The sequence below is a fragment of the Apium graveolens genome, chromosome 9, assembly GCF_009905375.1.
Source record: "Apium graveolens cultivar Ventura chromosome 9, ASM990537v1, whole genome shotgun sequence".
Lineage (NCBI taxonomy): Eukaryota > Viridiplantae > Streptophyta > Magnoliopsida > Apiales > Apiaceae > Apium > Apium graveolens.
The window spans coordinates 73770486-73842574 of record NC_133655.1 but is presented as its reverse complement, the minus strand read 5'-3'; the positions used below and the strand labels follow the sequence as shown (position 1 = coordinate 73842574).

The 72089-nt window shown below is 36.1% G+C and overlaps 1 protein-coding gene and 1 non-coding gene across 3 annotated transcripts; one reads left to right on the top strand and one right to left on the bottom strand.

Annotated features, from left to right (window-relative positions):
- The first annotated feature begins 38122 nt into the window (after positions 1 to 38122).
- On the top strand, positions 38123 to 38229 carry LOC141688685 (small nucleolar RNA R71). Its single transcript, XR_012562118.1, has one exon. It is a non-coding gene; the product is annotated as a small nucleolar RNA R71 (small nucleolar RNA).
- An 8769-nt stretch (positions 38230 to 46998) lies between these two features.
- LOC141683489 (protein transport protein SEC31 homolog B-like) lies at positions 46999 to 65825 on the bottom strand. 2 transcript variants are annotated; one of them, XM_074488227.1, is made up of 22 exons: positions 65339 to 65825; positions 63942 to 63996; positions 63706 to 63828; positions 56955 to 57051; positions 56836 to 56872; positions 56620 to 56725; positions 56456 to 56513; positions 55538 to 55635; positions 55289 to 55408; positions 54901 to 54943; positions 53862 to 53971; positions 53677 to 53804; positions 53049 to 53586; positions 52447 to 52539; positions 51522 to 51707; positions 51234 to 51444; positions 50283 to 50392; positions 50020 to 50172; positions 48915 to 49040; positions 48525 to 48822; positions 47570 to 47808; positions 46999 to 47484 (listed from the first exon to the last, which is right to left on the bottom strand). In XM_074488227.1, exons 1-22 carry the CDS (start codon positions 65653 to 65655, stop codon positions 47395 to 47397), a joined length of 3336 nt encoding a protein of 1111 aa, XP_074344328.1. In that variant the 5' UTR covers positions 65656 to 65825; the 3' UTR covers positions 46999 to 47394. The 2 variants fall into 2 exon arrangements, with proteins under 2 accessions (XP_074344328.1, XP_074344329.1); XM_074488228.1 differs by lacking the exon at positions 48915 to 49040.
- Between the last annotated feature and the right edge of the window lie 6264 nt (positions 65826 to 72089).

Genomic DNA, 72089 nt, shown 5'->3' with positions numbered 1-72089 from the left:
TGTTTATAGCGTAACTTTTAATCCGTTAATCGGATTTGGGTAAAACGAAGGGTAGATAGAAATGTATGTCGAATAGAATCGTATGAGTTAAATATTAATAGATACTTATGATGCCTAGCAGAGTAATCAAGGCGTAAGAAAGAGAAGCAGGTGATCAGAAAATAGAATTTACATGTAAAAAAAATACAGCAAGTGATCAGAGGATAGAAGCGAGGTATAGAAGAAGCCGACGAGTGATTGTTGAATGGGGTCATTAGACAAGTACAACTGAAGTTGAAATTGATTATGATAAGGCAAGTACTTCTAAACCTTTCTCAAGATATATTGCAAATATTTCTAAATTCTCTTGTGACATATTGTTAATATTCAAAATAGCTCTGTTTTATATTGGAAATACTTAGAATCCTTCAGCCTTGAACCTGAGCCACATCTTTTGATCTTTGAGCCATAAGTCTTATTCTTTGTGAACCATTTCTTGTTGATTTACTAGATATTAAACCACACAAATACGATACTACTCCACAAATATATACCCATCATGTACTAAACACTGGAACATAATTGTTTAAACATACAGAAACTTTTATACTCAACCCTACCTTGTGACATCAAAATATTAAAACCCTGTAAAAACATTATCCATTTAATACCCGATTATCCTACAGGTTGAAGGCCATTTCTTTTATATACTTTGACATACCCTTTCTGGTACTGTTATTTCTAGAGAACTAACAATGAGATTTACAGAAGGGGGGTTGAATGTAAATCTCAAAACTTTTTCAAGTTTTGAGCAGTTTATAAAGACTGTGTGTTCAAGATGAACAAGTGTGTGAATTGCTTTAAGCTGATACAGACAGATATATATTCAAACACAAATGTAAAGAACACAATAAACCTTTAAAAACTTTTCTGGTGGATTTGTTGTTCCACCAGAGATGGTATTTCAGAAATTCTGTGATCTAAGAATTTGATCACAGCTGCATCCTAGTACAAACTAGATAATTTTTCTCTCAAGATTTTTCTAAACAGCTCTGGAAAAATTCTCTTCTAATTACTAGCTACTACTTGGTTTATATATTACCAAGTTAACAAGTGAAGACAAGGATATATAAAATAATAAAGTAAGATCTCCACTTGTTTCTTCTCCAGTTCACTCCAGTACTTTGTTGACTTAATGTCTCTTTATACTAGAGTAGAACGGCTGCTTTTTCTGATGTTCCTGAAATTAGGCTGCCACATTTCAGTTATCTCTGTTCACCCACGTGCCTTTGTTTGTAGGTACAACTACCACTTATCAACGGTTAATCAACAGAACATCCGTTGAAGCTTTCATCCGTTGATGCACTCATCCGTTGAAGGATGTTATCCGTTGAAGCTTTAGAGACATCCGTTGAAGCTTAGCTTCTCATCCGTTGAAGGTCTTTAAGTCATCCGTTGATACCACTTCATTTATACAAAATTACAAGGCATAAAATATTTACAATTGGCCTTCCTATCTGCATATCTTCTAGTAGTCAACATGACTCATAGTTTCTCTCAACTTCTAAGAATTACATCTTAAATACAGAGACTGAAATATGCTACAACACTAGACTTATTTCTAAGTAAAGCTACACCATCAACGGATAGCCAAAGTGGTCTTATCCGTTGAGGCTACAGACACTGAATTTCTACTTAAGTGTTTTGTTAAACATATCATCAAACTAATGCACATATATTCCTAACAATCTCCCCCTATTTATGTCTATAAGAATTGTAGGCATAAATTCAGGGTTAACTTGATGATAACAAAACACTTAACAGATATATGAATTGAAACTAAGTAGAAATTTGAAAATGCTGCAAAAATGTATGTACTAGGAGGAAATTGAAGATTTACAGTATTTCCAAGGATACTCCTTTAGCCTGAGCAAATCATCTTTTTCTTCTTTATTCCCTGGTTTTCTTTCCTAGCCCTTTGTCATTTTCCTCAATTTGGAGTTGGAGTTGTCTGAAGAATTCAGCTTCATCTTCAACACTGATATCCAACTTAGATTGCATTTCCTTGAGAGTTTCATTGCTGGCAATCTTGAGTTGGTCTTCAAGTCTGAAAAATCTTCTGACTCCTTTATCATCTCTAAATTCCATCAACCAATGAGGTGATTTGTGAATTGTAATTCCCCTTTCTTGAATGAGTAAAGTCCTGGGTAAAGCATTGGGCTCCCTTCAAGTTTTCCTTATATTGGCAATCTTGTTGAGAATTTCAGTCTTGGCAGTTCTGGTAAAGCCAGAATCCTTTTGTATAGCTGAAAAGACTCTAATCAAGGTAGAGTAGCCTTAATTCAGAATCCTGTGGAGAGGCCATGTTCTTTCCCCAGCTCCTTTGTATCTGAACACTAATCTCTCTGGTAGCTGTCTGTAAGCAGCTATTCCTCTTACATCCTCCAGCTCATCCAGATAGAGTTCAATGTCTGAAATTTCTTTTATGTCACAGATGTGAACATAATCATCTTTAGAAATGGATGGCTTAGGCTTAGGCTTTTGTTTTTGAGTGAATTTCTTAGAGGTTATGGGAGGTGTAGATTTGGGTTTTCTTTTCTGTTTCTTTGGTAGTGGAAGAGTGGTTAGAAAGGTAGGCAATTTGATGGTGTCCCAATCAATAGGTTCCTCTTTTGGAATGATTGGTTCACCATGGATGTTTATAGTGGGATTAGCAACAAGAGGTTCAGGTATGGAAGGTAGTGGTTTAGATATAGATTTGGTTACTTCAATATTATCTTCACTCCTTCTATGTGCCTTGGCCTTTCTTCTGTTTCCCTTCTGCCATTCCTCTCTTTCTTCCATACTCTCACCAAATATACTCCCAAAAACCTCATCTAGGTTTGCAATCTTGTCTTCACCCCTGACTTCAATTCCTTTCTCTTCTTTAACTTGACTTGACTTTAGCTGTTGTTCAAGCTTTGCTTGTGCTCTTTTGTCAGCCTTTAGTTGCTTGACTTCTTCCTTCTTGGCTATTGAGAATTTGGGATGTCCTTGCATCACACATATGCTCTTTCCCTCTCTAGAGATAATAGCCCTATTTCTCCTTACAGCCTCATCCATGGTCTCTTTGAGATAAGCAATACTCCTACCTAAAAGCTTGTTCTCATCAGCTTTTGGAGGAGGAAAGTCCACTTCTTTTAAAGGATTCTTTGTAGAGTCCTTATTGGATCTTTTATTGGGCTTGAGAATTATAGCTTGTAGTTCTTTGGAAGAAGCTTCTCCATCCTTATGTCTCCCTACTGGCTTGAGCTCCATGTTGATTGGTTCAATCTTTGTGCTATATTTCACAGATGTTGATTTATCTTGTGTAGAGCCAAACAACAGTTGCAACCTTTCATCAATTCTCCTCCTTTGCTCTTTCACTTGAATTTCAGCTGCTGCTAGCTGAATCAAATCAATTCCATCAGGCTTTCCTCTGATTTGAATGATTGGAGAAGTAGTGATGGCAGGAACTAGCACTTTAGATATTTTGATTTTTGTAGATGGCTCTCCTTCCCCTTCCCTTTTACTCTCCCCCTTTTTGTTATCATCAAGGAGAGGGGTCAAGCCTTGTGCTTTTTCCAGCTGCATTAGGAGACTGGTTTGAGACTGTTGGTTGTGAAGAATGGTGGCCACAGAATCTTCAATAACTTGAACTCTGTCTTCCAACTTGGCCAGCCTTTTCTCAGTAACTGATTCCTTTTTCAATCTCAAAACCAAGTCCTGCAATGTACCATAGGGCATGACTGAATCCAATTTTTCAGAACTGTAGGATTTCAAGTCAGCAATATCCTTCCTGAGATCATCCATACTCAGATTCTGCTTTACTTGCTGCAACTTCATGAGATGCAGTGAGTCCAGGTGAGCTTGAAGGATAGCCTTGATACTTGCATGTGAAGTGTTTTGAATGGCCTGTTGAATAGTGTTGATTTGTTTGACTAAGGAGACATTGAATTCCCCTGATCTATACTCCTTTGTCAAAGCCCATTCAGGTAGATTTGGAATTGAACTAGGGCCTTCATCTCCCCCTAAGTTCATGCTTCCATCAAAAGAAACAGAGTCATCATCATCAGAATTTACTCCAAATTCCTCAGATGGCTCACCAGCTGTAGAAGGCATCTTGTTAATAGCAGCTTTATCCCTTTGAAGAGATTCTGTTGTGTGTACTAGATGTAGTGTCTTTTCTGCCTCCTCATTGCCCTGAGCAGCCAACATTTGATAGGCTGACACAGGATGAGTAAAAGTGTCAGCATCCAAGGAAATGTTATCAATTACAGCTTTGTAATGTTGCTGAAATTGTCTTTCCTTTTCAGCATCATCCACAATCATTGACTCACTAGCAATGGCTGGTTCCACCCTTATATCTACTGTACCTGCCTTTCTCTCTTTTTCTCTATTTTCTTGCATCAGGGGCTCCCCCTGGCTCACACAACTCACTCCCTCACCTTCACCTACTAAGGTGGTACTCCTCTCACTTACTTTTGCCATGCTGGAAGAAATAGCATGCATTTTTGAGCTCTCAATCTCTCCTTTTGCCTGGGAGCAACCCAGCCTCTCACTCAAATTTTCACTCCCTTCCCTCAATCCTAAGAGTGATTGCACAGTATTCATGTCTTCTACACTTGGAATTGATTCAGTTATGTGTGGAGAGACTATCAACGGATGTGGAATATCCGTTGAAGGTGAAACTGATGTTATCAACGGATAACTGCTGTTAAGCTTATCCGTTGAAGAGCAACCACTTGTCAACGGATGAGTGATATCCGTTGAAGAAGGAAAAGAAGTTGAAATTGAAAGTGATATAACTATTGAATCTGTGTAGATTGATTTGAGATGTGGTGACACATATCCTTCAATTATATCTGAAAGAATTTGCGGGTGATCCAACAAATCATCTAAGAGATGATGATCACCTGTATTTGAGTGGGGCTCCTCCCTGAGTTGTAAAGAGGGAGAATCAGGAATTGATGGGAATAACATATCCACATCCAGAGATGGTGATGAAGTGTTTGGTGATTGATGTGTGATTATTGTGAGAGAATGGGGCTGTGACTCCACATTTATTGGAGCCACATCAAACTGAGTTTGAGAAGGCATAGATACAGATGGATGTATCTGTGCAGTGTGTGCACCCTGTGTAGAAGATTGGGTTCTAGCCTTCTTTCTTCTAATAAAAGCTTTTGTTGGTGAGTGTTTGGCTTCAGTGTCCCTCCCTCGTTTGTTCTGTGTTCCTGGTTGGGAACTATTTTCAATAGTAACATCCTTTTGGGAGGATGCAACTAGGGATGTGCTAGATACCTTTTCAACCACCACAGCTTTTTGAGAAACTGTGGCTTGGCTAGCTTGGGAAGCACTTAACTCTCTTTCCTTATCCTGGGGGTTTCTTTGATGTTCACCCCTCCCCTCACCACTCACACCCTGTTCACTCTCCTCAGGGTTAATGGTTGGTGTTACAACTGTTGTCTTTTGAGAAACAACAGAGGTGGTTTTCTTTGTCTTTGATTTTGAAAGTTTAGTTTTGGTGACCTTGGTAGAAATCTGTTGGGACATTGTCACAGATTTCATGGCCACACTAGAAGATAAAGAAATAGAGGGGTTGGAAGAAGTAGGAGTTGTAGAAGCAATTACCTCACCTACCTGAGGTGCATTCATGATTGGTAAATATACCAATGGCACACTGCTGTTGAGATCCATTCTCAATAAATCTGCAAGAACTCTTTTCTCTTGTGCCCAGCACTTGAGTTTATTATTCTCATTGATTATGACCAAACCTTCAGCAACATGGTTAGCCAATAACATAAAGAATCTAGCATAATAGATGTTATTAGGTCTATTAGCTTTGTTACCTAATCTAGTACCCAATTCTAGCATCACATAGTTGCTAAGGTTAAAATACCTATCAGAAACAAGCATATAGAGCATATTAACAAGAGATGAAGTTATGGCATCAAAATTACTAATTTTCCCAGAGAAAACCTTTATAAAGGCATCCCCAAGAAAACTCCATTCTTTCCTAAGGCCTTTTCTTCTAATACTCCCTAAACTAGCAGAGTTAAGAGAATAACCTATGGAATCTAACATGCTGGATACATCATTATCAGTGTGTGCTGTCATGGCATTGTTCTCAGGTAATTTAAAACATGCTTGTAAATCATCACAGTTAATACAGTGATTTTTACCTTTGAGAGTGAAGGAGATAGTCATATCTATGAAGTTGAACTCAGCAGTTGTCCAAATCTCCTCAACTACTTCACAGTAAATCGTTGGGGCTTCCAGCATTGCATAGCTAAGTTTACAGTTTTTGATGAAGTCCATCATTTTGTGATAGTCTGAATGGGCTTCATTCTTTTCTACCAAAGCTATGAAATTGTTCTTCTCAATGATGAACCCAGATTGAGACATAATTTTCACGACTGGTGCCATTGTTGTGAGTAGAAATTGCAGAGAATAACTTGAAGGTTTTGCAGAGAGAAAATGGTAAATGCTTGAAATTTTAAGAAAGCGTAAAGTAAAAATGAAAAATCAGAAGGGCTTATATGCTTTCAAAAAAAAATTAGTAAAAGATTAATCAATAAGTATATGTTAGTGAATTTCAGCCGTTTAAGAATAAACTGTAAGTATTCTAACAACTACCTTTAAAACCAATACATACAGATATATGTATGAGTATCAACGGTTAAGAAAATAGAATCAACGGCTGTGAAACACCTGAATCGACTGATGTGACATTTCAACGGATAAGGCAAATTGTCATCCGTTGAAAGGTACTTCAGTTTTATCCGTTGACGGATAAAAATTCCAGAAATGTATTTGTCTTTCAACCGATAATGAATATCCGTTGATAGAGCAATTTTGACTTTCAACGGATAGGAAACATCCGTTGATGGTATAAACTTTGTTAAAAGTCAAATTTGTTCTAGCAACTAATATATTTCAGGCTTCAATTCAAATTGCAATAAGGACATGAATTTTAAGAGTAATTAAGCATACCTAGCTCACTTACTAATCTTGTGAATGTTGATTCATCAAGTGGCTTGGTAAATATGTCTGCAATTTGTTGTTCACTTGGAACAAAATGTAGTTCCACTGTACCATTCATGACATGCTCCCTAATGAAGTGGTACTTGATATCAATGTGCTTGGTTCTTGAGTGCTGTACAGGATTCTCTGTTATGGCTATGGCACTTGTGTTGTCACAAAAGATAGGAATTCTATCAACATGAAGTCCATAGTCAAGGAGTTGATTTCTCATCCATAACACTTGAGAGCAGCAACTTCCAGCAGCAATGTATTCAGCCTCAGCTGTAGAAGTAGAGACTGAATTTTGCTTTTTGCTAAACCATGATACAAGCTTGTTTCCCAGGAATTGGCAGGAGCCTGTTGTACTTTTCCTGTCTATTTTGCAACCTGCATAGTCTGCATCTGAATAACCAATTAGATCAAAGCCAGATTCTCTAGGATACCAAATACCTAAATTTGGTGTACCCTTGAGATATCTGAAAATCCTTTTGATAGCTATTAAGTGAGACTCCCTAGGATCAGCTTGAAATCTAGCACACAGACATGTAGCAAACATTATATCTAGTCTGCTAGCAGTTAAATATAAAAGTGAACCAACCATGCCTCTATAATTTGTAATGTCCACAGACCTTTCAGTCTTATTTAATTCAAGTTTGGTGGCAGTGGCCATGGGAGTTTTTGCAGATGAACATTCCATTAAGTCAAACTTCTTTAAAAGATCATGAATATATTTAGTTTGACTAATGAAAATTCCATTACTAACTTGTTTAATTTGTAAACCAAGAAAATAGGTTAGTTCTCCCATAAGGCTCATTTCATAATTACTTTGCATTAGCTTAGCAAACTTTTTACAAAGTTTATCATCTTTAGAACCAAATATTATGTCGTCTACATAAATTTGAACAAGTATACTAGAGCCATTAGCATTCCTAAAGAAGAGATTTTTATCAACAGTACCTCTAGTGAAGTGATTCTCCAAAAGAAATTTTGATAAGGTTTCATACCAGGCTCTAGGTGCTTGCTTCAGTCCATAGAGTGCTTTCAATAGATAATATACATAGTCTGGAAAATTTGGATCTTCAAATCCTGGAGGTTGACTTACATAGACTTCTTCCTCTAATTTCCCATTTAGAAATGCACTCTTGACATCCATTTGATAGACTTTGAAATTGGCATAAGCTGCATAGGCTAGAAAAATTCTGATGGCTTCAAGTCTTGCAACAGGAGCATATGTCTCATCAAAATCTATTCCCTCTTGCTGAGAATAGCCTTTAGCAACCAATCTGGCTTTATTCCTTATGATAATTCCATTTTCATCCATCTTGTTTCTGAATACCCATTTTGTGTCAATAGGACTCTTGTTCTTTGATTTGGGTACCAGCTTCCAAACTTGGTTTCTCTCAAATTGGTTTAGCTCTTCCTGCATAGCTAATATCCAATCTGGATCCAATAAGGCTTCTTCCACTTTCTTAGGTTCCTCCTGAGATAGAAAACTACTATACAGACATTCATCTTGAGTAGCTCTTCTTGTTTGCACTTTAGATGATGCATCACCAATGATCAGTTCAAAGGGATGATTCTTGGTCCATTTCCTTTGAAGTGGAAGATGTGCTCTAGATGAGGTGGCCTCAGTATTGTCATGATGTGAGACAGAGTGTTGACTAGTTGAAACTCCCCCTGAGTTGTTGGTCCTTTGCAGGGAACTTGGAGTTCTATCAACTGATGATGTAAATCGATTATCCGTTGATAAACTATGATCAACGGATGCTTCATTTAGTACTTCAACGGATGATACACCATGTCTTTCAACGGATACTGCATTGCCTCTATCAACGGATGCAGAATTCTGACTTTCAACGGATGCAGTATTTTGTGCATTATCCAAGGGCATGTTTTGAATCCCTTTTGAAGTGTTATCTCCATCAGTCTCCTCTTCACTATCATCACAATATATCTCAATGTTGTCAAATTTGAGTCTCTCATATTGTCCCTCATCTGTTAGTCCATCAATCTTTTTATCATCAAACACAACATGCACAGATTCCATAACAATGTTGGTTCTTAGATTGTAGACCCTATAAGATTTTCCAGCTGAATAACCAACAAATATCCCTTCATCAGCCTTTGCATCAAACTTCCCTTTATGGTCAGATTGATTCCTTAGTATAAAGCATTTACATCCAAAGACATGAAGAAAGTTTAGAGTTGGTTTTCTTCTCTTGAACAACTGATAAGGAGTCATGCCTTTAGCTTGATTGATCAAAGAGATATTTTGAGTGAAACAGGCACAATTAACAGCTTCAGCCCAGAAATATTTTGGTAACTTTGATTCTTCAAGCATTGTTCTGGCAGCCTCAATTAAAGATCTGTTCTTTCTTTCAACTACCCCATTTTGCTGAGGTGTTCTTGGAGCTGAGAACTCATGCATGATTCCATTTTCTTCACAGAACAGCCTCATTGATAAATTCTTGAACTCAGTTCCATTGTCACTCCTGATTTTCCTAACCTTCAGGTCAGGATGATTATTGACTTGCCTGATGTGATTGATAATGATTTCACTTGCTTCATTCTTTGATCCAAGAAAATAGACCCATGAAAACTTTGAGAAATCATCTATAATCACTAAGCAATATCTTTTTCTTGCAATTGACAATACATTGACTGGTCCAAACAAATCCATATGTAGCAGCTGTAATGGTTCATCAATTGTTGTTTCAAGCTTCTTTTTGAATGATGCTTTCCTTTGTTTGCCTTTCTGACAAGCATCACACAAACCATCCCTTGAGAATTCAACAAGAGGAATTCCTCTTACTAGGTCCTTTTTAACTAGATCATTCATTGTCTTGAAATTCAAATGGGATAGCTTCTTGTGCCATAGCCAACTCTCAACTGAACTTGCTTTGCTGAAGAGACAAGTAATAGATTCTGCATTTGCAGAGTTGAAGTCAGCTAAGTACACATTTCCTTTTCTAACTCCAGTTAGAACCACTTTGTTGTCTTTCTTACTAGTGACAACACAGGCTTCAGAATTGAAGGAAACTGTATTCCCTTTATCACATAGTTGACTGATGCTCAGTAAGTTATGTTTGAGACCATCAACTAATGCAACTTCATCAATGATGACATTCCTTGTTGAAATCAAGCCATATCCCATAGTAAACCCTTTGCTGTCATCTCCAAAGGTTATGCTAGGGCCAGCTCTTTCCTTAAACTCTGTGAGCAGGGAGAAATCTCCTGTCATGTGTCTTGAACAACCACTGTCCAAGTACCATAGATTTCTTCTATTTCCCTGCACACCATAAAATCAATCAATTTGATTTTGGTACCCAAGTTTCCTTGGGTCCATTCTTGTTAGCCTTTCTCCTAGACTTCATTCCTCCTGCATCTCTAGACTTAGGTAACTTTGAGTCAACCTTGGTCTTGGATGTAGTTGGTTGAGGTGTAGGGTTAGTCACAGAATCATTTAGCACATTTGGAATATGATAAGGCATGGATTGTGCATACATGTTATTCCACATAGGCATATTGTATGGCATTTGAGGCATACTAAATGCAGCAAGATAAGGATTGTTAAAATATGGCATGTTTGCAAAATGTGCATAAGGATTCTGTTGAGACATAGTAGGCATAGCATGTAGAGATGATGCAGACATGTTAGGCATGGAAGAGGGTACAGTTATGGGGGTTTTCTTAATAGATTTGCAATTAGCAGATAGATGATTAACACTACTACAATGCACACAGCTTTTTCTAGGAGCATACCTATCAGGTGTGTAATTGTTATGTTTGTTAACACCTACCTTCCCATTTCTGTTAGATTTTCTTTTAGTTTCCTTTTTATCCTCAACCATCTTGAGCCTATTATTTAACTATTCTAAGGTCATGTGCCCTATATTCACCTTACTGACATCTTTGGATGTGCTTGCTTCTTCTTTAACAAAGTTCTTGGAAGTTGAACCAAACTTTTTGTTGAGTTTCTTTAGATTTTCACTATTAGAAACATCTGCCTGTTTTAATTGAGGAACCTTCAACGGATGCTCATTTTCTTCCTTCAACGGATAACCTTCATCATCCGTTGATTCCACATCCGTTGACAGCCCATCAATTAATTCCAGTTTCTTTTTGTTTTTATCCCAGGCAGTTTCACAGAATGATTCAATTCCTTGGACCTTGGCAATTTGAGCACTAACATCCCTAGATGTTTTCCAGGCTTTAATCACCTCTTGCTCTCTCTTTAATTGATTAGAAAGTATTTCTACTTTCTTAATAGATTCAGCTAGTTCATTCTCAACAGATATACAATGCAGCTTGGTTTTCTCTAGGTCAATCAACTTATCTTCTAACATAGCATTTCTATTACTTAAAAATAGATTGTTCTCTTTAATCCTACTATTTTCTTTAGCAAGAGATTTAAGAGACACACGCAAATGATACAATTCAGTAGACATGTCATTAAAAGCATCATTGCACTCTTCTTTAGTAAGTTGTGTTACATCAGTAGTGATTACCTGAGTTATTACCTGATTGCTTGATGAACTAACTTCATTTTCCTCAGAATCAGCCATGAGAGCTAAGTTGACATACTCCACATCTTCATTCTCTTCCTCTCCATCAGCTGCCCAATCTTTTTCTTGAGTAATGAAAGCCCTTTCCTTTTGCTTGAGCAGATCAAAATATTTCTTCTTGTAATCTACTTGGTCAAATTTCTTCTTTTCAGAAGTTGGCTTTCTGCACTCACTTGCAAAGTGTCCACTTATACCACAATTGAAACACTTGAACTTTGATTTGTCCACCATGTTCTTATGAGGTTTAGTGGCTCTAGTGTTTTTCTTAAACTTCATCTTTGCAAATCTCCTGGACAGAAATGCAAGATGCTCATCAACACTATCAGAGTCATCTTGACTGGAGTTGTCTTCATTCTCAGCAACTTGCTCTTTTCCTTTGCTTGATTCCTGATATCTTGTACCATCTTTGGAGTTTGATGTAGATCTCACAGTTTCTTGTCTGCATTCCCTCTCATTTTCAGCTACCAATGCAACTGAACTTCCTTTCTTTCTCCCCTTCTCCAATACCTCATCCTGTTCCAACTCTAGTTCATAAGTCTTCAAGATTCCATATAATCTTTCAAGAGTGAAGTCCTTATAATCCTGAGAGTTTCTTAAGGAGACAGTCATGGGTTTCCATTCCTTTGGCAAGGATCTTAAGAATTTAAGATTTGAATCCTTCACCTGGTACACTCTACCATACAGCTTCAATCCATTCAACAGCTTTTGGAATCTGTTAAATGTGACATTTAAAGATTCATTTTCTTCAAAATGAAAATACTCATACTGTTGAATGAGAAGCTGCATCTTCTTCTCTTTTACTTGTTCTGTACCTTCACACAGCAGCTGAACTGTGTCCCAAACCTCTTTGGCAGTTGAGCAATTTATCACATTATCAAACATATCCTTGTCAAGACCATTAAACAAAATGTTCATAGCCTTCTTATCCTTGTGGACTTCTTCTGTGTCTTCCATTGTCCATTCTGCTCTAGGTTTTGGAATGGATTGACCAACAGCAATTGTGGCCGTAGCAACTGTGGCTACTTTGTGGGGAATGTGAGGACCATTCTCAATACAGTTTACATAACCTTCATCTTGGGAGAGTAGATGAAGGTGCATTTTCACCTTCCAGTGGTGATAACTGTCTCTGTCAAGAACTGGGATTTTTACTCCAATATCCTTCTTACTCATCTTTGTTAGATTCCAAGATCTTTAAACTCTTTGTTTGTCAAGAGTCTGCTCTGATACCAATTTTTATTTCTAGAGAACTAACAATGAGATTTACAGAAGGGGGGTTGAATGTAAATCTCAAAACTTTTTCAAGTTTTGAGCAGTTTATAAAGACTGTGTGTTCAAGATGAACAAGTGTGTGAATTGCTTTAAGCTGATACAGACAGATATATATTCAAACACAAATGTAAAGAACACAATAAACCTTTAAAAACTTTTCTGGTGGATTTGTTGTTCCACCAGAGATGGTATTTCAGAAATTCTGTGATCTAAGAATTTGATCACAGCTGCATCCTAGTACAAACTAGATAATTTTTCTCTCAAGATTTTTTCTAAACAGCTCTGGAAAAATTCTCTTCTAATTACTAGCTACTACTTGGTTTATATATTACCAAGTTAACAAGTGAAGACAAGGATATATAAAATAATAAAGTAAGATCTCCACTTGTTTCTTCTCCAGTTCACTCCAGTACTTTGTTGACTTAATGTCTCTTTATACTAGAGTAGAACGGCTGCTTTTTCTGATGTTCCTGAAATTAGGCTGCCACATTTCAGTTATCTCTGTTCGCCCACGTGCCTCTGTTTGTAGGTACAACTACCACTTATCAACGGTTAATCAACAGAACATCCGTTGAAGCTTTCATCCGTTGATGCACTCATCCGTTGAAGAATGTTATCCGTTGAAGCTTTAGAGACATCCGTTGAAGCTTAGCTTCTCATCCGTTGAAGGTCTTTAAGTCATCCGTTGATACCACTTCATTTATACAAAATTACAAGGCATGAAATATTTACAATTGGCCTTCCTATCTGCATATCTTCTAGTAGTCAACATGACTCATAGTTTCTCTCAACTTCTAAGAATTACATCTTAAATACAGAGACTGAAATATGCTACAACACTAGACTTATTTCTAAGTAAAGCTACACCATCAACGGATAGCCAAAGTGGTCTTATCCGTTGAGGCTACAGACACTGAATTTCTACTTACGTGTTTTGTTAAACATATCATCAAACTAATGCACATATATTCCTAACAGGTACCCATGAATTTTCACCATGCTCTTATACAAATATTTTATTGCTATTGATTATGATCTGGTTTTATTGAATTATACTGTTTATCATATTGAACTGCTTTAGAATTGGATAGTTTTCTTTGTATGGACCAGATTCGTGGTCAGACCATATCGATGGTCAAGTTAGGCCAATGTGTGCCTTGGATCTAGTAGTTAGAGCAGTGTTGTGTGCTTTGCTCGGGGTTAGTGCGTGACTGATCAGCAGCCTAACCTTGGTTTTAAAAATTTAAAATGAATATCCAATTATATTGGTTGTTTAACAAGAAACTTGATTCCTTTGAATCATCTCGTTTGATCATTGTTTAAACTCAGTTATTGCTATTATGACTTGCTGAGCTAGTTAGCTCACTCTTGCGAATCTTTTTATATATTTTACAGTTAAGAAGGCTACGGTTGATAGCGAGGTTTCCCAGTTCAATGTACGAGTTAGGATTCCAGATTATATTGGATCAAGCTAGCAGGAGCCTAATGCAGTAATGAGATCATAAGGTTGTAAGAATAATTTCATATCAGTTGTAAACTAAATTAGTTGGGATTTGGTACGTCGTAATAAAAGTTAAGGTTGTGGCTTGTTTTCATACTTTAACCTGTTGCGATCCGTGGTTATGTAAAGCAGGGTCATTGCAAATAATATTTTATATACAGGTTTATATATTGAGTATGTGTTGTGGACCCCAAACTTCTGACCCGGGTTTGGAGGGTGCCACAAAAGATGGCTATGTTTCTGGAAGCAATAGATCCAGAATACCTTGATAGAATTAATGAAGGACCATATAAGCCTACCAAGCTCTTTGTTGCAGTTGCTGATCAACCAGCAAAGACCATACCAAAGGAGAAAGGTGAATACACACCTGAAGATATCTCATCTATTTCCAAGGATGCAAGGGTAAGGCATTTGCTGCATAGTGCAATTAATAATGTCATGTCAAACAGGTTAATTGGATGCAATACTGCAAAGGAGATATGGGATGCTTTGGAGACAAGATGCCAGGGAACTGATGCAATCAAAAAGAACAGGAAGACTATACTCACTCAAGAGTATGAGCACTTTGACTCAAAAGCTGATGAGTCATTAACTGATTTATATGACAGGTTTGCCAAACTCTTGGATGATCTATCACTGGTGGACAAGGAATATGATCTTGAAGATTCAGATCTAAAATTCCTTTTAGCTCTTCCTGAAAATTAGTATTTGAAGTCTACTACCATAAGAGATAACGATGACCTTACTGAAACTACTCTTGATGAAATTTATTGTATGCTCAAGACTCATGAACTTGAGATGGATCAAATGAGCAAAAGGCATGGAAGAAAGTCAAAGACAGTTGCCCTTAAAGCTGAGGAGGAATCTCCTTAAGTAATTGTCTCAAAGAGGGGCAAAGGAAAGGCTCTCATCATACAGTCTGATTCAGAGTCATCATATTTTGATGATGATGATTCAGAATTTGAAAATTTATCTGAAGTTAATGTTGATGCAGAGATGATGCAACTGTGTGCTTTTATGGTGAAGGGTATTATAAAGATAGCCTACAAGAAATTCAGAAAGGGCAAGAAGTTTTCCAGGAAAGGTGGAAGTTCTGAAAAGAAAGGGTTCAGAAAGTCTGATGTCAAAGGAGGAAAGTCTGATAGAGGAGATAACTCAAATGTCAAATGCTACAATTGCGGTGAAAGAGACCACATATCTCCTGACTGCAAGAAAGGAAAAAGTGATAAAGGCAAGGCACTTGTCACAAAGAAGAAAAGCTGGACAGACACTTCAGATTCTGAAAATGAGGTGAACTATTCCTTGATGGCAAATGTTGATAGCAGTACTGACACTGCTGAATTGAAGGTACCTCAAACAACTTTTGCTTTTCATACTAATGATATTACTTAGTTGAGATTATATCTTAAAACCATGTTCATTAGTTTTAGAGATCATACTTTAACAAATAAAAGATTAACATCTGAAAGTCTTGCTCTTAGAAACAGAAATGACTACTTAGAAAAAGAGTTAGTTATGTTCCATCAAACTCAGAAAGAAAGAGATGATACTTTGTATATTAGAGATGAAGTGCTACAACTGAATAAATCTCTTAAATCTGAATTAGAAAAGGAAAGAGAAATCATCAAAACTTGGACTAACTCTGGCAGAACAACTCAGAATATACTAAGTAGTGGAAACTGGAAAGAGTGCTTAGGTTAGGAAGATGATAAAGAAGAAAAGGAAACTGTGTCATCTAAACCAAACTTTACCAAGAAAGCTGAAAAGCCTAAAGTTAATCATGTTAAGTTTGTAGGAAAAACTATAATGTTTGATTCTGAAAAGATGATAGATTCTAGGACAGAAGTCAAAGAAAAGTCAACTTCTGAAAAATTAAAACAGGACAAACCAGCTTCAGTAAACATAAGTTTAATGACTAAGAAGCAGCTTAAGCATAAGCTGAAAGAGATTAGAAATGTGAACAAGCTCAAGAAAGCTAGGAAAAATAGGAATGGAAAGGAAGGTGTGAATAAAAGTAATAATTATATGCCTGTTCCTAATGCTCCTAGAAAGAAATGTTATAATTGTGGAAACTCTAACCATCTTACTTCTTTTTGCAGGAAAAATAAATATATAAACTCTTTACCTCCTAAATCAGGAGTTAAGAGTCAGTCTGTTAGGTTTAAACCACAAAATCCTTATTTTCATTGTGGTAGTTTATCGCATTCCATTTATACTTGTAAGGAATATCATAGTTTATACTATGATTATTATCAAATAAAACCTTCTTTGAAGAAAGTTAGTGTAATTCCTTCTAGTGTAAATTCTGATGCAAAGTCTGATATAAAGTCTGATAAGAAGCATGTTAGCATAAACTCTGAAATTAAATCCGCTGCAAATGCTAACAAACTTAAAAAGGCCAAAGGATCCAAGCAAGTCTGGGTCCTTAAAACTAACCAATAGTGGTCTTTGTGATTGCAGGGCAACAGGAAAAACATCCTAGTTCTGGACAGTGGATGTTCAGGACATATGTCTGGAAATACAGCCCTGCTATCAGACTTTGTGGAGAAAGCTGGCCTAGGAGTTTCTTATGGAGATGTCAATATGGGAAAGACTGTGGAATATGGCAATATCAATCTTTGGAATGTCATCATTAAATCAGTAGCTCTTGTCTCAGGACTTAAACACAATCTGCTAAGTATGAGTCAAATTTGTGACAGAGGTTATTATGTGAATTTCTTTCTGAAGTATCCGCACTTAAGTCCTGATATAAATCCTGACGGCCTTAAGTTCTGATATAAGTTCTGACTTCAGTAAGTTTTGATTTCCGGTAAGTCCTGATATTAAGTTCTGAAAACTAAACACAACAGATTAGACATGACATAACAAATATATCTAACAAATATTCCATCATTAATTTGCTTAATTTGTAAACCAAGAAAGTAAGTTAGTTCTCCCATCATGCTCATTTCATATTTACTTTGCATCAATTTGGAAAACTTTTTGCAAAGTTTCTCATCTTTAGAGCCAAATATAATATCATCTACATAAATTTGAACAAGTTTACTAGAGCCATTAAAATTTCTAAAGAATAAAGTTTTAGCAACAGTACCTCTTGTTAAATAATTTTCTAAGAGAAACTTTGACAAAGTGTCATACCAGGCTCTAGTGTTAATCGCTAAACATGCGCTAATAATTCACGCAAGTATACGCGTTTGCAAGTAATATAGAATTATTTCTAGTTCGTTCCCACGGAGACTAATTTAGGTTAACTTTGTGATTTATGCACTTATGCAACAATGATATGGCTATTATTCAATGCTAAGATGAATAACAAATTGGGTTTTGATTATAACTACAATTAACTATTGAGAATTATACTAGAGAACATTAACTGAAGGATTAAAGAGAGTTGAATAATATATGACTCAAACATGGGATTCTAACTTTATTAAATACTTCATTCAATAGCTTTATTATTCTTAACCTTAGCATGCAATGGTGATGACACTAATCAGATAACACGAAACTGCTAAATGCCAACTTTTGTTGCATGAATAACATTCTACTAGACATCCACAAAAGAGATAGAAGCTGAATAGACGCCAATTATATCGAGACCCTATATGTCTATAGAATTTGACAACATAACGGTTTAATGCACAAGTTATCTATCTTGATTATATAGGACAAGTAAGATGGTTAAGATTACCTACGAATCATGCATATCAAATACATGAACCTATGCTAGCATGGCAAGTTCTAAACCCTTAAATTCACTTTCACTTCATTAAAGATTAACACACTATCTTATAAGTTCGCGACGCTCATAAGACGAATAAGCACAACCAATAATAGGTTATCATACAATCACCACACATTAAGGCATCGAAACAAATTAACTAAAGAAATCCATAAATAAATTTGTGAGAACCCAACGATAACGATTAGCCCATAATCAGACTCATCATCAACGTGGGTTCCGATGAAAGTATGGTATTATAAACATAGTCTTTATACTTAATAAATAATAAACCAAGTACGAAACAAGAGTAAAGGTTCACGAATAAGAAAACTAGCATACAAGGTTACAACTTAAACAAAAAATTGTAAGTATAAAACTAAATCTTCTTCGCCTTCGTCGGATTCAAGTTTGGGTGTATGTTGCAGTCATGTATTCTTCGCCTTCTTGTTCACAAAAAATTGCTTGTTGACTCATAAATGATGTCTTGTAATTCTGCATAAGTGAAATAGAGTCAAGTGCCAAAATAGCTACCGACGGATGATTAACAAAGCCATCGACGGATGATTAAATGACTATCAACGGATGTTTAATATAGCAGTCGACGGATGAACAATTAAACCATCAACAGATGTTCTGAAAGTCGACGGATGACCATATGAAGAATTCAAACAACAGTTGAACAGTGAAAGCTGACACACAGCCGTCGAGATGTATACAAACACACTGTGGAAGCCAATTAACTGGGTAATAGAGGAAGAAAAGCAGCCAAGCTTAAGACTGATAGTTTTTATATTTGTTCAGTCTTTTTGACTTTGTAATCTTGGTATTATATAAACCAAGAGTGTAGCAAATAAAAAAAAAAGAAACTGAGATAGCTGAGAAACACAAAAACAGAGAAATCTTTGGAAGCAGAATCTTTAGCATTTCTTGTATTCTCAGTAGTTAAATTTGTAAGCAGCTGTGAGCATTCTTGCACACAGAGTCCTCTCGATATATAATATATATCTCTAGTGGAATTGTTTAAATCCACCAGAAAGTTTTTAAAGACTCTTGTTTTTAATTACTTATGTTTTGATTCAATTAAGTTTATATTCCGCATTGTGCTAATCAAAACAAATATATCTATAATCGAGTTGAACATTTTTATTTCGAGAAAAAGGTTCAAGAATTCCATTCAACCCCCCTTCTGTAATTCTTGCTATATTGTTAAGGGACTAACAATTGGTATCAGAGCGAGCTCTTAATCTACAAAGAGTTTAAAGATCAAAACAATTCAGCAAGATGAACAAGAAAGATGTTGGAGTCAAGATTCCTTTTCTTGATAAAGATAATTACCATCATTGGAAGGTAAAGATGCATCTTCATATACTTTCTCAATATGAGGCCTATGTGGACTGCATAGAAAGAGGCCCTCATGTTCCAATGAGAGCTGCAACAGGAAACGAGCCATCTGTTCCAAAGCCAAGGCATGAATGGTCTGATCCTGACATTGAACAAGTCAGGAAAGATAAAAAGGCCATGAACATTCTGTTCAATGGTGTTGATGCAGACATGTTTGATAACATCATCAACTGCAAAACTGCCAAGGAAGTTTGGGACACAATACAGATAATTTGTGATGGCACTGAGCAAGTAAGAGAAAATAAAATGCAGCTCCTGATTCAGCAATATGAGCATTTTCATAATGAAGAAAGTGAGTCACTCACTGACATTTTTAGTAGATTCCAAAAACTACTAAATGCTCTTAAGTTGCATGGAAGAGTCTATCAGACTAAAGACTCCAATCTGAAATTTCTCAGATCTCTTCCAAAGGAATGGAAACCAATGACAGTCTCATTAAGAAACTCACAAGATTATAAGGAGTTTACTTTGGAGAGACTGTATGGCATTCTGAAGACCTATGAGCTTGAGATAGAGCAGGATGAAAGAATGGAGAGAGGAAAGAAGAAAGGAGGATCCATTGCACTAGTTGCTGATCTGGAAAAGGAGAAGGAAGTGAAGATGGAAGCTGTAGAATCAACCTCAAAGGTCTGTGAGAATAAGGGTAAGGGGCTAGCTGCAGAAAGTGAAGAATCATTGAGCCAAGATGACATGGAGGACATTGATGAGCACCTAGCATTCCTTTCAAGGAGATTTTCCAAGCTCAAGTTCAAAAAGAACTTTGGAGCAGCCAAGCCAAATAGAAACATGGTCGATAAGTCAAAATTCAAATGTTTCAAATGTAGCTTGGCAGGGCATTTTGCAAATGAGTGTAGAAAGTCAGATTCCAGTAAGAAAAGGTTTGAGTCTGTGGATTATAAGCAAAAATACTTTGATCTACTCAAACAAAAGGAAAGGGCTTTTATTACACAAGAGAATGACTGGGCAGCAGATGGTTTGGATGAAGATGAAGATGAAGATGTCAGCTATGTCAATCTAGCCCTAATGGCCAAGTCTGATGAAACAGAGACAAGTTCCTTAAGCAATAAAGTAATCACTACAAACCTTGCACATTTATCTAAAGCTGAGTGTAATGATGCCATAAATGACATGTCTATAGAATTGTATCATTTGCGTGTTACATTTAAGTCTTTCACTAAAGAAAATGCTAAAATCAAAGAAAACAACTTGTTTTTAAGTGAGAGAAATAATGTGCTTGAGTCTCAGTTTGTTGAGTTTGAGAAACTAAAAATTGAGTGTAAGATTGCCAAGGAGGAATTAACTGAGTCCTTGAAAAAGGAAGTAATTTTGAAGAAGCAGCTCGAGCGTGAACAAGAGGTGATTAAAGCATGGAAAACAGCCAGGGATGTTCATGCTCAAATCACCAAAGTTCAAGGAATTGAGTCTTTTTGTGATGAAGCCTGGAAGAAGAATAAAGAGAAACTACAACCTATTTTGGTAGATGGATTGTTGGCAGATGTAGACTCGACCGATGATGAGGATTATCCGTCGGATAACAAAAAGTGTCATCCGTCGAATGATGAAAATCCTCATCCGTCGGCTGTAAGCAAACCCATTAGCAAAGCCAAATTAATCAAGCTAAATGAAAAGTATGGGTCTGTTTCCAAGAACTTTGTTTCAGGAGAGTCAAGTCAAGCTAAGAAAGGGAAAAAGGCTAATGTTGGTCACATGACTGTCAAACAGTTAAGTGACAGACTTGAGAAAATAGAGGTAAAAACAGAGACTAAAAAGAAAAAACAATAGGAATGGTAAAGTAGGGATTAACAAACACAATAACTACACACCTGATAAATATGCTCCTAGAAAAATATGTGTTAAGTGTGGTAGTGTAAATCATTTGTCTGTTAATTGCAAATCTGCCATGCCTACTCCCATGTCTGTTCAGCCTCAATTTCCTAACATGAATGTCATGCCTCCCATGCCTGTTAATGCTATGCCTACACAGAATATGAATGCACAGTTTGCTAATATGCCATTTGCACCTAATCCATATTATGCTGTATACAATATGCCTCAAATGCCATTTAGCATGACTTACTGGAATAACATGTTTTCACCAAGCATGCCATTTCCTGTTAGCCATAACATGCATGATAATTCTGTTACATTTAGTGGTTTCAAAGGTACAACCCAATTGACTAAGGAAGAATCTGAAATTCCTAAGTCAAATGAGATAAAACCTAAGAAACAGAAGAAGAAAGCTAACAAGGCAGGACCCAAGGAAACTTGGGTACCAAAATCAACTTGATTTGATTTTGATGTGTGCAGGGAAACAGAAAGAATCTTTCGTACTTGGATAGTGGCTGTTCAAGACACATGACTGGTGATTCTACCCTGCTCACAGAGTTTCAGGAGAGAGCTGGCCCAAGTATTACTTTAGGAGATGACAGCAAAGGTTATACTGTGGGATATGGCTTAATTTCAAAGGACAATGTCATCATTGAAGAGGTTGCCTTAGTGGATGGTCTCAAACACAATCTGTTGAGTATCATCCAGCTTTGTGACAAAGGCAACTCAGTAACCTTCAATAAAGAAGCATGTGTTGTGACTAATAATCAAAACAACAAAGTGGTTCTCACTGGTGTGAGAAGAGGAAATGTGTACCTTGCTGACTTCAACTCAACTAAAGCAGAATCTGTAACTTGTCTTCTCAGTAAAGCAAGTCAAGATGAAAGTTGGCTATGGCACAAGAAGCTATCCCATTTAAACTTCAAGACCATAAATGAGCTGGTGAAGAAAGAACTAGTAAGAGGCATTCCTCTAGTGGAGTTTACAAAGGATGGACTATGTGATGCCGGCCAAAAAGGGAAGCAGATCAAAGCATCATTCAGGAAGAAACTTGATTCCGCAATTGAAGAGCCTCTGCAACTACTTCACATGGACCTGTTTGGACCAGTCAATGTATTATCAATTTCAAAGAAAAGATTTTGCCTAGTAATTGTAGATGATTTTTCAAAGTTCTCTTGGACATATTTCCTAAAGTCTAAAGATGAGGCTAGTGAAATCATCATCAATCACATAAGGCAAGTTAACAATCATCCTGATTTCAAAGTTAGAAGAATCAGGAGTGACAATGGAACTGAGTTCAAGAACTATGTCATGAGAGCATTTTGTGAGGAAAATGGAATCTTACATGAGTTCTCAGCAGTAAGGACTCCACAACAGAATGGAGTAGTGGAAAGGAAGAATGGATCACTTATTGAAGCTGCAAGGACAATGCTTGAAGAATCAAAATTACCAACATATTTCTGGGCTGAACCAAGACAACATTGAGGTCTCTTCATCTAGAGCTAATCTACCTCAACCAAGGAAATGGACAAAAGATCACCCCTTCGAACTGATTATTGGTGATGTTTCTTCTAGAGTTCAAACCAGGAGAGCAACTCAAGAAGAATGTCTATACAGCAGCTTTCTGTCAAAGGAAGAACCAAAGAAGGTAGAAGAAGCCTTGTTAGGTCCTGATTGGATTTTAGCTATGCAGGAGGAGCTAAACCAATTTGAAAGGAATAAAGTATGGAAGCTGGTACCCAAGCCTAAAGGAAAGAATCCAATAGACACCAAATGGGTATTCAGAAACAAGATGGATGAAAATGGCATAGTAGTAAGGAACAAAGCCAGATTGGTTGCTAAAGGCTATTGCCAGCAAGAAGGAATAGATTTTGATGAAACATTTGCTCCTGTTGCAAGACTTGAAGCCATCAGAATCTTCTTAGCCTATGCAGCCCATGCCAATTTCAAGGTCTATCAAATGGATGTCAAAAGTGCCTTTCTGAATGGAGTTTTGGAGGAAGAAGTGTATGTTAGTCAACCTCCTGGCTTTGAAGATCCAAATTTTCCAGAGTATGTCTATTATCTACTAAAAGCACTTTATGGACTGATGCAAGCACCTAGAGCCTGGTATGACACTTTATCAAAGTTCCTTTTGGAAAATCACTTCACAAGAGGCACTGTAGATAAAACTTTATTTTTCAGTAATGTCAATGGCTCTAGCATACTTGTTCAAATTTATGTAGATGATATTATTTTTGGCTCTACAGATGAGAAACTTTGTAAAAAGTTTGCCAAACTGATGGAAAGTAAGTATGAAATGAGTATGATGGGAGAACTAACTTACTTTCTTGGTTTACAAGTTAAGCAAGTTAGTGAGGGAATATTCATTAGTCAAACTAAATATATTTTTGATCTTTTAAAGAAGTTTGATCTAATGGATTGCACATCTGTAAAAACTCCCATGGCCACTGCAACTAAGCTTGAATTAAACACTATTGAAAAGTCTGTGGATATTTCAAGCTATAGAGGCATGGTTGGCTCACTTCTGTACTTAACAGCTAGTAGGCCAGATATAATGTTTGCTACATGTTTATGTGCAAGATTTCAGGATGATCCTAGAGAATCTCACTTGATAGCTATGAAGAGAATTTTCAAATATCTCAAGGGAACACCAAAACTTGGCATTTAGTATCCTAGAGATTCTGGTTTTGATCTAACTGGTTATTCAGATGCAGATTATGCAGGTTGCAGAATTGACAGAAAGAGCACAATGGGAACTTGTCAATTTCTAGGAAACAAGCTTGTGTCCTGGTTCAGTAAAAAGCAAAATTCAGTTTCTACTTCTACAGCTGAAGCTGAATATATTGCTGCTGGCAGTTGCTGTGCACTGATTTTATGGATGAAAAATCAATTGCTAGACTATGGTTTGCAAGTTGAGAGGATTCCTATTTTCTGTGATAACACAAGTGCAATTGCCATCACTGAAAATCCAGTGCAACATTCAAGGACAAAGCACATAGACATCAAGTACCATTTCATAAGGGAACATGTAATGAATGGTACTGTAGAGTTATATTTTGTTCCAAGTGAGAAGCAACTTGCAGATATCTTTACCAAGCCACTGGATGAATCCGCCTTTTCAAGGTTGGTAAGTGAGTTAGGTATGATTAATTACTCTTGAATTTGTCTGAGTTAATTTGCAAGTTGAAAGGTAGCCAGAAATTTAGCTGATTTTTAGTCATGGATGAAATTTTGGCTAAGTCAAAATTTGCATCTCAACGGATGACCATTATCCATCGAGTTGAGTCATCCGTCGATATACTATTTGCAAATAAAAATCAATTACTTTTCTGGAATCTTTTAAAACTCGACGGATAACAGTTTATCCTCATCCGTCGAATTGTCTAAATCTTAACCGTTAATTCCGTGAACATTATCCATCGAGTATACTTACAGTTTGTAAGCATTACACAACGGATAATGGGTGGAATTTTTACAGTTTATTTTTTTTAAACGGCTATTTTAGGCAATTTCTATTGGGTAATTTACTTTTCTTTATTATTTTCATCCGTTGTTTTTGAGATAGTATAAAAGCTTATTTCATTCCAATTATTTTCTTTTATCATTCTCAAATTCAACTGCTTTTATTTCATTCTCTCTCAAGCAAATATTCTCTTTCTCTTCAAGCTTTCATTCTCTAACAATGGCACATGTAGTAAAGATTATGTCTCAGATTGGGTTCATTTATGAGAAGAACAACTTCACTGCTTTGGTCAATAAGGGTATTCAGTAATCAGAAGACTATCACAAGATGATAGACTTTGTGAAGAACTGCAAGTTAAGTTATGCCATGCTCGAATCACCCACAATTTTCTGTGAAGTTGTTGAAAAAATGTGGACCACTGCAATCTACAACTCTACTGACAAAACCATCACTCTAACTATCAAAGGTAATGAGTTATGTATCAATAGTGATGTAATAAAAGCATGTTTCAAAATTCCTGATGATAATGTAACTTCACCACACAATGACACTGATATTATCAATATGCTTAATTCCATGCATTATGCACTTCCTACTACTAAGCTAAGTGATATTAGAAGATTAGGTCTTAGGAAGGAATGGAGTTTCATGTGTGATGTTGTGACTAAAATTTTCTCTGAAAAAATCAGTAATTTTGATTCTGTGAATATTTCCATGCTTAACATGCTATACATGCTAGTTACAGATAAATTTTACAATTTCAGTGACCTTGTCGTGTATGAGTTAGGTTTTAAACTAGGTGAGTTATCCAAAAGGGGAAAGAATGTATATTATGCTAGATTTTTCATGATATTGGCTAACTATCTTTGTCAAGAAATTGTACTTGAGAACCCAAACAATAAATTAGCTTGTTGGGTTCAAGAGAGAAGAATCATTGCAGATTTGAACAGAGCCAACCATCATAGGGATGTGCCAATGTTCTACTTTCCTGTAATGCAGACACCTCAGGTAAGTGAGGTAAGTTCATCCATACCCTCGACTATTCCAATCTCCTCAATTTCTTTGAGTTCAGGAGTAGCTATGCAACTGTGACAATGACCAAACAGTTGCCTACCAAAGCTGCCAAAACAACTGTAATTTCTAAATCCAAGTCAAAGAAAACCCCCTCTAGTATCTCTCAAAAGGTACCAGTTGAAAAATCCACCAAAGCCAAAGAGGGGAGTGTGAAGGAGGGTCAGTTAGGTGAGGGAAGGGGTGAACATCAAAGAAACCCCAAGGATAAGGTTGGAGAGTTGAGTCAATCTCAGCCTAGCCACACTGCAGTTTTCCAACAAACTGCAGTGCTTAAAAAGGACAAAAGCTCACTTCTAGCTGCATCCTCCCAAAAGGATGTGGCTATTGAACAAAACTCTCAGCCAAGAGCACAGGCCAAAAGGGTTAGGGACACAAGCTCACCCCAAACTTACACAAGAAAGAAGAAATCCAAAACCATTGGGGATGTACATGGCACACACAGTGCAAACTGGTGCTAAAGACACAGTCCCTGCACTTTCTCAAATTCAGTTTGATGTGGCTCCGATAAATGTGGAGTCACGGCCAAAATCTCTTATAATAGAAGCCTCTGAAACACCATACTTACCAACAAACTCTCTGGAAGTGGATATGATAAACACTTCAATTCCTGATTCCCCTTCTTTAACTCTGTTGGGGAAGCCAAAATCTAGTGCTAGTGAGCATCATCTTTTAGATGATTTGTTGGCTCACTTGCCAATTCTTTCAGATACTATTGTGACATATATGCCTCAAATAACTTTAATCAACACAGAGTCAACAATAGTTTCTTGTCCCACCTCATTCATTTCTACTCTCTCGATGGATATTCCTCATCCGTCGAGTAGTGATTGTATCCCGACGGATAAGCTTAACAGCAGTTATCCGTCGGATAGCTTTACCACTCACCCGATGGATATCACTTATCCGTCGAGTGTCTCTGCACAACTTCAAACTTCAATTATTTCTAGTGCAGGAGATTTAGTGGTAATACAGTCACTCTTAGGACTGAGAGAGGAGAGTGTATTGAGTGAGAGGCTGGGTTGCTCCCAGGTAAAAGGAGAGGAAAAGAGTGAATCTCAGCAATCCATTTATTCAGGATTGGAAAAAGTGAGTGAGAGGAGTCCCACCTTAGTAGGTGAAGGTGAGGGTGTGAAAGTGGGGAGCCAGGGTGAGACCCTGATGCAACAAAAGAGAGATTATGATAGAAAGGCAGGTACAGGAGAAATAAGGGTGGATCCAGCAATTGCTAGTGAGTCAATGATTGTGGATGATGGTGAAAAGGAAAGACAATTTCAGCAACATTACAAAGCTGAAATTGATAACATTTCCTTGGATGCTGACACTTTTACTCATCCTATGTCAGCCTATCAATTGTTGGCTGCTCAGGGCAATGTGGAGGCAGAACAGACTTTGAATTTAGTGCACACCTCAGAATCTCTTCAAAGAGATAAAGCTGCTGTCAATAGGATCCCTTCTCAAGCTGGTGAGCCATCTGAAGAATTTGGAGTAAATTTTAATGATGATGACTCTGTTTCTTTGGATGGAAGCATGAACTTAGGGGGAGATGAAGGCCCAAGTTCTGTTTCAAATGTACCTGGATGGGCATGGACAAAGGAATCTACACTAGGTCAATTTGGTGTATCTTTGGTCAAGCAAGTGATGGCTATTCAAAAAACCCTTCAAGAAACTTCAGATGCTGGTACCAAGGCCATTCTTCAAGCTCACCTAGACTCTCTACATCTCATGAAGATCCAGCACTTAAGACAGAATCTGAGTGTGGATGAACTAAAAAGAGATATAGCTGACTTGAAGACATACAATTCTGAGAAGCTGGATTCAGTAATGTCATATGGTACCATGCAAGATCTATTACTAAGATTGAGGAGAGAATCAGATTCTGAAAAGAAGTTGGCCAAGCTGGAAGACAGAGTTCAAGTTATTGAGAATTCAGGGGCTATCCTTCTTCAAAATCAACAGACTCAAACAAATCTTCTCATGCAACTGGCTAAAGCACAAGGTCTAACTCCTCAACTTGATGCTAACAAAAAGGGGGAGAGAGAATCAAGTAAGGGGGAGAAAGGACCAACTGAGGGGGAGAAACTTCAAGTACAAATCAGCAAAGTAATTGTACCTTCAATTACTGTCTCCAAGCCAACAGTTGCAGATGGTATAGATCTAATTAAAGCAGCAGCAGCAAATTTGAAAGTTGCTGAAAAAGGAAAGTTGAGTTTGATCAACTGGAATAAGATTGATGAGGAGATACAGAAAAAGTTTGAACTAGTCAAGGAGCCAGTTAAGTCATCCATCCATAACTCTCATGTCAAGCCAATCAGTGTGAATGAGATGAGCATGAACTATCTGGAAAAAGGATAATCTTCCTGCATCAAGTCTACAAAGGCTGAAACAATTCTTAAACCAAGGGCAAATTATCCTAAATCATCTGGGAAGAACCCTATGGACACTGTGTATGAGACACCCAAGCCTGATGAAAAGAAGCTTTTGTTAAGATCTATTGTCTTCTATAAAGATCCAGCTAATTCAGCTTCAAAAAGGATAATTGCTAAGATATTCAGAAGTGGAAAGGAAATTTGTGTGGTAGCTGGACATCCACAATTTGCTCAAGCAAAGAAAGAAGAAAAAGCCAGATTAAAGCAGGAAAAGAGGCAAGCTGCTCTAGATGCAAAGAAGTCTAAATAAAAAAAAGAACAGATTGCTATCTTGGCCAAGCTACAGGCTGTAAACTCTTCTCAACAAATTCCCTCTCAACCATCTGAAGCTGCTGAATCAAAGAAGAAAATTGAAGAATAGAAGAAATCCCCAAGGAAGAAAGAATTGGCTAGAAGAACAAAAAGGAAACTGGATGTTGTTGACAAGGAATTGGAAGATCAATTTCCTAAGGAATCCACACCAGCTACAACTCAAGCATCAAAGCCCTCTGTGGTATTTGAAGACATAAGGGTGGTGGATCCCTACAGGAATATACATGGTGAACCTATTGTGCCAAAGGATGAGCCAATAGAGTGGGATAACCTACCAATTCCTGACTTCAACTTGCCAATCCTTAGCAAGCCAAAATGGACAAAGTCAAGGGCAGTCAAGAAAGTGAAGCTGTCACCTCTCAAATCCAAGTCAGTAGTTAAAGCTCAACCCAAGGTCAACAGGGGAGACTACTTGTACTTGTGTGACATCAAAGAATTTTCAGATCTAAATCTTTATCTGGATGAACTGGATGAAGTAAGGCCAATTGATGCATACAGAAACCTACCTGAAAGGTTGGTGTTCAAGTACAAAGGAGGAAGGGAGATTCAGTGGCCACTTCATAGGATTCTTTAAGAAAGCCAAGCTGTGCTGATTAAAGTCTATTCATCCTTTAAGAAAAACTTTGGGTTCAATATAACTGCAAGAAGACTAGTATTGAAGAAGATTGAAGAGCTAAGAAGTGTTAGAGCTAAGGATGCACTCCCAAAGACACTAATCATCCCATATACAGGGAGAAGAATGCATCTAAGGCCCTACTGGCTGATGGAGTTCATGGATGACAAGGGTGTGAGAAGATTCTTCAGATTAGAAGACCAACTGAGTTCTCTAGCAATGAGACTCTCTTGGAAATGCAAGAAAAGCTAGATCTCTCAGAATCTGATGAACTGGAATTCCACAGGCAGCTCCAGAATCAAATTGAGGAAAATAATAGAAAGCTTGGAAGAAGATCCAGACCTTCAAGGAACTAGAAAAATCTGCTCAGGCTACAGGAGCATCTTGAATTGACTGTGAGCCAAACCTTGTACATTTTGTTTAAATGAAGCACTTTCAGTTTATCTACTTATCTTTTAAGATGTATGTTCAGGATGTTTTGTTATCATCAAGTATCTCTTAATTTATGGCTACAATTCCAGTAGACATAAATTGGGAGAGATTGTTGTGGATATGTTGTGTACTTGATGATTTCATAAATAAAACATCTAAGTAGATTTTACTTAGTGAAATTATGTAGCACTCGATGGATAAGAATTATAGTCCCGATGGATAACTTATGTAATAATAAGTTTGTAGCACAGTTATGTATGCACCTTTGAATAGAATCTGTAGTAGCATATAAGTCATGTTGACTTTAACTAGATATGCAGAATAGGTTGATTAATTGTACTTAAATGATGTCTTGTAATTCTGCATAAGTGAAATAGAGTCAAGTGCCAAAATAGCTACTGACGGATGATTAACAAAGCCATCGACGGATGATCAAATGACTATCAACGGATGTTTAATATAGCAGTCGACGGATGAACAATTAAACCATCAACGGATGTTCTGAAAATTGACGGATGATCATATGAAGAATTCAAACAGCAGTTGAATAGTGAAAGCTGACACACAGCCGTCGAGATGTATACAAACATACTGTGGAAGCCCATTAACTGGGTAATAGAGGACGAAAAGCAGCAAAGCTTAAGACTGATAGTTTTTATATTTGTTCAGTCTTTTTAACTTTGTAATCTTGGTATTATATAAACCAAGAGTGTAGCAAATAAAAAAAGAAACTGAGATAGCTGAGAAACACAAAAACAGAGAAATCTTTGTAAGCAGAATCTTTAGCATTTCTTGTATTCTCAGTAGTTCAATTTGTAAGCAGCTGTGAGCATTCTTGCACACAGAGTCCTCTCGATATATAATATATATCTCTGGTGGAATTGTTTAAATCCACCAGAAAGTTTTTAAAGACTCTTGTTTTTAATTACTTATGTTTTGATTCAATTAAGTTTACATTCCGCATTGTGCTAATCAAAACAAATATATCTATAATCGAGTTGAACATTTTTATTTCGAGAAAAAGGTTCAAGAATTCCATTCAACCCCCCTTCTGTAATTCTTGCTATATTGTTAAGGGACTAACAATATGGATTCACGCTTTTATTCATAACACATAAACAACACAAATATGCTTATTTGACCGTGCAATGAGTGAGGTCCACAAAAGACTTATACAATAATACCCATGTAGCGAGCGTTAGGTTAGTGGTTCCCAGACTATAAAAAGCCTTAGGTCACTAGACACAAAGTCCCCTAAGAACTTAATAACTCGAGTACTAAAGAGCCGACTCGTGATCAATTATACATAAACACATATTTTTTTCTTTTTTTATATCTTTTTTTTCTTTTTTTTTCTTCACAAATTTCTAAACGAGTTTGTTTCGCTCCATCTCGTTCAACCCTAGACTACTCATATAAATATGAGCCAGCTACTAGCCATTTGACACCTTGCCACAACAACTAACAATGAAATCCAATTTCTCCAATTTTTAAACATCCATGTTAATTTATTATTTAGAGAATATCCTAAATTCTAAATATAAACGAGCGATTAAACCTCGACAAACAAATAAACCATGACCATAACCTAACCCTCAAGCAACCTATAAGACTTAGTGAAATATAATTGTCTCTAGAATGCAAATCAATTCGATAAGACTTACATCACTAAATACGACATCACTACATTAGCATCAATATCACAAATCAATCGGAAAAATCATCTACGGGATCTTGTTATTATGTAAATGCATGAAACTATATGAACAAACTATCATAAAAAACTACAAAAATAAAAATCAAAAAAACTACTCTACATGGGCAAACATGAAACTATATGCACTAAACTATCATAAATATGCAAATTATATGCGACTCACACAGAACATATTCCTTCAACTACTACCCCCAAACTTAAAATTTTCACTGTCCTCAGTGAAGGTAATAGTAAAGAATCATGCATACCTACTTGGAATCAGGATCATCACCCTCAAGGGGTGGAGTGTCAGGCATTTCTGGAGGTAGATATATGGAGTCCTCACCAAATACTGGCCACTGGATGTCAACACATGTGGCTCTGAAAGCAGTCCCCAACGCCTGGGTGAGATCACGTGCAAACCGACTATGGATGTCATGCATCGCATCCATCCTCATAGCTAAACGCCTATATTGCGTCATGCTCATACCAACTCCAACATCTGCTCCTGCTTCTTCCTGCTCCTGCTGTGATGGATCAGCCTCTTCACCCAACTGAGATCTCCAAGCTGTTCTGCTCGTCTGAGCTGCCCCAGCAGCTGGTCTCCTACCAGGCAGATGATCAAAAGAATACCCAAGTCCCTTCAAATCAGGCTTGCATCCATCCCACTCTTGCATCGTCAACAAAGTAGTGCTGTCAATCGGAGCACTCGGAATCTGGAGCTGCTCGTGTGCTGGCCAATAAACACGAACTGCCACACACAACTTCGTCACAATGGACGCATAGGGTATAGAACCCGTAGTACTCCCTCGCAAAAACCTCAGAATACCATGGTGGATAACCATACCAAGGTCCACATAGTCACCATGCAGAATACCCCACAACAACCGTGCAAGCTCCACAGTAATCTCATGCACATGAGAAGATGGCATGCTGTTAGCACAATTAAAAGAATTCCATGCACGTGCAAACCTGTTCGTGCACGAAGCAGGGAACATGGAATAATCAGTTGTGCCCCTCTTGAACTTCCAGTGAATCTCAGGCACACACAGAGTAGCAACTATCAAATCTAAATCAAACTCCTCTGGAGTCTTCTCGTTCCAAATATCCTGTCCAGGCTTCCTCGCACGCTGATCAATCACCCTCCTTATTGCTTCTACACTATACTCCACTATCATCCCCTAACCACAGTGAAACCATTCTTCTCCGCCTTCGCATTAGCATAAAACTCACGAACCACACTCATGGGCACAGCAGCGGGTGCCTCGCAAAAAGCAACTCATCCCATCCCCAAGATCATCTCCAACAACTTACCATCTTTCCCTGATGGCAGAAAACCACGCTCCTTGGCTATAGGCTTTGAGAGAAGCCTCGTATACTCTGGTTCAGCCTCGAGAGTTGAAAACCTTGGCCTCACACCACCTGGACTCGAAGAATCGGTGGTACTGCTGCTTACTTGAGTTTGCTGTCTTTAGGGTGCCATTGGGATTGAATAAGAGAGAATAAAAGATAAGTGTTTGAGAGAGAATTGTGTTTGAGAATTTGAGAAGTGATGGAGAAGTTTGTGTATAAGTGTATGTATATATAGAAGGTTAGGAGAGAATTAGATATGGAATAGAAGTGGAAATTGATTATGGGAATAATGGGCTTAATTTGGAGAGGAAATTTTGGGATGTGGAAGAGTAAAATTCGGGTAAAAATTGATTTTTGGAATAAGTCCCCGATTATCTCTTTCCCCGGCTTTTATATTTTTTCGGATTCAGGGGGCAGCGCGGCCGCGCGCTACCTCAGCGCGGCTGCGCCGTGCTTCTGCCTTTTCAGCGCGCCCCCCTAGGCAGCGCGGGCGTGCTCTGTTTCTGGAAAAGTGGCGCAGCCGCCCCGCTTCTTCAGCGCGGGTGCGCCGTGCTACTATAGTTGGCCCCGAAAATTTTTATTTTTTTGATTTTTTTGTGCTTTTCTCCTTTCTTTCTTCTTCCTCTATCTACTAATGTACAACAAACTTGCGTTGCCTCCCAAGAAGCGCTTGCTTTATATCGTTAGCTTGATGTAGTAATGTGAGATCAAACGGACAATAAAACGGCACTAACCACCTCGCGGTTTGCCGTATCACCATAGTAATGCTTCAACCTCTGACCATTTACCTTGCATGCTTGGCCCGGATCATTCTCAAAAATCTCCACTGCTCCATATGAAAACACAATTTTGACAAAAAAACGGCCCTGACCATCTCGACTTCAATTTTCCAGGAAAAAGAGTGAGACGAGAGTTAAACAATAGAACTTGTTGTCCCGGCACAAATGACTTAAGCACTAAACCTCTATCGTGCCACCTCTTGACTTTCTCCTTATACATTTTATTATTTTCATACGCTTGAAGCCGAAACTCGTCGAGTTCATTCAATTGAAGCATCCTCTTCTTTCAAGCTGCATCCAAATCAAGATTCAACTTCTTTAAAGCCCAATACCTTTTATGCTCGAGCTCCACCGGAAAATGACACCCCTTACCAAAAACCAACTGATACGGTGACATGCCCAATGGAGTCTTGTATGTTGTTCTGTACACCCAAACAGCTTCATCAAACTTCAAAGACCAATCTTTTCTCGACGGACACACAACTTTCTCTAAGATGCACTTAATCTCTCTGTTAGATACCTCAGCTTGACCATTCGTCTGAGGATGATAAGTCGTAGCAATACGATGATTCAGATTATACCTTTGCATCATGGTAGTAAATTTGCGATTACAAAAATGCGACCCATCATCACTGATTATGACTCTTGGAGTTCCAAATCTTGTGAATATCTGCTTCTGAAGAAAATTAAGCACTACCTTTACATCATTCATTGGAAACGCCTTGACTTCAACCGATTTCGACACATAATCGACAACCAACAAGATATACTGATTGTTACAAAATGAGACAAATGGCCCCATAAAGTCAATTCCCCAAACATCGAAGACTTCAACCTCGAGAAGCATATTAAGAGGCATCTCATCCCTCTTTAACATATTACCCACACGTTGACATCAATCACATTTCAAAATAAACTGATGAGCATCTTTAAATAAATTCAGCCAAAAGAAACCTGCTTGAAGAATATGAGATGATGTCTTTTCTCCACCATAATGTCCTCCATAAGCCGTTGAGTGGAAATCTCGCAAGATGCCCCCCGTTTCGCTGTAAGGAATACATCTCCTGATGATTTGGTCAGCTCCTTTTCAAAAACGAAATGGCTCATCCCACATATACCACTTCACTTCATGAAGAAACTTCTTCCTTTGAGCGAAAGTCAAATCTGGAGGCATAACGTTACTCACAAGGTAGTTCACAAAATCGGCGAACCACGGTTCTTCTGCTTGCACTCCAAATAATTGCTCATCGGGAAAAGACTCATTTATCAATGTCTTATTCAATGAAGTAGTCATTGGGTCCTCTAAACGCGAGAGATGATCGGCGACTTGATTTTCAGTCCCCTTTCTGTCCTTGATCTCTAATTCAAACTCCTGAAGTAAAAGAACCCATCTAATCAATCTAGGCTTCGAGTCCTTCTTCGAGATGAGATATTGAATGGCAGCGTGATCAGTGAAAACTGTCACCTTCGTCCTAAGAAGATAAGATTGAAAATTCTCAAAACCATAGACAATAGCCAAAAGTTCCTTCTCAGTAGTGGTGTAGTTCAGTTGAGCACCATTAAGAGTCTTACTAGCATAGTAGACTACATGAAATATATTATTCTTTTGTTTGCCTAAGAACTGCTCCAACTGCATAGTCACTTGCATCGCACATCATTTCAAACGGTTCAGACCAATTAGGTGCAGTTATGACAGGTGTCGTAATTAAACTCTTCTTTAATATCTCAAAAGCGACAAGGCACTCGTCATCAAACTTGAAAGGAACATCTTTTTCTAGCAAATTGCACAATGGCTTCGAAATCTTAGAGAAGTCCTTGATGAAACGCCTATAGAAACCCGCATGACCAAGAAAACTGTGAATTCCCTTTATAGAAATTAGTGGAGGAAGATTTTCAATAACCCCCACCTTGGCTTTCTCCACCTCAAGACCCTTACTAGAAACCTTGTGACCTAGAATGATGCCTTTCCGCACTATAAAATGACATTTCTCCCAATTGAGAACCAAATTGGTCTCAACGCACCTTTTCAGCACTAACCCAAGATTGTGCAAGCATTCATCATAAGAAGTTTCAAAGACCGAGAAATCATCCATGAACACTTCTACATTATTTCCAATCATATCAGAGAAGATAGCCATCATGCATCTCTGAAAAGTGGCTGGTGCTCCACATAGTCCAAAAGAAACTCTTCAGAATACAAAAGTACCAAATGGACAAGTGAAAGTAGTCTTCTGCTGATCTTCCGGAGTGATACAAATCTGATTTAATCCCAAATAGCCATCCAGAAGACAGTAGTACTCATGCCCAGCCAATCTATCAAGCATCTGATCAATGAAAGAAAGAGGGAAGTGATCCTTACTTGTGGCCTTGTTCAGCTTCCTATAATCCATGCAAACTCTCCACCCCGTGACTGTGTGTGTAGGAATAAGCTCATTCTTCTCATTTGCTACCACAGTGATACCACCCTTCTTTGGCACATACTGAACTGGGCTCACCCATGAACTGTCAAAAATAGGATAGATGATCCCTGCATCTAGCCACTTGAGGATTTCCTTCTTCACAACCTCTTTCATGATCGGATTTAGCCTTCTCTGTTGCTCAACCAGTAGGCTTGCTTCCTTCCTCTAGAAAAATTTTGTGCATGCAATAAGAAGGGTTGATTCCCTTGATATCTGCTATAGTCCAACCAATTGCCGATTTGAATTCTCTAAGAATTCTCAAAAGCTTCTCCTCGTCACTACTTAAAAGGCCAGATGCAATAATAACAGGCAAAGTAGATGCATCACCTAAAAATACATACCTTAAATGTTCAGGTAAAGGCTTAAGCTCAAGAGTGGGAGCTTCCTCAATAGATGGCTTGAGGCACTTTGGAGAACTTTTCAGTTCCTCCAATCCAAGAGATTCAAAATGCATATCCATCTTTCGCTTCCAAGGAGAAGCATTCAAATATTGCAAGTGCCCTTCACCTTCGTCATCTTCACTATCGGAATTCCCCAACAAGGCCATTTCTAAGGCATCGGTCCTTAGCAATTGATCAAGTTCAGAATTAACCACAGAATCGACCATCTCCACCTTAAAACACTCCTCATTTTCCGTAGGGAATTTCATAGCATTAAATACATTAAAAGTTACATCCTGATCCAGTACTCGCATGGTGAACTCACATTTCTGCACATCTATCAAGGTTCGGGCAATAGCCAAGAAAGGTCTTCCCAAGATTATGGGAATCTTCTTATCCTCCTCGAAATCAAGAATTACAAAATCAGCAGGAAATATGAGTTTTTCCATCTTGACCAAAACATCCTCCACAATACCTCGCGGATAAGTAATAGAACGATCGGCCAACTGCAAGGTCATATAAGTAGGCTTCAGATCCGGTAAGTCCAACTTTTTAAAGATTGACAAAGGTATCAGATTGATGCTAGCTCCTAAGTCACATAAGCATTTGTCAAATGACATATTTCCAATGGTGTAAGGAATAGTGAAGCTTCCAGGATCTTTAAGCTTCGGAGGTAACTTCTGTTGCAGCACAGCACTGCATTCCTCCGTGAGAGCAACTGTCTCTAAGTCATCAAGCTTCACCTTCTGAGAGAGAATACCTTTCATAAACTTCGCGTAACTAGGCATTTGTTCAAGAGCTTTAGCGAAAGGTATGTTGATGTGAAGTTTCTTGAACACCTCCAGAAACTTCTCAAACTGCTTATCCAGCTTTTTCTTCTGCAGCCTCTTAGATAAAGGAGGTGGATGATAGATCTGTTTCTCCCATGTATTACCCTCGGGAAGAGTGTGCTCAACAGTAGTGTTCCTTGGTTCCACTTCTGCTTCCTTCTGCACTTCTTCTTCTTCAGCCTCAACTTCAGATTCTGAAGTCTTAACTTTTTCAGGATTTACAACCTTACCAGACCTCAATGTAATTGCCTTAAAATGCTCCTTAGCTTCCTTATTTCCTGGCACTTCAGTATCGCTTAGAAGCGTTCCAGGTTGACGATTCAGTAATGCATTAGCAATCTGCCCAATCTGATTCTCTAAGGTCTTGATAGAAATAGCTTGGATCTTGCACATGAGCCTCAACTTCTCCAATTCAGATTTTAATTATCTTGCGGTAACTGCTGAAGTTGAAGTTGTTTCCTAGGGGCATATTTCGGTTATTGAAAATCAAGAGGGTTATACTACTTTGATGTGTATGGCTGAAAAGGTTGTTGCACCACATTCTGATTGTTGTTCTAGCTGAAGTTAGGATGATTGCGGTTATTGGGATGATAAGTGGCTGGAGCTTGCTACTGTGATCTCTAAAAGTTGCTCACAAATTGAGCTGATTCGCTAGAAATAGCACACTGCTCAGTTTCATGTGCCCCGCACAGAGTTCACAAACACTAGTAATTTGATTCACTCCATAATTAGCCAAAGAGTCCACTTTCATCGTCAAAGCTTGAAATTGAACAGCTATAATAGTAGCTGTATCCACTTCCAGAATTCCTGCTACCTTGCCTTGCAACATTTTTTGCATAGGATTTTGGTATTCATTAGCTGCCATTAGCTCAATTAACTCATAAGCTTCATTATAGCTTTTGGCCCACAAGGCTCCACCAGACACTGCATCGAGCATAGGTCTAGAATGTGCACCTAAACCATTGTAGAAACAGTTTATAATCATCCAATCAGGCATGCCATGGTGTGGGCACTTCCTCAGCATCTCCTTATATCGATCCCAAGCCTCACACAAAGATTCTCCAGTTTGCTGTGCAAACTGAGTAAGAGCATTCCTGATTGCGGTAGTCTATGCCATAGGGAAGAATTTAGTGAGAAACTTTTGAGCAAGATCCTCCCATTTGGTGATAGACCCTGGTGGTAGAGAATGTAACCAGCACTTTGCTTTATCCCTCAAAGAGAATGGGAAGAGTCGCAGCTTGATAGCATCTTCAGTCACCCCATTGAACTTGAAAGTGTCGCAGATCTCGATGAAATCCCTGATGTGCATGTTGGGGTCTTCTGTAGGAGAACCCCCAAACTGAACTGAGTTCTGTATATCTGAATCGTGCTCGACTTGATCTCAAAAGTGTTAGCCGAGATGGCTGTTCTGATGATACTTGACTGAATATCATTGATCTTAGGCTGAGAATAGTCAATTAAAGCCTTAGGAATTTCTGCTTGGTCTTCCATCACTACTAAAGTTGGTTCCTCCACTTCCTCTTCTTCTTCTACTTCCTCTTCATCCTCAAAAACTTCCTTTCGAACCACTACAGCTTCCTCCTCGGCTTGATCCAGAGTTCTCTTACGAGCCCGCGAACGCGTATGCATACACGCTCGCTAGAGTCAATGAATAGGTAAGTAAAAATGTCTGAGTCAATGAACCTTAACGATCACTGATGACAAACACATAAACTAAAAGTTAACACCGATTCCCCGGCAGCGGCGCCAAAAACATGTTAGTCGCTAAACACGCGCTAATAATTCACGCAAGTATACGCGTTCGTAAGTAATATAGAATTATTTTTAGTTCGTTCCCACAGAGACTGGTTTAGGTTAACTTTGTGATTCATTCACTTATGCAACAATGATATGGCTATTATTCAATGCTAAGACGAATAATAAATTGGGTCTTGATTATAACTAAAATTAACTATTGAGAATTATACTGGAGAACATTAACTAAAGGATTAAAGAGAGTTGAATAATATATGACACAAACATGAGATTCTAACTTCATTAAATACTACATTCAATAGCTTTATTGTTCTTAACCTTAGCATGCAATGGTAATGACACTAACTAGATAACACGAAATTGCTAAATGCCAACTTTTGTTGCACGAATAACATACTACCAGACATCCATAAAAGAGATAGAAGTTGAATAGACACCAATTATATTGAAACCCTATATGTCTATAGAATTTGACAACATAACGGTTTAATGCACAAGTTATCTATCTTGATTACATAGGGAAAGTAAGATGATTAAAATTACCTACGAATCATGCATATCAAATACATGAACCTATGTTAGCATGGCAAGTTCTAAACTCTTAAATTCATTTTCGCTTCATTAAAGATTAACAAACTATCTTATAAGTTCGCGACACTCATAAGACGAATAAGCACAACCAATACTAGTTCATCATACAATCACCACACACTAAGGCATCGAAACAAATTAACTAAATAAATCCATATATAAATCTTTTAGAACCCCACGATAACGATTAGCCCTTAATCGGACTCATCATCAATGTGGGTTCCGATGAAAGCATAGTATAATAAACGTAGTCTTTATACTTAATAAATAATAAACCAAGTACGAAACAAGAATAAAGGTTCACGAATAAGAAAACTAGCATCCAAGGTTACAATTTAGAACAAAGAATTGCAAGTATAAAACTAAATCTTCTTCACCTTCGTCAGATTGTGCTATACGGTCTTCTTACGCCTTCTCCTTAAGCTCTGGTACATCTCCTTATGAAAAATGACCTTTATTTATGTATATATAGCATCCCATGTATAGTAGAAGTCCATCGAATCATAAGTCCACAAGAATCAGGATTTTAAATTCATGACCTGGCGCGGCCGCGCGCTTGACTAGCGCGAGCGCACTGTGTTTCTGCTCCTCGGGCGCGGGTGCGTGCTATGACAGCGCGGGTGCGCTGGTCTTCTGGAAAAACTTCCTTTTCTTCTTTTCCTGCTGCAATAAGTTGGTCTTCACGAGCCTTTATTCCTTGGACACTATCCTAACACCATATTAGCATCAAATCAATGCTAATTCACCTTAATTCCGGATAAATTCCTGAAATGTAAAAACACTAGAAAACACATTAAAACACCAATAACTTGAGTAAAAAAACACCAATTCAAAGCTTAATAGAGCGTTATAAAGTGTCATAAATACCACTCAACATCTAGGTGCTTGATTCAATCCATAAAGTGCTTTCAAAAGATAGTAGACATATTCTGGAAAGTTGGGGTCTTCAAAACCAGGAGGCTGACTGACATAGACTTCCTCCTCCAAATCTCCATTCAGAATTGCATTTTTAAAATCCATTTGATAGACCTTGAAATTGGCATGGGCTGCATAGGCTAGAAAGATTCTGATGGCTTTAAGTCTTGCAACAGGAGCAAAGGTCTCATCAAAATCTATTCCTTCTTGTTGACAACATCCCTTAGAAACCAATCTAACTTTGTTCCTAACTACTATGCCATTTTCATCCATCTTGTTTTTGAATACCCACTTGGTGTCAATAGGATTCTTTCCTTTAGGCTTGGGTACCAGCTTCCAAACTTTATTTCTTTCAAATTGGTTTAGCTCCTCCTGCATAGCTAAAACCCAATCAAGATCCAATAGAGCTTCCTTTACCTTTTTAGGTTATTCCTATGACAAAAAGTTGCTATATAGAAATTCTTCTTGAGTTGCTTTGCTTGTTTGCAGTTTTGAAGATGCATCACCAATAATTAATTCAAATGGGTGATCTCTAGTCCAATTTCTCTGTTGAGGTAGATTAGCTCTGGATGAAGAGGCCTCATAGTTATCTTCATGAGTGATTGGGTTTTGATTAGAAGAAACTCGCCCTGAGTTTGTGGATCTTTGTCTTGAAGTTGGGGCAGTTTCACTGTGTGATCCAAAATGATTTTCAACTCCTATTGATGGCTCAACAGATGTTGATCTTTGCCTCTCGACGGATGATGCACTTGGTCTTTCGATGGATGTTGAATTATGTGCTTCATTTGTTGTTGACTTTTCAGCATTATCCTTAGATATTATTTCTTGTTCACTTTCATCTTCACTATCATCACAAATCATCTCAACATTATCAAATTTGAGGCTTTCATGAAAACCTTTATCTTTCAGTCCTTCAATCTTCTTGTCATCAAACACAACATGTACAGATTCCATAACAATGTTGGTTCCAAGACTGTAGACTCTGTATGCTTTTCCAACAGCATACCAACAAAAATACCTTCATCTACTTTAGCATCAAACTTTCCATGTTGCTCAGTTTGATTCCTTAGTATATAGCATTTGCAGCCAAAGACATGAAGAAAGTTTAGTGTTGGCTTCCTATTCTTGAACAATTGGTAGGGAATCATGCATTTTTCTTGATTGACCAAAGAGATATTCTGAGTGTAGCATGCAGTATTTGCAGCTTCTGCCCAAAAATATGTTGGTAACTTTGATTCTTCTAGCATTGTTCTTGCAGCTTCAATAAGAGATCTATTCTTTCTTTCCACCACTCTATTTTTATTATGGAGTTCTTGCTGCTGAAAACTCATGCATGATCCCATTTTCTTCACAAAACAATCTCATCACAGAATTCTTGAACTCTGTTCCATTTTCACTCCTGATTCTTTTAACTTTGAGATCAGGATGATTGTTGACTTGCCTTATGTGATTGATGATGATTTCACTAGCTTCATCTTTGGATTTGAGAAAATATGTCCATGAGAACTTTGAGAAATTATCCATAATTACTAAGCAATATATTTTCTTTGAGATGGACAACACATTGACTGGTCCAAATAAATCCATGTGTAGTAATTATAAGGGTTCTTCAATTGTTGAATCAAGCTTCTTTTTGAATGATGCATTGATTTGCTTTCCTTTCTGATAGACATCACACAATCCATCCTTTGAGAATTCCACTTGAGGAATGCCTCTTACCAAATCTTTCCTGACTAGTTCATTCATAGTCTTGAAGTTAAGATGGGACAACTTCTTGTGCCATAGTCAACTTTCATCTTGACTTGCCTTGCTGAAAAGGCAAGTGACAGATTCTGTATTTAATGAGTTGAAGTCATCTAGATACATATTTCTTTTTCTCACTCGAGTGAGAACCAATTTGTTATTTTTCTTGTTGTTCATAACACATGCTTCATAGTTGAATGTTACTGAGTTGCCCTTATCACAAAAATGGCTGATACTCAATAGATTGTGCTTGAGTCCATCCACTAGGGCAACTTCCTCAATGATGACATTGTCTTTAGAAATCAAGCCATATCCCACAGTATAACCCGTGTTGTCATCTCCAAAAGTGATACTTGGGCCAGCTCTCTCCTTGAACTCAGTGAGCAGGGTGGAATCACTAGTCATGTGCCTTGAGCACCCACTATCCAAATACCAGAGATTCCTTCTATTTTCCTGCACACATCAAAATCAAATCAAGTTAATTTTGGTACCCGAGTTTCCTTGGGTCCTGCCTTGTTAGCCTTTTTCTTAGGTTTCTTAGGCTTGTCCTCATTTGAATTAGGTATTTGAGATTCATCCTTAGTCATTTGAGTAAAACCTTTAAAACCATTCATCATTGTAGTATTATCATGCACAGATTGGTTAACATGTTATGGCATACTTTGTGCAAACATGTTGTTCCAGAATGGCATGCTAAATGGCATTTCTGGCATACTAAATGCAACATAATAAAAATTAGGTGCAAATGGCATATTAGCATATTGTGCAGATAAATTATGTGCAGGCATAACAGGAAATTATGATGTAGGCATATTGGGAAATGAGGGAGGTGTAGACATAGATGTAGGCATAGTAGATTTGTAATTAACAGACAAATGATTAATACTACCACACTTAACACGGGTTTTTCTATGAGCATATTTGTCAGCTGTGTAGTTAATACCTACTTTACCATTTCTATTGCTTTTGCTTTTTGAGTCTGTTTTAACCTCAATTTTCTCCAATCTGGCATGCAATTGCTTGATTGACAGATGTCCTACATTAACTCTCTTGGTTCCCTTGACTTGACTTGTTTCTCCTGGAACAAAGTTCTTAGAAACTGATCTATATTTTTCATTTAATTTAGCTAGCTTGGATTTGCTAACTGGATTTCTATCACTCGACGGATGTGGTTCTTTGTCTTTCGACGGATAAATCTTTTGATCATTTGACGGATAATCTTTATTATCCGTTGAATCCACATCGGTTGAGAGTCCTTCTATCAAACTGTGATCAAGTTTCTTCTTACTCTTTTTCTAGGCTTCCTCACAGAAAGACTCTATACCTTGAACTTTAGTAATTTGAGTATGGAAATCTCTAGATGATTTCCAAGCCTTAATTACTTCATGTTCTCGTTCAAGCTGCTTTCTTAAAATCTCCTCTTTCATTAAAGATTCATTTAGTTCATCTTTAGCAATCTTGCATTATATCTTCATTTTCTCAAACTCAAAAAATTGAGTTTCTAAAATATTGTTTCTTTCACTCAAAAACAAATTGTTTTCTTTAATCCTAGTATTTTCTTTAGAGAGTGATTTGAGTGTAACACGCAAATGATATAATTCTGTTGACGTGTCATTTATAGTATCATTACACTCAGCTTTAGATAAATTTGCTAGATTAGTGGTGATTACCTGATTGTTTAAGAACTAACTTTTGCTTCATCTGATTTGGCCATGAGGACTAGATTGACATAGCTAGTATCCTCATCTAATCCATTACCTGCCCATTCATTTTCCTGAGTTAGAAATTCCCTTTCCTTCTGTTTGAGCAACTCAAAATATTTCTTTTTGTAATCCACAGGCTCAAACTTCTTTCTATCAGAATCAGGCTTTCTGCATTCACTTGCAAAATGACCGCTCAAGCCACATTTGAAACATTCAAATTTTGACTTGTCAACCATGTTTCTGTTTGACTTGGATGCTCCAAAATTCTTCTTGAATTTGAGCTTGACAAACATTCTGGATAGAAAAGCCAGATGTACATCTATGTCATCCATATCATCGTGATTAAGATGGTCTTCATGTTCAGCTACTAGCCATTTTCCTTTGCCTTCACAAACTCTAAGGTTTGGTGCATATTTCACAGCTTCTACCTTCACCTCTTTCTCTCTCTCTCTTACCCAGCAACCAATGCAATGGATCCTCCATTCTTCCTTCTGTTCATCTTGCTCCATTTCAAGCTCATAGGTTTTAGAATCCCATACAGTCTGTCCAAGGTAAATTTCTTGTAATCTTGAGAGTTTCTGAGTGAGACTGTCATAGGCTTCCAGCCCTTTGATAGATATCTAAGGAATTTGACGTTTAAATTCTTTGTATGGTAGATTCTTCCATGCAGTTATAGAGCATTTAGTATTTGTTGAAACCTGCTAAAAATGTCAGTGAGTGACTCACTTTCTTCACTATGAAAATGCTCATACTGCTGAATCAAGAGTTGCATTTTGTTTTCCCTTACTTTCTAAGTTCCATCATATATTACTTGAATTGTATCCCAGATATCCTTAGCTGATTCGCAATTGATGATGTTGTCAAACAGGTCACCATCAACACCATTAAACAAAATATTCATGGCCTTCTTATCCTTATGAACTTGCTCAATATCTGGATCAGACCATTATGTTCTAAGCTTTGGGATTGATGGCTCATTTCATGTAGCAGCTCATAGGGACATGAGGATCTTTCTCAATACAGTCCACATATTCTTCATCTTGAGAGAGGAGATGCAGGTGCATTTTTACCTTCCAGTGGTGATAGTTGTCTTTGTCTAGAAATGGAATTTTTACTACAACATATTTCCTGCGCATCTTGTTAGTTGTTGTGATCTTTAAACTCTTTGTTTTTCAAGAGCTTGCTTCGATACCAATTGTACTCCCAAACAATCTAACAAAGAATTACAGAAGGGAGGGTGTAATGTAGTTCTGGTTTCTTTTTTATTTTAAGAACTGTTCAATCTCAAATATATATAGCTGTGTTTGATTAAGATAAAGTGCAGAATGAAAATATTGAAATAATCAAACACAAAGTAATCAAATAAAAGTATTTAAAAACTTTCTGGTGGATTGAACTTTTCCACCAGAGATATATATAAGATCGAGAACTCTGTGATACAAAGACTGTACACAGCTGCTTACAAGTAAAATTACAAAGAACTGAGAAATTATTCACATATACAACTTTATCTATTTCTCTAGTTGATTGCTTACTTACTTCACTTATATTCTACTTGTCACTCTTGGTTTATATATCGTCAAGTTACATGATAAAAAGACAAACTAATAAGACAAAAGTGTCTTAGTCTAATTACATGCTTCTTCATTTCTCTATCCAGCATCTTTGAATATCTTCAAGTTAGCATGGAAATGGAAATGCTTCTTTGTTCTCTAAAACGTGTAAATATGCTGTCACATTCCATTTACATACAATCAACGCATGTGATTGTCAAGTCACTATCAACTGCAATTTAAATTTGAACATCTGTTTAAACTTCATTGGATCATCTGTTGAAACTGCGTTGAATCATCCGTCGAAACTTCATTAGATCATCCGTTGAATGTGACTTGGATCATCCGTCGAAACCTTGTAGTTTAATCCGTTGAAAGTCCTCCATAGCAGTTAACTCCATTTCACTTATGCAAAATTACAAGACATCTAATACTTACAATTAGCCAACTTACTTTGCATATCATTCTAGTAGTCAACATGACTTTGAATATCCTATAAAAACTAGATCTCCAAGATATTGTAGTATGCAGAAATGTGTTACAAAATTTATTAATATATAAGCTACTCTCTGAACAGATGTTAAAGTGATCATTCGTCGAGAGTTACAAAAACACTGAATTAAATTTACTAAGTTTTTGCGGTGAACTTATTATCAAGCCTATATATATTCCTAACCATCCTCAAGATTAAAAACAATTTAATCAAATTCAAAAATAATTGTGAGCACGTAATAAGTGGAGGTACACTCAATTTTCAAAAAAAATAATTTTATTTAATAAGCAAAGTGCCATGATGAACTACATTTTTTTAAAAAAAAATTCTTAATAACATGTGAGTGAAAGTTAAAAACCAATGAATTATCGATCAGTATCAATGGAGCAAATCATTAGTTGACTACCAATATTACACCTATCATGCTACTAAATGATCATGCTTCGAACTAAAAGCAAAACAATAACATCTAAGTAATCAAATCTAGTGATAATCAATTATATAACAAATACCAATCAAACACAAAAATTGGATAAAAGAAGAGCAGAGCAATATTTTTCCCTCTTCAACACAAATCATGCTAGGCGAGATAAAAAAATACGAAATTGGTAGCAGGTTTGATCATTGTTTATCTAGCACTATATCTATCCGGAATTTTAAAATTCGATTGGGGTAATATTGATAGATCATTTTTTAAACAAATTTGGATGTCTTTTCTATTTCGAGTATGTAAATTAAATATTTTCTCACCTAAATTATAGGACCCTAAAAAAGGAAAAATTAATTTTAATATTTAAAAAGAAGAAACTCCAGAAAAATAAATAAATATGATTTAAGCAATTTTAGAGTCAAACTTAATTAATATAATTTTTAGTTTTTAAGCATATATTTAATGTTGTCTGTTTGATATTTAGTTTGAATATAATAATTTAAATAAATAATACCTTGTTAAGTTAGATGACAAAATTAATATATAATTTTCACTTACAGTTACTATTTTGATATTTAACATGTTTTAGAAGCGGCCACACATTACGCATATCACACTTTTGAATGGATGATACCAAAGTTAGACACAAACAAGAAAGAAGGTACAATATAATCAAGCAAACAATGAAGTAAAAGAAAATCATTACTAAGCTACAATTTATCTTATTAAGATCTTCTGAGTACTGATATTACAGTCTTTCTAAGCAGCTCAATGACACCAACCAAAAAGTATGCCGTCTATCAAAGTAAAGGAAAAATCTATTTCTGAAAGCACTAACAATTTTGCTGAAAAGTAACTGTAGGTACATAATACATTAGCATTCTCTCAGAAGTCCGAGCTATGATTTCTATTTGCTTTTAGAAATAGGAAGAAAATTTAGTAAAATGAGAAAATAACAAACTGTAACCCTGCCACCACATTTTAAAATGTCAGTGTGTACAAAGAGCACTGACTTTTGGTCTATATATTCAAAAAAACTCAAAACAGGCGTCTGATCTGCTAAGCCAGAATACTGAGACCAACATTATCTCACATTCTGCCTAGTTTTTATCATTCTTTTAAGTGCTGCTAACCATGTGTTACATTCATCCCAATCACTTGTAGTAAGAAGCACCTACAACAGGATCAGGAGCAATCAATTCAAAAAGTTTCCTGTATAATGAAGCAAGAAACTATTAAATGTGTAAAACATGGAATACCTGGATTTGGAGGGCGGTACTGAAATCACCCCTGTCCAGAGCTTGGCAGAGCTGCACAAGCTTTTCGCCAGCATTTTTAGATATATCTCCACTGTTGAGTTTTTCGAACAGGCTACCAAATTTCTTTGAATTGTCTTCGATCTCGCGCTTCTTAGCTGGATTTGCTCGTGCACCACCCAGTGCTTCTGATGTCTCGTTGAAAAGTCTGGTCAAAGTTGTAATAACCGGCCTCTGATGCCCTGGGAAAGTAGATAGAAGCACAAGAACATAAATTAGTAAACATATAGACAATTGTATGATTGTCATAGAACAATAAGATATAATTGATTATATTGAATTGTCACTTGGATAATTTGAAAAATTCACATGTATGTTGGAAAAATTTTAAAATTGAAAGACAAGTTTCTACTGATTTTCTGATAAACTAGGTCATCATTTCAATTATTCCAGCATTACTCAATAGCCATACCACCCCCATCCCATCTGTTTAACATCATTCAAAGAAACATACTTCTACTTCGGCCATCTATTGAGCGATACTTGCATGAACCATCCTGCTACTTTTACCAGTTACCATCAACAAAATTCTGAAACTTGTCTGGTGGTCTATGCGTTACCACCAAATTCAAGCGATTAATTGGTCAACTGGAAATTAATCATGATACCAGTCAGGTTACCAATCTGTATATATACACATGCCTGTTATAGTATTAATATTCTTGAATAACATTTGTTCATATCAACTTTAACCATTCGATCTCAGATAGAAAGATTAGCAATATTAAGCTTCAAAATTAAGTATATACTAAGCAAGTACTTTTCCTAAAAACTTCAAACAATCTAAATGCTGATGAATTTGGCTTTGACATATCCTATACCAGTGGATTTAATAAGTTCTTTTGCACGGATTAGGAAGTTTCCCTTTTCTTTAGATGAGAGAGAGAAAAGATAATACCAGGGACATTTGAAGTATCAACAGTCTGCACCGTAGACGGGGGAGCTGGAGGAGCTACTGGTGCTGGTGCTGGTGGTGTTTGCGTATGACTGGGTGGCTGCACTATACCCATGCCAGATCTCTGTACATCTGTATTACTGATTGGAGTAAATCCTCTAGGTCCTGGAATTGGAGAAACAACCGTTCCTGGTATCTGAGAAGGAACAGGTCCACGAGAACCAGCCACCGGGATTCCAGCCTGATAACTAAGATTTGCATTCTGAATTCCAGCCTGATAAATAGGGTTTGCATCGGGGCCCTGACGCAATGCCAATAATACACAGTAACTTCAGCAATATATATACATCACACACACACACATTAAGTTAAATAACAGAAATGTGTATTTACAGGATATAGTTGGGAGCCTAATGTAGACTGCTGATACTGCTCTACATTTCTTAGCGCTGGAGGAGTGCCAGGAATAAAAGGTCTCACTGCAGGCTGACTGCTAAATGCAGGTGTGGCAAAAGTAGGCTGAGAGAAGGAATCAAAAAACATAATATAAGAGAGAGCTTAGGAGCGGTTAGCATTTTTGTTCCTCACCTACTGTGGGGAAAGTGCTGAGAAGAAAAGCTGACAACTGTTTTGTGAACAACTGATATAATTCTAAGAGAAAGGTAAAAAAAATGTTCATATTAGGTTTTCTCAAAACTAAGCTGAAGGTTAATTTTAATTTACCCTAAAATTTTAATATTAAATACCGTTGTCCCCATAAATTATGAAAGTTGCTTTCAAAAAAAGGTAAACATCGTAGATTTTGTTTTTAAATCAGCTTTTCCCCCTTCTCGGGATATTGTTTCCAAGCGTTGCTTGCATATAGCTGAAAAGGCTGGGACAGAAGCTTTTTGAATGTGGGAAAGAAATGGCGAGTAGACTTTTCTAATTTGGTTTTAACATAAAAGTATGTTGGGTGTTGGCCAAAAAGGCGCCTCTTATTTTTTTTTTTGATTATAGCAGCAAGTCCCTCTTGTTGACGTGTACTCGTGTAGTGACAAACGAAGTACAACCCACTGCAAAGGTATTAACACAAACCATTCTATATCTTTACAGTTGAACAGGAGATCGTTTGTAGTCGGCCATTAGTTTTTTGTTAACCCTGGTTTCTAGTTAATATATTATTTTATATATATGAACACATAAAGTATTTTAATATATAAAGATTATATTAACAAACTTAAAAATCTATACTGTATACTATTAAAGCCATATGGGAGATGCTCTATAGTCGGTCGGTCTTCAAGCTACGGACCTCAAAAAAAATTGAAAATTGGCTAATTAGGTTTCTAAGAATCTATAATACTTTATAATTATCATATTAATTTCTTTTATATAAATTAATTTATGTAAAGTGCTTGTATTAGTAATGGCAAAATGATTAAAAGCACGATTCTTGCAAGTTATAGGATATATGTAGCAATAATTTTACAAATAAAATTGGAGGAGCAAAAAATACCCGTGCCGACGCAACTGGTCCTTGTGTTGGAAGAAATATACCGGATTGGGTCGAGTTCTGGTACGGGGCAGGAGGAACATATCCTCTCGAATACGAAGGATTGAACGACTCTTGACTACTCTGAATGGTCTGTAACTGTGGTGGTGCTATTTCCTAAGAAGGAAACAATAGACTAAAAGTATAAGAACAAATCATATTAAAACTGGGGGACGGTCATTGAAACAGTACCCACGTATATATTCATAAAGAGATATATAAAACACCTGATAATAATTTTGAGGGGTCTCAACACCATAGTTGGGCCGATTGGCAGCATAAGCATCATTTTGGGACTGGGAGCTTCCAAAATCTGCAGAGGCTAGTGCTTCTCTCTCTAAAAAATTAAGATAATATTTTTGAGTGGGCTACATTTGCAAACCTGACATTCTACAACACAGCATATGCATTATACTAACATTATAAGTCTTATGAACACTAGAAGACAACGTGTTCTGCAAGCTCACAAAAATTAAGGATATAATGTTCCCTGCTCAAATTACAAAGGTGTACTACTTCAATTTTTAAATTAAAACAGTTTATCATAGCTACTATTATGCAAAAAGGTAATAGGTATTACTGGAGTTAAAAATTTAGAGTGTGATCAGGATTCAACCAAAGATCTACACACAAAGATATTTTAACTATGAACCTAATAATTCAGTGACCAAGAGTTCATTACCAGACCATGATGTAGTACGCTTTAGTCGTAAATGTTCAAAAGTTAACAGAATTCATAATAGAATGGACTTTTAGTACTTGATAGTACTATAGTAGTAATATCTGCTACTTCCAACTAAAAATGTTCTCCTAAAAATAGTCTGTAGACTGCTGATAGTTTCAATAAAATGGAATTTAATATATACAACCAAGAATATTAAGAAATGATGAACAAAATGGAGTAAAATAATGTGCGTACAGTTATGGTTAGAAGAAAAAAAAAGAATGTCCACAAATGGACTTCATTATTTACTACCCAAAATATTAGGAAATGAAAAATGATGAACAAATTGGAGTAAAATAATATCTATCTGAGTCATGGTTAGAAGAAAAACAAAACAATGTCCATAACTTACCTACCAGATGTGCAATATTTAAAACATGTAACCTGTAAACATACATGATCATTGTATACATAAATAAAGGTAACTAAGATCTGAGAAATGACAATCTTATACCAGGTTCAGTAGAAAGGGCAATACAATCTCGTAAGATAACAAGTTCCGGGGTCAATTCATCATTCCCCATGAAATTTAAGTACTTCATTGCAGTTGTCAACAACCCTTGACTTGCTAGAATTTCAGCATACTTCTCAACTAACTTGCACAGAGAAGCGCTTCTCTTCTGTCCGGTCGCCATAGCAAGAATCATCGTCTTCTCCATTATACCCTATCAACATAAATAAATAGAGTAAACTATTTTTTTTTAAGATGTAACCAAAGGTACCATATAGAGGTAACGCTAACCTGAAGAAGGCCAACATAGGAACTCCTGTTCTGCTTTGTTGTAACACTCTTTGACCAAATTTCTACTGTTTTATCTATGTTTCCGGCACATATATAACAAAGAGTTGCTTCTAGTGTTCTTCCAGCTTTAACAAGCCTAGAAGCAAGTGCATCACATAAAAATGTCCATTCCTCTCTCTGTGCAAACTGTTAAATAATAGATCATATCAGCAACTAAAAACAGTAGCACTAGCCAAGTAAAATGGATCTCATTGCTTTGTCATTGCAGTCCATTTACATTGAATACAACTCAAGAACATTAAAAAATGTATTTTTCTTTGCTATGGACAACAATAGAAGTACAACAAAATTTATCCAGAATGCCTAATAAGAATGATGCTAAAATTATATGCAATCTAATACTCCGTCAACCCAAGTAATGTTCGCCTTTGAACTTTGATGCATATTCAAGAAGCATAAAAGGATCGAAATACATAATTTATTTAAATTTTTATTGTGTAAAAAGATTACCTTATAAACTCTTATACAAACATAAATATTAGTCGTCGAGGTATAATTTCTATCACCGTCAAATGCATGCAAAAAGTCAAAGACTCGCATAAAATTAGGTCAAAAGAAGTATCATTATATACATGATCTTTATCATTTAAAATACTATAAATGATGTGATAGTCACTCTTTCATCTTTAGCATATCTGCTTAATATTTTCAGACTCTTTAGTATTAAAGCTAGGTATTAAAAGAAGTGTACACTTTTAATAACTAATTATTTCAGTTTTTCACTTTTGATGCAAAATACAGAGTCCCAAGGCTACCTTGATTGTTAAATTAACACATTTGATTTGTGTGTAATAGCTCCATAAGCGAATACAACCCCAAACTAAAATACTTGAACTGCCTTACTTTTTCTTGTAAAGAAGCTTACTGTGCAAAGAAGAACCAGGGTTTCCTTCCATGCCTTGAGAGGCCTTGTATTTACAAGGCTCCTAAGATCATTGTTCACCATAGCAGAGACAACCTGAATTCATCAAAAACATTAATTAAGTGTCATAAATATTCAAGGGACCACTACCGAACAAAGCTAGATTCAACAAACTTATATATTAAAAGCTATAGAATCTTAATCTAAGGCCCTTTACCTAATTTATGATAGGTATAACTAGTGTGCTTGCCTAATAATTTGAAATAAAGGATCTGCTGAATTTAAGTGGGAATATTTAGAAAAAATTGACGGAATAAATTTTGTATTGTTTCAGTTGCGAATCTAGAATTGTTGAGATTAATGGTATTTATAAATTAGAAGAGTTTGGCATTCTGGGCAGGTATGTAGGTTTCAATGAGTATGTGGAGAGTGGGTGAGTTCTCAAATATCACCTAGTTGTGTGTGCATGTGTTTATCAATAATAGAATTTGTTGTTTTCTTTATTGTGACTATATAATGGCAGCCTATATATACAATCATACATATTCTATACATATGTAGCAGGCCAAAAATGGTCATAATATATATCGGGGGGTTAAGCATGCCTTGAGGTAAGGGGAATAACTCATTTTCAGGTACTGATCACGTGTTTTCTCCCACAAAGAAGCTCCACCAACATGTGCTATAACAAGAGCATCTGCGATCCTATTGGCGCTCAAGCACTGAGCAACAGCCCCTGTGTAGTCCCCAACAACCAAAGCACGTTGAACAGTATCATCAAATAAAGCATCAGCAGTCTCTTCTTGTTCTTCAGACTGTTGTTGTATCTCTTCCCCATTAGAAATGGAGTTTTGGGCTTCAAAGGTGTTGCGAGAAGTTGAAACAGGCGTATCGGATTTTGGACTTGGAAGATTGTTAAAAAAATCTTCCCCGTCAAAAGGGTATAAGGTTGTTTCTTTAATCCCCGTTTGTCTTTCTTCAATGCCAAGAGCGCTTACATCCCGGGATAGAATATCCTGCATAGCATCTTTTGCCTCAGTAGGTAAACTGAAACCTAGGTGCGTAAGAAGTTTTGTCTGTGCTGTTCCATCATCCTCAAACATGACCTTCAAGAAGCCCCAAGTTTCCTTGTCATCCTCTAACCTGCCCAAAAGGATAAACAAATAGAGATATGATGAACTTTTACGAACTGGTAAGGAAATGTTGGCTAGGTTTTCCAGTGGATATACATACTCGGACTCTAAAGACATTCTATCACATAAGAGTTTAAGTGATGATCGCTCTCCACTTTGCATAGCAGCTTCAAATTCAGAGGAGCTCTCCGCCAAGTTGTTTCCGGTAGTTAGATTTTGCAAAAAAACCTGAAGCAATCACTAGTTAAGGTAATTCAAAGGTACAGGCTACAGAGTAGAATTTACCTCTGAAGATTCACCCGAAGAATCTTTAGATTTACATGAAACAAGCTTTCCCCCAAAACCAAAAGAAACCCCAGCTTTATGTTTATACCATTTGGGGGCTCTTAAATGACCTGCATTGGGTTCACATAATAATGGGATGACATGATTTATGAACAATAATGAGGGGAAAAAGTTACTATTCTCTAGTTAGGCAGCGATATCTGATTATATAACCCTTTTCACCCTTAGGAATACTACAAACATCATACACACATCAAGCATGGCTTTGTATTTCACATGATTCTTGTACATGCATTCCCTTTTCAGGCAGCAATTGGGCATGCTGAAACTATGTGAAATTCTTAATGCACATCACATATGACAAATAAAATTATTCTTTTCTCCAAGAAAATCAACCCACTTTATCTTCTTATTTAGCTTGTAATTTCTTGACTTGAAACATTCTATTTTTTGATACATCTTGCTTTATACCTAAAGCATGCTAAGGTGTAATTAAAGAAGTCCCGTCTATTAAAGGGAAACTAAAAGATAAACTACAAGAATATGCTTACAGTTTTGATGGGGTTGAGCCCAAAGGTCGCAGTTCTATTTTAACAAATGTAATTTCATATATATTCTAGAGGGAGCAATATGAATAGTTCAGACTCCAGCAGATTTCCATTAAGTTTCTATTATGATAAACAGAATTTGCATCGAAGTATACTCCTATAATGATACTAGCTAGGAACAAAACCTCGCTAATTGCATTGACATCACCATAAGATTCTAGGTTTACCAAGAAATATCACTAAAAGACTTCAGTATAACTGTCAAGATGTAAGAGTCAGACTCTTTAATTTAACCTATTTAGCTTCCAGCATAGAAATCCTTTCAAAATGTGAAGTGTTTTATCTACGATGTGCATCACTTGACACAATTTTACACAAAATTTTCTTTACTGATTAGAAGGGAAATCTCTTAAAAGTTTGAAGCAATGTCCAGACAAAAATAAATAGGATAAGGATCAGGAAGGTATTTAAACTAGATAACATGGGCTGACCTGCACGACTATCACCATCTTCAACACCATGTCGGCCACAACCCTACATGATAAAAGGATACGACATTTAATAAAACATACATGATCAATCTGTAAAATGAGTAAAAAATACTAATCTTAGCCGGATTATTATCAGACTCCCGAATTAACAAAAATCACAGAATTGCTTAACATTCGAGATAAATGAAACTTTTAAAACTCTCTTTTATTTGGACAACTAAATGCATAATATGTCCAAGTATATTGGCATAAAATCACATGGAACGATATGTGACAGTGAACAACAAGGTTCACTGCCACCTCTTTCTGCTTGGCATCATGCTTCCATTTTGACTATGCAAGAAAGTAGATATCCTTTGTAGTGGTCCAGATATATCAGAAAACAGACCTCAATATTGTAGATGCCAATTTTTCCATCAAATGAAGATGCTGATATGACCCCAGGCATTTTTGGATACCAGTGGACATCAAAGTTCCAGTTGGATCCAGCAGGCAATTCAGAAACAATCTGTAAATTGTAAAAGTAAAGAAGATTAAAAAGAGCATCATATAGGAATGAAAAACAGCAAAACAAAAAAAAAATCATAGCCAAACATCATGATTCATTGACTAAATTGTCTCCAAAACATTAAGCTACCTCTGAGGATGCTATGTCCCAGCAAATAGTACGATTATCTTTGGCACAGGTAAGCAAATAAGAGCTGTCATTGGGACTCCATGACATAGCAACTACACCTAATTATATAACAAAAAAAAACCATGAATCTAAGAGGTTAAAGGGAAAAATGCAATGCGCTAGATATGCAGAGGATCATCTAAAAAAGTAAACATGTATTTACAAAAACATAGAGTTCATACAGTGCAACATGAACTGCATAAAGAAGAGATTGAACCTATATCTTTTACTCAATTTGGCACCAAAAACAAATTTGAACATAACTTGAAAAAGAAGGAAGTCTCCGACCCTAAATATAGATTAATTAGATCAGACACGGATGTATAGTCATGCAAACTACAAAACCTTAACGGTATAGAGTATGGACTTACAGTAACTCGTTTCTATCTCTCCACTCAATCTAGGTAGAAACTACTTTTACTTTTAAAATTAGTGTGCATTCTTCACGCAAAAAACGTACTTCAACAAAACATTGATGTTTGTAATGGAAAACATAAGGTGAACTCTCAGCAAAAGATAATAAACAATATCTTCTCACTCACTCTACATATACTTATTTTAGTTAAAGAGAAAAATGGTAGGTCTAGACCCCTCCAATAATTTAACCAAATTTTACAAATATTTTGATGTGTGTAATTTTGCTGTCTTGCAACAGAAAATTATTTAGATTTATGTTCATGGTAAGATGGCTGTCAAAATATTTACGTGCTTCTGCAAACAATAGAACTGAAGGATATACTGAGAACAATACTGAACATGACAACATGAGCATATAAACATGTTAAACACGTTTAGAAAGTACAAGGACAACCAGAGTATATAAAATATAGCACCATAAAAATTAGAAAAAAAAATAGCTATATATATTTTTAAGCATACCTTTAGTGTGCCCCACTAGTTCTTTCAATGGTGACATTGTATTCCGCATATCCCAAACCTGTTCGCAAGTTGTGAACTCAAAAGTTGATGCTGGGACAATACCAAATAAATGCAAGTGGGGACAGTGAGGGAGATAGGCGGAGTAGAAAGATACAAAAAATTACCCTGAGTGAAGGTGAACTGTCATCATCTGAAGCAAGAATAAGCTGTGTGGCAACATCAGGGTTCCACTGCAGAACAGAGCACCTCCTTTTAACTGAATCTGAAAAGCTGTTAACGGAACAATTTATTTCGGTTACATTACAGAGTTCAAATTTTTATTTTTATCTTACTGTTGTTTATAAACAATTATAACAGAGCACATGCATATAGAACTTTACCTAATCACTGGCTTCTGCTTCCGCAGGTCCCAAACCACTAAATGTAGAGAGAGTGATATTATTATCAACAACATTATACATAGATTTTTGTGTGTAAAATGTTTGAGAAGTTATTCTACCAGTTGTCCCATTAAATGAAGCAGATGCCAAAATATGTTGAACCTTTCTGTTCCATGATAAAAATGAGATTTCACCTTGAGTAGCAGACCCGCTACCCTGTAGAGCGCGATGGTGGTTAGTGACAAATTTGAGTAAGAGGCTTGTGAATCAACATGAGAAACAGAAAAAAACAAGCATCTTACATTACTAATATTCACTTGATACTCTTAATTGTATATAGCTGGTGGTGAAGGTTCAAGTACAGTACTTGGCAAAAAAAAAGTTAAAGTACAGTAAATAAATATCTAATTGACCAGCCAACTATGATTGGCCTATATAGTTGGTCACTTGGTCTACTTTAAATTTCACTTTCGAACTTTGATTTTACAATTATGAAATATGTAATATTTTCGGACTCTGTATCCACAGATTACCTAATAACTAATTTAGTCCAGAGCTTTCCGCGTGCATTATAAGAATAATATGATTTCTCTGTTGCACGAGCTGTCAACTGTACAATTAGGGACTATACAGGATTGCTTGAGGCCTCGACGTAACAACTCAGTTTTAATGATGATCTATGAAGAATTACTAGCAATTAGGAATGTCAAAAGGATTAATAGGGCTACAAAACACATTCTAGAAAATCGATTTTGGTGGTACTAAGTAAATTCAAATGAAGAAGTGACATCAATAATAACAAATCAGCCAAAAAGAAATTTCTAAATTTGTTTAATTACTGAATAAAGCATACCCCATTAATGAATCTAGTTACTCATACCACAAGCTGGCCCATTTTTTATAATAAGCAACTAGATTAGTTACTGTGCCATATACGCTAGTAGAAAAAGTTATCAGACAATATAAAGATACTATAAAATTCAATGCTAATATTTTTAATCAAATATTTCAGACATTAAAATAGTATATGATATATATTAATATATAATCAGTGTTATATGTTACACATTTTTCTACAAAAATATATATTTCCAATCAGGATCAATATACATGTGGTACAAATTCCCATTAGATGAGATAAATTATAAGATGAGAACAATATAGTTAATATGATGATTATATATATAGACTTCTTAGAACTTTCTTGGCTGAACTTTAATTTGATTTTAATATATAAAAATATAGAAAACATATAATTTGTATATACATGTATGTGGTGCAAAAACCTTGTTTTTTGGTATGAAAATTAGAATTGAAATGTATTTTTATGTATGATTCTATGGTGTTGTTTATTATTCTTTATATAAGGGCGTTCCTAATGGAGCAATGATCTAGATAGATATAGTATATAGTATCGTAGTTATGTTCGATACGTGATTTAATCTTTTTAACAAAAAAATTATATGTATTCATATTTTTTTGGAAGATGGTAACCAATTTTATAGAAAGTTTTTAACCAATTATACTTTATTTTTCTTATAATAGTATTACTAGCTTAAAACTCGCGCTATGCATGGATTGTTTTTAATATAATTTAAATAAGTGTAATTTTTTAAGATACGAAATTAATTTATGATTTGATAATAATTATAAATAAATTAGTGATATTTTTGAAATAAATGGTATTTTTGCTTTTAAATTTCTTGATTGAATGATATAGTTTTGTTGATATATATCAAATATATAAATGTGTTTTAATTAAAAAGTAAATTTTATCTCACATCAAAATAGCATACGAATTATCTTTAGTTTGATTTCAATCTTACTTTAGCCTGCATCAATTGTATACATTATTTTTTATCAGAATAATGCTCATTATACCGACCAAATTCAACTAATTATATTTAAATTTATTTTTATTTATTTTGTTTAAGCCCGGGTCAATGGTAGTAAAATTATGTTAGTCCGGATAAAAATAAATACTATTTTAATTAGCAAAAAAAATACATACTATTTTGTCTATTTTGTTATAGCAGTTCAATTATTTTCTGATTTCAATTAATTTGATTTATCCTGAATTAGTTGTGTTGACGGAGGAATTTGGGAGCAACAAAACTTGAGGTTCGTAGCCGAAAACAAGATCTGTGATGGCGGTTTTTCGTCGGAAACGTGAACAGTAACCGGCGGATTCGATGAACAGTATTCGTCGGAAAAGATGAACAGTGTTTAGTGGTGGTGATTATTGGGGGCTGAGATTGCTTAGGGTTAGTGGTGGCTCCTTTGCACTCTCGCTTCTGACCCCTTACAATTTGCCTACGTACCCCTATTTATAGAGGATCAAGCCCACGTAGTTCTTGGGGAACAAGAAACCTAATGGGCTTAGATTTCTTATCCCGAGGCCCAGTAGGAAACCCACTGAAAACCGTCTTCTACTAACTGTAGGAATGTCCGCCGATGAGGCCCAACCACAAAGGCTCAAGGCTCGTCCGCGGCTTCGAGACTTCACGGATGAGGCATCTCCCTGGCCAAGGATAACCCTCCGCTACCAGCTGTTTCTCTAATCCGTGGACGCAGGTATAGCCGTGGTTCACCCCAAATGTTGGACACATCCTTGTCCCCCGATAAGGAGCCCCTACCAGATTGCAGGACAAGTGATCCCAAGCTATTGGGTGCAAAGTGCAGGATACTCCGAAGTCTCCCAACGAGGACACCCGTTGACTACAGAGACAGAGCTCCCAAAGCACACACCAGATTGCACCCCACATCCCCAATGAGGACACCCATTGACTACAGGAGGAGGCCTTCAGTCCAGGCATACCCCTGGAGGTCTCTGACCACGGACACCGCCTTTCCTGTAGATGTGCTACAGGAAGGAGTTCTTCAATAGAGTACCTGCATCAAATAGGTTAGTAATAATAATCTCCATCTTCCTTGAATCTTCCAAAGAGTTCATCCAAGTATCATGTCAAAGTTACATTATGTGCCAAGTAGAGGTTAAGGGTGCGCCCAAACATTTCTGTATGTTGGCGCCGCCTTGTGTCATCAGCCTTTGACCTCTTCTTTTGTCATTCTATATTATAGGGCGCGCCGTAAATTATACACCGTTAGGGCTTGCCCTATTTCTATCCAAGTAAAGCCAAGATATGAGTCTGTCAAAGTAATCATGTCTGAGTAATCCGTCCAAAGAGCCTTTCTCACTTAGGGCGCGCCCTAAGGTTCACCATGGGACAGAATTCAATCAAGGGATTCCTCACCCACTCTTCAGTAATTGGGCGCCTTTAAGGCATAGTAACCACAACTGTCAATCAGCTATTCAGTCAATGGGGCGCGTTCTTAGGACGCGCCTTCTCTTTTATGGAAAGCCAATCTCATCTTTTCCTAGATTTTAGGCGTTTCTCCTTCGATTTTGCCTATTTTATCAATCTTAATCTGAATATTGTTTATACCAATTTTTTGGCATAACAAGTTGTACAAATTATTTTAGTCCAGATAAATAATATAAATTGATTTTTTTTGTCCTACACTTTTATGTTGACTAATAAATTATCTATTTTAATTTTAATTAAAACATTATAGATATTACAGAAATTGAAAGAAGCTCGTATATAAACTTAAACCTTGCACAGACAGACCGATATCAAATGACTACCGAATTATCTGTAGTTTCATTTTAATAAAACTTTATGGATATTATTGAAATTGAAAAAGGTCTGAATATGAACTTAAACACTGTACAGACAGAACAACTACTAAACTTTTAATATTTCGGCTATTAGGGGCGGATTCCCATTATCCACTCGTTTTTAAGGATGCATTATATCTACCAACAAATTAGGTGGACTTTAGTTTAGTTTCATTCCCTGATCAATGGTATAAGAATTATATTTATGTTTAATTTAATGTTGGTTTTAGCGCATATTAGTATTATACTCCCTCTGTCCCATTCATTTCTATACACTTTCCTTTTTTGAATGTCACATTCAATTCTATACATTTCAAACTTACCAAAAATAGTAAAAATTTAATAATATAAAAATCAACTACATCCACTACTTACTTCCACTACACTCACTTTATCCATTAAATATTGATTGGTCCCACCACTTTACCCAACTTTATACTTTCTTCTCACTAAATTATACTTTTTCCTTCTCTCTCATCCCACTATCTTACCAAAATTACCAAAAGTAATATTATTTTACTACTATGTCGTGTCCTCCGTGCCCAAACCATTTGTATACAAATGGCTGGGACGGAGGGAGTACATTATTTTGTTTTAGTCTTTGTCCCGTTATATCAACCAAATCCAGCTAATTATATTTAGTTTGTTTTAAGTTTTATTTTAGCCCCAGTAAATATTATTTTGTTTTAGGCCAAGTGAATAAGATACATTATTTTTTTAGTATGATGAAGTTATATCTACCAACAAATTACCTTTCAAATTTTTATTCTGTTTTAATCTGGTGGTTCAATAGTATGATTTTTAGCCCGACACGGAAAATTCAACTAACTATGTTTAGTTTATTTTTGTATTTTATTTAAAATTGGATCAATAGTATGATTTAGTTTAGCTCGGGTGAATAGTATATATTATTTTGTGTGAGCCCGAGATGATTATACATATTATAATTCAATTTGTATTTATATAATTTATTACGAATATCAATCTATTTATGAAAGTGTTCTATTTTAAATATTATTATAATTATGTGACCAGACCGACACCAACAAAATTTTTGTTGTTTCGTCTTTAATATAATAGTATATATATATATATATATTATCACAAAATTTTGCATATTTAATTAAAACTATATTTTTTCATTTTAAATAAAGTTTAACAATAATATATATCTACATTGTACCATTTAAAATTAAATATTCGTATTTTGTCATTCAATCTCTACTATAAAAATTTTGAACGATTTTGTCTCGAATAAGTAATATAAAAAAATACATATAATAGTAAAATAGTAGGGAAAACAGAAAAAGACAAATTAAATTAAGAAAGCTGGGTTTGATTTTAAGGAGTAAAGTTTTCTAAAGACTCTAAACATGTATTCCTGATTTTTTTTTAATTATTAGTTTTGTATGAAGTTATAATTAGAAAAATTATTAATAGAATTTTCAACGTTTATAATAGAAAAATTGCCCATAACACCCATTTTAAATAGCCAGCCTGCCCAATATACCTACTCTCGGAAGAAGTAACATTTTTTTACCCACCTTATATGCCACTGTGTAAAGCGTTACTAGCTTTGTAGAACTCAAACACACATCTTTTCTCCTGCTTTGATAATGGTCACCCCAAATCGAGTTGCTGCCAATATCACTGCCAATGTCAATTTTCTCTAGTTAACCAACATCATGTTAGGGTTTCCATATATATAGGGTTTCATATACATAGAAGGGTACACAAATTGTACCAACCTTCCTCTTTCTTCATGTAATGATGGCGTATATTACTCAAGGCACGACAACCGGTACATTGCCCTCTTTCTTTAGTCACTGGTGCATCAAGTAGATACTCCTCCGGCTGCGGTGCAACTGCATCATACTTATTCCGAGCAAGCGTATTCAGAGATTTCACGTGTGTTTCTTGACCGACATGTATATCCAATACTACGTATGTATAGGCGTATCCCACATAAAATGATTCGGTGAGGCGCATCTATGGGTATCCAAAAGCTAGTTCGAATAAGAAGAGTTTTGCGTCACTAAAAAGACGTGAAAAGACGTGAGAGACACCTACGCAACTGCTAATGGCGCATCTCGTGGGTATGGACACTCCACGCCGCTGGTAGGCATTTTTGGGAGTCCAAGCCCAATAATAGTCATTTCGGACTTTCACCCTTTATAATGCATATGACCAGTTTTATTATGAAATTTTATAAAAAAAAATCTTTTTGTTAAAAACATTAAGAACGCAATTTTTAATTTAAATACCACTGTAGTTGTAGTGTTGTATATAGATTTGATTATTTTAATAATATTTTAAGGAATTTTATTTAGTTCCAGTGTGGAGGCAATGTTTTCGTCATCATGAAGGCGTGGGAAAGAATGCAGGTGTCCAGCTCCTTATTTTAGTGGTACATATAGATATCAAGTGAAGAAGAAAGATAACTCTTCAAATAACATAAAAGTACTTTTCTAAGAAATAGCTAAAAAGAAACCCCTCTATTTTGTTTACTACTAACTACAGAGTACTCAATCTAGTTGGTGAACACAAAAAAACTAACAGAACTTATAGAGCAATTTCAGATGAAGGTGCTGGATAACTGTTTATATAACATATAATAATCTGAAAAATATTCTTAAAAAATAGCAGAAAAATACTCCCTATATTTCCCCAACTACTGACTACATGCATAATTAGTTAATTACTAATAATGTTTTCGTCATCATGAAGGCGTAGGAAAAGAAAGCAGGTGTCCAGTTCGTTACTTAGGGGAGGTTTGTTTTAGTGGTACGTATAGATATCAAGTGAAAAAGTAACAGTTAAGTACTTTTTCTAAGAAATAGCTAAAAAAACCCTCTATTTTGTTTACTACTAACTACAGAGTACTCAATCAATAAATCTAGTTGGTGAACACAAAAACTAACAGACCTTATAGAGCAATTTCAGATGAAGGCACAGGTAACATCTAATAATCTGAAAAACATTCTTAAAAAATAGCAGAATAATACTCCCTATATTTCCCCAACTACTGACTACATGCATAATTAGTTAATTACTGAATCTAGACATCTAGTTAGTGAACATTAAATAAAAAAAAATCATTACCAGAAGCATTCCTTTTATTGATAGGTTCAAAACATTTACTAGATATTTTAATCAAAAGTCGAAAAAAAATATTGAATGTGGCATACCTTGAGAGGAGGAAAATGTATAGGTTCAGTAGGTTTTGCAATGTCCCAGATACATATTTCACTTTCATCCGCCCCGGAAGCAAGAAGGTTTGGAGAAATAGAATTAAATTCTAGACCACGAACCTGGCAAGGTATATAAACAACAAACATTTAGGGAAAAACAATGTGATATCTTCATCATGTATCAGCACACCATTATATATGGGTAATACATAATAGATAAAAAAGAAGCTTACAGGTCCTTTATGTCTTGAAAGCTGTTGAAGAAGAGCACCTTCATTTGGCTCAGAACTGAAGCATTTAAATCAGATCTCAGTTTCAAAAACTACACAAAAAACTGCTACAGGGACCATTTTAACCAGCTTATAATCTAAGAATTTCAAGTACACATTCTCTAAAACACAACATAGAGTTTATGAAAATGATCACTACTCGTTATATATTATATCAATGACTGCAGTAATGCACTTACTTTAGTTCCACTAGCAACACAAATGTTATTACAACCATCACTGCTAGTGGCATTATATTAACCACAATTTGGTTAGCTCTTCAGCTCAACATGATCTCGATAACATTACTACCAAAATATAATAAGTGAATTATACACCATTTTCAATGTTTCTTTGCACATAAAACTTTCATACTCAAACTACACCTAAAACAATCCTTCTAGTCAAACGGGATACAACCCCAGTTCCACCTGAAATTCCAATATAATATGTCCATTCAAACAGTAACCATCATCTTCGGAAATACTACTACCTATTGCACATTTAGCAAATCAGATTCAAGACATTGATCCAGCACAAATTACAAGACATCTTAATACTTAATTGCATTAAAAATGCATCCAATAAAAACACAAAATATGAGAATCAACACAGAGACACAATACACATGCATTACTGAAGTTCATAACAAAATGCAGTCAATTAAAATATAAATGAGAGGATCAATATATATACATAAAGACAACCACACAAGTATGTTAATAATATATACTCAGATACATACATATATTATATATATAATTTTAAAATCTGTACGATTAAATTATATAAAACAAGACAAAACAATAAATACAGACATGATATACACACACACATACAAAAGATCAGTACCTAATCAGTGTCGCAGGATATTACAAGTTGACATTCCGATAACCAAAAAAACATACAATAAAACAATGCACGCATATTTACATTACATATAAAGGAGATCAGTACCTAATTATTGTAGCAGGACTATGAATTCCAATACACTGTTGTTACAAAGTAACATTGCGAATACTTAATTTCATTTCACGAATGAACATAATGCACACAAAAACACAGATATAACTTAATTTCATCTCACAATGCACACACTCAGGCTTATCAAGAAGATCATCACCTAATCAGTATAAAATAAGGTTAAATTCCAATATTACAGTCATTACAAGTTAACATTCCGATTACATAATTTCATATCACAATGCAGCAACATCAACAACATCAACAAGATCATTACCTAATAACTATTTCCAAATTAGAATAACACCGACATTACAAAACAACATTCCAAAAACTCAAATTTGTTTCACAATGCAATAAAATCAACATTGGGAAACACATATCGACGAGATGAGTACCTAATAAGAGTAGTAGGATTCCAAATTCCGATATTACCGTCATTAAGACCACCAGCAATCAAACCTAACGAGAAATCATCGGTTCCGATCAAACTTTTTCCCCAGGACAATCGATTAAACGGCTCGGTACTCGGTAATGCCGCAACTAACGGCAATTGATGATCGTCCGACTGAAAATCGAGCTTGAAAATATCGAGATTCGCCGATGTACTGAACGATATGTCCACCGCACCAGCCATTGTTCCGGCAGCGAAGTAAGCCTTGTCCGGCGAAAACGCCACCGTCGCCGATCTACTTACCTCCTTTATTGGAGCCATAACAGAGAACTATAGATACAGAATGTGTGTATATGTAATTGAGATCTGGAGTTAAGTGCAAATTAGTACATTGTTCTGAGATTTATTGTGTTTTATTTTCTTCTCTCTACGGAGTGGCCTGGCCGTGTTTGTATGTAATGTATACTTGTTGCATTACACTTTCTTCTTCCATTTTGCACCGGTGATAGCTTATTTTTTATTATTGCGTGCGAGGTCTAATAGGAGTTTGCCGCGTGTCAACTCTAGGTCTTTTTTCACCAAACATTTTTTATGACATATATAAACTACTCTTAAATTACTCCAAAATATCAATATCAATATATTTACATGAAAAAAAATGATAAAATAATTAACTAAGTGAAATATAACCGACTTCAACCCGTTTTACACTCTTATTCAAATATTTTAATTCTAATTTAGAAAAGTGATTTAATAACCTACGTTCTTTATACTCATTTATTTGCTCATAGCAGAATAAAAACAACAAGCACAACAAACACAATATTTCAAAACTCACTTAATTTGTATTAATTAAGTTGATTTTGCTACAAATTCTAAGTTCTTTAAAATAAAAGAACTCGGCTTCTTTCTTGAGAGAGTATAAGAAAATTTTAGACATGATTGTTACTCCTAAAAACAATGGTGTTTACTTTATAGATTAGCAAACACAGATTTATACAACATGCAATAATATGTACTAAACCCTTTTCTAAGCTATCTCTAAATCTTTCTATTTTTGGCTTAATAAATCTTTGCAAATCTTGTAGGTCTGTGACCATTCCTGTCAGTTAATCTTGACCCTTAATCTTGCACTCTTCAACCTGCTTGTGTAGGCTTTCCAATCTAAGTTAATAGATCGTTTGTTGATCGATAATCTTGAATATTTAACTTGTCTACATTAATGTATTTGAGCTTCATGTCGAGATCTCCAGTTTGTTCAATAGAGTACTGACATCTCTCCAGTTTGTTCAATAGAGTACTGACATCTCGATAAGTATAATACTTATCGAGATCTCTGGGTTCTCTATTTGTGTAATTGACTTGTCGAGATCTCTGAGTTCTCTATAAGTGTATTTGACTTATCGAGGTCTCTAGATCTCTACATGTAGAAATGACTTATCGATATCTCTGAGATATTTATATGCATTTTGACTTGTCGATATCTCCGAGATCTCTAATGAGAAATTGACTTGTCGATATCTCCAATCTTCACATCTTCTTTTTGACTTATCGATATTTCCGAGACGTCTACATGCAAAAATGGGTTGTTGATATCTCCAATCTTCACATCTTCATTTGACTTGTCGATATCTCTGAGATTTCTCTATAAGTCATTTTGGACTTCTCGATAAGTCATTATGGAGTTCTCGAATGACTTCTCTATATAACTTGATATGTGACTTGTCGATATCTTTACTTAAGAACATTTTTCATAAAACAGATTTATTCAACTCCAAGCTTTCATATCTTTTCTCTGGGGCATGATCTTGTTTGATCTTCTTCTAGAGTTTATTCTTAGGCTTGAAACTGTTTACAGAAAAATATACCAGTCTAATCTTCTAACCATTTTACAAACTCAAGAAATATAATACATAATACAGATTTAGACTATCATACAACTAAATCTCAGGGTTGTCAATGTGATTTAGTCTTGTTATTACACAGACATGTCTTGCACAACATGAATAGTTTATGACCTTTTTAAAATTTAGAGCTTGGCGTTTAAAAAAAATCTATTTATGTTAAACTTCTTATATTTAAGTAAGTTAATGCGGAAAGTAAAGATACGGAAAGAAGATAAACGACATGGTCGATTTTATCCTGGTTCGTGGTGGTTGACTACACAAACGGAGTCCACTCACCCCTGGTCAAGTCCTCGAACTCCTCCCCTGACTCGAGATTTTCTAAACTATAAAGTTACTCATTTATAGCAGGCAGAGAAGTCTTTACAACTAACCACTATCTATTTATCTTAGAGCGTTACACACATGTAACCTCCTCAAAATAAAATAGCTAAATTATAATACAAGAACTTGTTAGATATATTTGAGATGTCATGTCTAATATGATTCATGTTTAGTTTTCAGATCTTAACAAATAGGACATATCAAGATTTACTGAAATCAGGACTTACTGGAAGTCAGAACTTAATATCAGAACTTAAGGTCATATCAGAACTTAAGTGCGGGAAGACTTTCATATAAGGAAGGAAGCTAATTTACAGTAGAAGATCGAGACTAAAACAAAAGAAGATATGCATGGAAAGAGTTAGAAGACTGGAAGACTTGTAGAAGATATCTGATTGATATACTTTAGGAGACAGAATTGTATTCCATATCAATTAGAAGTTATCTTGTAACTGTGTACTATATAAACACTGACTTAGGTTTTACACTATAAGTGTTATCATTATCGATTTGATTGTATTAACACTGTATTCAACCCCCTTCTACAGTGTTGGGTGACCTAACAAGTGGTATCAGAGCTTATCTGTTAACACACATACAGTAAATATCCAAACAATCATGTCTGAAGAAGCACAAACTCCAACCAAGCCCACCAAAACTGAAGAAACTCAAAAGACTCAGACCCACAGTTGATATAAGACTATTAGGGTTCCCATACTGAGACCTTCTGAGTATTCCATATGGAAAGTGAAAATGGCTATATTTCTGGAAGCTACAGATCCAGAAAACCTTGACAGAATTAATGAAGGACCACATAAGCCTACCAAGCTCTCTGTTGTAGTTGTTGATCAACCAACAAAGACCATACCAAAGGAGAATGGTGAGTACACAGCTGAAGACATCTCATGTATTGCCAAGGATGCAAGGATAAGGCATTTGCTGCATAGTGCCATTGATAATGTCATGTCAAACAGGGTGATTAATTGCAAAACTGCAAAGGAGATATGGGATGCTTTGGAGACAAGATGCCAGGGAACTGATGCAATCAAGAAAAACAGGAAGACTATACTCACTCAAGAGTATGAGCACTTTGACTCAAAAGCTAATAAGTCATTAACTGACTTATATGACAGGTTTTTCAAACTCTTGAATGATCTGTCACTAGTGGACAAGAAATATGATCTTGAAGATTCAAATCTTAAATTCCTTTTAGCTCTTCCTGAAAATTGGGATTTGAAGTCTACTACCATTCTAGACAACTATGACCTTACTGAAACTACTCTTGATGAAATTTATGGTATGCTCAAGACTTATGAACTTGAGATGGATCAAAGGAGCAAGAGGCATGGAAGGAAGTCAAGGACAGTTGTTCTTAAAGCTGAGGAGGAATCTCCTAAAGTTGTTGCCTCAAAAAGGGGCAAAGGAAAGGCTCTCATCATAAAGTCTGATTCAGAGTCATCATATTCTGATGATGATGATTCAGAAACTAAAAGTTTACCTAAAATAGATGATGATGAAGAGATGATAAAATTGTGTGCCCTTATGGTAAATGGTATCACAAAGATAGCCTACAAGAAATTCAGAAAAGGCGAGAAGTTTTCCAGGAAAAGTGGAAGTTCTGATAAGAAAGGTTTCAGAAAGTCTGAAGGCAAGGGAGGAAAGTCTGACAGAGGAGACAACTCAAATGTCAAATACTACAACTGTGGTGAAAGAGGCCACATATCTCCTGACTGCAAGAAAGGAAAAAGTGACAAAGACAAGGCACTTGTCACAAAGAAGAAAAGCTGGACATACACTTCAGATTCTGAACATGAGGTGAACTATACCCTGATGGGAAATGCTGACAACAACCCTGAAACTGCTGAATTGAAGGTACCTCAAACAACTTATGCATTTCATACTGATGATATTACTGAGTTGAGATTGTATCTTAAAACCATGTTCATTAGTTATAGAGATCAAACTTTAACATGTGAAAGATTACCATCTGAAAATCTTGCTTATAAAAAGAGAAATGATTATTTAGAAAAGGAGTTAGTTTTTCTTCATCAAACTAAGAAAGAAAAAGATGATACTTTATATGTTAGAGATGAAGTGTTAAAATTGAATGAATCTCTAAAAGCTGACTCAAAAAAGGAAAGAGAGATTATCAGAACTTGGACTAACTCTGGAAGAACAACTCAGAATTTATTAAGTAGTGGAAACTGGAAAGAGGGCTTAGGTTATGGAGATGATAAAAGTGAAAAAGGAACTGAACAAATTGAGCCAATTGTTGTTAAACAGACTGCTAAGCCAAAGGTAAATCCTGTTAAGTTTGTAGCAAAAACTGTAAAGTCTGATTCTGAAAAGATGAAAGAGTCTGTGACAGAAGTTAAGGAAAAGTCAACTTCTGACAAATTGAAATAGGATAAACCAGCTGAAGTTAACATAGGCGTAATGACAAAGAAGCAGCTTAAGCATAAGCTGAAAGAGATTAGGAATGTCAACAAGGTAAAGGAAGCTAGGAAAAATAGGAATGGAAAGGAAAGTGTGAATAAAAGCAATAATTATATGAATGTTCCTAATGCTCCTAGAAAGAAATGTTATAACTGTGGAAACTCTAACCATCTTGCTTCTTTTTGCAGGAAAAATAAAGATATAAACTATTTACCTCCAAGATCAGGAGTTAAGAGTCAGTCTATTAGGTTTAAGCCACAACATCCTTGTTTTCATTGTGGTAGTTTATGGCATTCCATTTATACTTGTAAGGAATATCATAGTCTGTACTATGATTATTATCAAATAAAACCTTTTTTGAAGAAAGTTACTTTAATTCCTTCTAGTTTAAAGTCTGATGCAAAGTCTGATATGAACTCTGATAAACAGAATGTTAACATAAACTCTGAAATTAAATCCGCTGCAAATGTTAACAAACTTAAAAAGGCCAAAGGATCCAAGCAAGTCCGGGTCCTTAAAATTAACCATTAGTGGTATTTGTGATTGCAGGGCAATAAGAAAAACATCCTAGTGCTGGACAGTGGATGTTCAGGTGTTGTGAATATGTTGTGTACTTGATGATCACTTAAACAAAATGTCTAAGTAGATTTTACTTAGTGAAATTATGTAGCACTCGATGGATAAGAGTTTTAGTCCCGGCGGATAACTCATTATAGTCCCGACGGATGATTAACTTATTATCCATCGAGTGAGTAGCTTATGTAATAATAAGTTTGCAGCACAGTGATGTATGCACCTTTGTATAGAATCTGTAGTAGCATATAAGTCATGTTGACTTTAACTAGATATGTAGAATAGGTTGATTAACTGTACATAAGCAATGTATTGTAATTCTGTATAAGTGAAATGAAGTCAAGTGCCAAAATAGCTACCGACGGATGATTAACAAAGCTTCGACGGATGATCAAATGACTATCAACGGATGTTTAACATAGCAGTCGACGGATGATCAATTAAGTCATCGACGGATGATCTGAAAGTCGACGAATGATCATATCAAGATTCAAACATCAGTTGAACAGTGAAAGCTGACACACAGCCGTCGAGTTGGATACAAACACACTGTGGAAGCCCATTAACTAGGTAATAGAGGACGAAAAGTAGCAAAGATCAAGACTGTTAGATTTTATATTTGTTCAGTTCTTTTGACTTTGTAATCTTGGTAATATATAAACCAAGAGAATAGCAAATATAAATATAACTGAGATAGCTGAGAAACATAAAACAGAGAAATCTTTGTAAGCACAATCTTTAGCATTTCCTGTATTCTCAGCAGTTCTATTTTATAAGCAGTTGTGAGCACTTCTGCACACAGAGTCCTCTCGATATATTATATATATCTCTGGTGGAATTGTTTAAATCCACCAGAAAGTTTTTAAAGACTCTTGTTTTTAATTACTTATGTTTTGATTCATTCAAGTTTACATTCTGCATTGTGCTAATCAAAACAAATATATCCATATTCGAGTTGAACATTTTTATTTCAAGAAAAAGGTTCAAGAATTCCATTCAACCCCCCTTCTGTAATTCTTGCTATATTGTTAAGGGACTAATAATTGGTATCAGAGCAAGCTCTTAATCTACAAAGAGTTTAAAGATCAAAACAATTCAGCAAGATGAACAAGAAAGATGTTGGAGTCAAGATTCATTTTCTTGATAAAGATAATTACCATCATTGGAAGGTAAAGATGCATCTTCATATGCTTTCTCAAGATGAGGCCTATGTGGACTGCATAGAAAGAGGCCCTCATGTTCCAATGAGAGCTGCAACAGGAAATGAACCATCTGTTCCAAAGCCAAGGCATGAATGGTCTGATCCTGATATTGAACAAGTCAGGAAAGATAAAAAGGCCATGAACATTCTGTTCAATGGTGTTGATGCAGACATGTTTGATAACATTATCAACTGCAAGACTGCCAAGGAAGTTTGGGACACAATACAGATAATCTGTGATGGTACTGAGCAAGTAAGAGAAAATAAAATGCAGCTCCTGATTCAGCAATATGAGCATTTTCATAATGAAGAAAGTG

Bases quoted from the DNA above. Each gene is read 5' to 3' on its own strand.
- LOC141683489 (XM_074488227.1), bottom strand. From the start codon at position 65,655: ATGGCTCCAATAAAGGAGGTAAGTAGATCGGCGACGGTGGCGTTTTCG. The intron at 53,972-54,900 runs GTCAGCCCATGT...AACCCAATGCAG, and splicing joins AGATGGTGATAGTCGTGCAG to GTCATTTAAGAGCCCCCAAA. The intron at 52,540-53,048 runs GCATGCTTAACC...TGATGAATTCAG, and splicing joins GTTATTCCCCTTACCTCAAG to GTTGTCTCTGCTATGGTGAA.